This window comes from Chenopodium album, chromosome 17 (assembly GCF_948465745.1).
Source record: "Chenopodium album chromosome 17, dcCheAlbu1.1, whole genome shotgun sequence".
In the NCBI taxonomy this organism is placed as follows: domain Eukaryota; kingdom Viridiplantae; phylum Streptophyta; class Magnoliopsida; order Caryophyllales; family Amaranthaceae; genus Chenopodium; species Chenopodium album.
Window position 1 is genome coordinate 27,223,983 of NC_137850.1, and position 68,084 is coordinate 27,292,066.

At 38.5% G+C, this 68,084-nt stretch overlaps 1 protein-coding gene across 1 annotated transcript; it reads left to right on the forward strand.

Moving 5' to 3' along the window:
• The first annotated feature begins 46,764 nt into the window (after nt 1-46,764).
• LOC145587728 (uncharacterized) lies at nt 46,765-48,212 on the forward strand. Its single transcript, XM_081644419.1, has one exon. It carries the CDS (start codon nt 46,925-46,927, stop codon nt 47,990-47,992), a length of 1,068 nt encoding a protein of 355 aa, XP_081500545.1. The 5' UTR covers nt 46,765-46,924; the 3' UTR covers nt 47,993-48,212.
• Nucleotides 48,213-68,084: the final 19,872 nt, after the last annotated feature.

Consider the following 68,084-nt stretch of genomic DNA (forward strand, 5'->3'; position numbering starts at 1 on the left):
TCTTCTAGTGGGCAAAATACATAATCATATCATTTTCGAAATTGGACCCAACATGGAAGAAAATTCTAGCTCGTAATTGAGTGTGACTTTTTTGTCCATGATTGATGAAGGTAAGTTGGAATTCGCAACTTATTTCAACAAATATATGAAAATGTGAGCAAACTTTTGTATATGTAAACATGTTATCTCTCCCTTTTTTAGTGTTTGTCATCATTATCATACTTTGTTAATTGAAAGTGAAGTTATTCCTATTTAATAAGCACTGTAGTTTGAGAATGAATATTTATCAAACTTAGGTTTGAGGGAGTGTTAGAATAATTTATAAAATCATTCGAATCACTTTCCAAAATATGGTCTCACAATAGTTAAGGTGAAAACTATATTTTTGTAGCCCCCAAGTGTAGACATAGGTGACTTTCGAAATTCATGTATTCATATGCTGGGGATGTTTCTCGTGTTTATTTGTAGCCCTAGGATTTGTATTTTCCATTTGTGGGATTTTGCACGTATTTATCATGAATTGTTTGATCAAGTAGGAAGTAGTGTTCTTCCTTTTGTCATTTGAAGTTATTAAGATGATTCATAATAAGCTTTGCATGACATTGATTTTGTAACATAATTAGCGAGCTCAAATATGTAAATAGAGGGAAGGAGGGATGTCTTGGCTTTTTGAGCCCCCAAAGAGCAAAAATTTGTTACCATTTTTTGAGTTTTAGTTTGCCAATTGGAGGGATCATCCCGACTTACCCACCAAAAAAGTAATGAACAAAAAACACGAATTTTCATAAAAAGGAAGGGAAATCCAACTTTCCCGTAGAAGAATAAAGAAAAGGTTTAGACATGTTTTCGAAAAGCAAGGATTATCGACTTAATAGTTGAATCATCGTGATGACTTGGCAGTGAGGTATACGTGTAATAGCGATAACGATCATTTTTTCATGTAGCGATCATGTTCAATCAACGTTCCTCACTTAGAGAGGATGAAGATATCCCATGCATGCGGACATATTAGTTTCTCATGATCAATGAGAAGACCAATACTCAAGAGTTGTAAAAGACATCTAAAGTTGACGTCGAGGTTGTCGATATATCAAATTAATTTACTGTAATACCTCGTTTTTTTTTCTAGGCAATGTATATAGAACTTGAATCACCTTGGTAATAAATAGCCCTATTATTAAAAGAAAATAAGATTATTATTTTTTAAAGTGATAGTTATCTCATTTTTCCTGGCAAAGGATATAGAAAACATCGAATTTAGTTTGATTCGATTGCTTTACTAACATGATGTAATCAAGCCGGTGGCTGTCAAATCATCAAAATTATTTGATTTTTTTTATATGATTCTGTAATCATTACTCAACACTTTATGCATTTTATGTATGGGTATAACTACTCAATAGTAGGTCCATATGTGCAAAGGCCTAAAGTGGGCTATATTTTCGTAGAATGATGACTTTCATGGTACATGGTTATGGTCTACCTCGGGAGGGCCTTTCCAGGGTTGTAACGTGGCTAGGCTCAAGGTTATGAAAAAATGGACATCCTCAAGTATACTCCCTTAATCCCTTACTTTTGGTGCTTCTCAAATTAAAACCTTTCTACTTTGTGTGACAACTCCTACATTAGGTGCCTTTTCCTTTCTTCTTTCTCCCTTTCTTTTTTATTTCTTCCTCTTTTTTTTTTTTTTTTTTTGACAGGTTTTGTTTTGGGTTTAGAACGATTTTTTCTTTCTTTTGCATTTGATCTTTTTGGGTTTAAACTAACTTTGTGTCCCCCTCTTATATTTCGTTCCCCTAATTTTTTTTTCATTTGTATCTCTTTGCACCATTCCCATCCCAAGGTTTGGAATAATGTAGGTTGAATAAGTAAGGCTCAGTTGACGAAGCTCAAAAGGGCTAACAAAAGGTGGATTATTCTAAGGTTATTAACATGGAATTATCTACGTGGAGTTTCAAGTTGCCTCCTGTGTTCTTGTAATCATCATATCTCTTTTTAGTGAGTCGAAAGATGGGCCTCTTTTCATACAATACATCTTATAAGCCAAAGCTCATCAAGATTTTTAAGTGTTTAATTAGTATGTATGCCTTTTTGATATTGTTTGTTTGTGTGTATATGTTTCATTTAATTTAAGCTAATAACAATAAAAAGAATGAAAAGAGAACAAGATAGACGTACATGAAAATATAATTTTTTTTTATTTATTAATTAATGAGAGTACAAAATAAGTGGATTTGACAGCATGAATCTCATAGTCTATCATAAAACAAAAGAAACAAAACAAGACATAGGGTGCTACATCTTAAATTGTTGACAACTTCTTGAGATTGCGTCTTCAAGCTTTGTCCGTTTCCAACGTAGGTGAAATCCTCTCTAAAAATATAGTCCATCTATATGATTCATGGTTTCATTTATTAAGTCCCTTTCAATTAATGTTCCCGCAGTATAGACCTTTTTGAAATGTGTTTAAACCAAGGTATTGTAAATGGCACTTGTATGGTGGAGACATATTGTCTATGAACTTTAGGACAAGTTCATGATCCGGAGATCTTTGTGAAAGAAGAGCAACCTTTGATCGCCACCTCAAAAAGAAGTCAATAAAGCCTTCTTCTTCCTCTTGCTTAAGCAATTCAAGATCGCGCAAGGTAGTTGTGAGCTCGATGTTGTCTCCGTATTGGGCTAAAAAAGCTTTTACAACGTCACTTCAAGTGGAAGTTTGTTTTGAATCGATATTATAAAACCATGATCTAGTAGTTGGGTCCAATGAAAGAGGAAAAGTACATGCATATAAGCTATGCTCAACCCCTTTCAATGTCATAATTCCAATAAAGCTCATTAAGTGAGTCCTAGGATTGTCTGTAACCTTAAAGGTGGTAAATCCGTAGTCAAGAACTTTTCTAGGAGAGTATTGCCACTAGGTTGTGGTGTAAGCTCATAATTGAAGTACTTATTCCCTGAGCTAGCTTGAAGGACAAGTTTCTCCAAGGCCTTTACTCTTTCGGCTCTTGCTTTTTCTTGCAGAATATTTTCTTTTTCTTTCTCTGCTTTTATTTTACCCTTTTTCTGCTTTTTTATGAGCCTTCATTTGGGCTTCTTCTTCTCATAGGGCCTTAAGGTTTTAGAGTTCCTTTCTAATTTTATCCAATGCTGCTTTGTTACCCATGATTGGACTAGTATGCGAATGTGGAAGATGATCTACTAATGTGTATCACGAGAAATTGAGCGCGTTCACTTAAACCTTTTCTTCCAAGCATTCAAACAACGATCAAAAGTCAAAATAATTGTTTTCTGTTGTTTTTTAATCCCTGTAATACGAATTCACATTAAGCAAGTTTGTTGATGAAAAAAATGTCAAAAAAAAAAAATTCACGAACAATGGAATGTCATGATTTGTGTTGACTTCAACAAGGTAATCATCTAAGGATTTTACTTTCAATGAATTGTTTTCGAAAAAAGGTAGAAAAGAAGAAAGGGAAAGTTGGATTGACATGCTCATCAAATTTTTAGAAATATTAGTCAACCTTAGTACACTCCTTAAAATGATCAATATACTAGAAATATGGTATTTGTTGATCATTTAGATTACAATAGAGATCTTTTGTTTTTTTTTTTTTACTATGATTCTCATATTGCTCTTCTTTAGAGGATAGTATATTACTATTTGCTTAAGAATAATGATGGCCTCTGAATGTAAAATACAAGAAATAATTAAATTATTTTCTCGGTTTTACCATTCATCATTTTCTCTCTCTCTCTCTCTCTCTCTCTCTTTTAGAATAATAATTTTTTGTATCATGCATTTTTTTTTTGTGAGGCAATCATCCCTAGTAAGGTGATCGGGGTTTTCTTTTTAAACCATAGAAGAGCTAAATAAATTATACTCTTAAATCAAGGTTGATCAATTACAACTAAAAGAATGATGAACACGAAAATAGGCACGTTTAAGAATGAGAATATTGATGACGTCCTATTAAGGGTTGCGAACTTCTAATGACGAATATTTTAAGGAGTAATGTCATTAGTTCAATTATAAAGTACGTAAATGAATCATCATAATCGAAAATAGCATCGCGTGCAATTTTCCATCTTGCGCTAAGGTGGAAAATGCAACTACAAGAGTAAGCATCTGCCACATGGGTTTTTTTTTCTTTTTTTTTTTAACAAATACGCAAAAAGAACTATAAAAAAACATGTTTTTGGATTTTTTGAAAAAGGCAATCAAAGTAAAAGTAACTAAGTTAAACAACGTTTTTAGCCAAAGAGATATTTTTAGCACCTACTTAACGATTAACCTCAATGTGGTAATATCGTTTTCTCCGTATAACATTGCTCGTAATGAGTCAAAGTCAACATTGATCAGTGGGCACGCGCAAGTCACAGAGTTGCGCGGAATAGCCGCGCGCAACTTTTGAACTTGCGCTTAGAGGGTGCGCGCAACTTTGATAGTTGCGCGCGCACTTTTTTTTTGTGTCAAACCACAATGTTTTTTTAAATTTTTTTTAATATATCTAGGTAACAAGTTGGAATTAATTAGATTAGACACGAAGCATATAATTAACACATATTCATGTAGTCACATAAGCACATAAAAGGGACCGTCAAAGCATACAATGCTATTCTAAGGTCAAGGCTTGGGTGTCCAATGGTACCATATCTTAAGGGACTATGCACGAATCAATCACTCAACGTGTTGACCCATGACATAGCCCTCCCAACATTTTGTTGGCGATATGGGTGGGATGATTGTTATTGATTTTGGGATAGAAGCCTAGTGTTGGCAACCCCTAGTCAATGAGCCAATCCCCAATGATTAAAGTGTGCTATGATTATGCATCATGTAATGTTGCTTGTTTGGATTTTACTTTTGTGAAAAAGGAAGATATTATGTGTTCAAGTCTCGCTCTCTAACTAGAGATTATCCAAGTTAGTTCTCGTTATAACCCACAGGTAACCTAGTGTTGGAAACCTTGAACCATAACTAAGAACTAATCTTATAACCTCTAAATCCCTAGCAGAGTTGCCACTGTAAGGAGGATGTGCCCATCGTAGGGGATCCTTCTCCTTAAATGCCTATGACCCTTTAAAAGCCTAGGACTTTACACTTGTTAGGGTGTATTAGGAATTGAATTCCTGACTGTTTGGGGGACCTTGAATTAGGTGATCCTATCATTACGCCTTTTTATAATAATAAGTAGGAGTCGCCAATGACTTTTAGGAAAACTCATAAACCTCGTCCATGCCTTTCACCTAAGTAGAGTTCAAGGGATATTTAGCACAAGTAACACTATGTGGAATTAATTGATTAAAAGTTCGTTTAAAGCGATCAAATAACACTAATTGATGAATTAAAAGTTATTTAAACAAGAAAATAAAGGTAATTGATCTAAGTGCTCGGGAATTTACCACTTCTCCTTGCTAGATCTTTGTTTAGAACACTTATTGACCCTTCTTGTTCGGGAACCTCCATCGTATTAACAAATATTGAGGGGGTGAGCATTTAGGACAAGAGGGTTTGATAGTACACAAGTTCACAAAGTTTCTGCCAGAGTTTTAGGTTAATTTTTGTGTGTTTAAGCTGAAAGGAATGGTGTCCTTCGAACAAGTGTATTATTCCGATAGAGGGTTCGGAATTATTAGAAAGCTAATTATTCAGTGAGGTCAAGTGATCGGAATGCTTGGGTGGAGGCTGCTTCCAATCAGTAATATTAATGTATAATTAATATTACAACTTATTCTTGACTGACCCTTCGGGTAACACCCAAGCAACTAACGAACTGATGCGACAAATTAATTAGGAAGGAATTAATAAGTCGCCCAAGTAATTAATATTTAGACGTCGGAAATTCGAGCTTGGAGCGTCGAAAGTCGAGTAGAAAATAATAAAAGACGAGACGGGAAAACTATTAATAAATCTACAAAATTACCAAAATACCCCTAGCATCGGAATCAACCGAGTGCTAGGGGCATATGGCCTAGCAAGGTGGCTAGCAAGCGCACCAAGGCTGGCTGGTGCGTGCTAGCGCACCATTCCTAGCAGCTGGCCAGGATTAGCATCCCGCACCATGTGCGAGGCATGCTAGCAGGCCAAGGCTAGCAGCCCGCACAAATTTGCGAGGCATGCTAGCAGCCCGCACATTGGTGCGTGGCATGCTGGAAGCAAGCCTCGGCTAAGCAACCAACACAATTGGTGCGTGGCATGCTGGGCCGAAGGTAAAATAGCGGCTGGCAGCCCAACTTAGGTGCCTTGGTGCCCAAGTGGTGGGGTGCCACGTGGCGCAAAGTAATTGGCTTGAGGGTGGTGTGTTGGCCGTCTATGAGAGAAGAGTAGGGAGCAAGTTTTGTCCCCTCTTCTCCAAATGGTCCTCACCTAACCTCTCTTGTGAGCATGCCACTTGTTGATTTATTAGTAGTTTGATTATTAATTTTATTTTTTATTTAAAAATAAAATGGAAACTTCAATTCTCCCACATTGATGGAAGAGCAAATCTCACTTTTGTTTTCACTATAAATACCCAAAATGAGGTATTGGGAAAATTGCTTGACTAAGTGTTGAAAAAGGCATCACCCTTGTTAAAACCTTTGAACATAATTAATTACTCGGGTTTTAGGTCGGGCTTAGCTAACTCCTAAGCATTGGACCATTTTTGGTGCTCGGGTTGCAGGTGGACTTCGTTGGAGGTCCTCGTGCAAGCGGGGCTTAGAGCTTTCGAAGTAAGAGCTCTTTTAGTGAGCGAAGCACGCGCCAAAGGTATTAATCTCTTTCTTAATCTTGTTGTTTAAGTTAATTATGCTTTATGGTTATAATTATTGTGAGTGTGGTCTTGGCTCGGGTTTTCTTTCGTGATGAGTCGGACTCATCAAAACCCAACAGCGGTATCGGAGCCTTGCTCATTTATTTTTATAATCTTTATTTTTCAAGGTGTTTTGATGGCTTAATTTTTCTGGTTGCTAATTGGATTAGTAGCTCGGTTTTATTAATTTTAAGCTCGTATTAAAGCTGTCTTCAGCCCAGAACCTAGATTTTTGCCCAAAAATAGTGAATTTTGGGTGGAAAAGGTGTTTTGGAAATGATTTTTCCCATTCAGGCCTGTGATTTTAGCCAAAAGACGACCAGAAATGCCTTTTTTGAGGGATTTTTCGTTTTGATGAAAAATTTAAGTGTTTCCAACCTTGAATTTTAATGGCAAAATTATAATGGTTATGTATTTGGTTCTTTCCTTAATTTATATGCAATTTTAAACCTCTTTAAGCATGGTTACTTGGTAGTAATTGGTGCTTGAAAGATTGGTTTTATTTTCACATAATTGCAAATTCATTGCATTAAGTGTGAAAAATTTGTTCTTTGTTGCTTCTAAATACTAAAGATTCAATCTTTAATTGTTTTAAGTGATTGAAACTTTGAGTTACTAAATTCCATGAATTTTTGGTTGAACTTTTGATTAAATCATGTATTAAGTTGATTGGAATCATAAAGTTTGAATCTTGTGATAGAAATTTCATTTATCTTCATATTGGAAGATATAATTTTTCAAGGATTCACAAGTGTTAAAGTTGGAATCTTTAGATTGAACATTGTGTTCATATTTCCAACTCCCTTTTATCTTGTCAAAATCTCATGGTTAATTTAAATTAATCAAATTAATAGTGAGTGATTGCCCATTATTTATTTTTAATTGCACCAAGTTAAACCAATTTTATTAAAGAATGTTCTTGAAAATAATTTTGGTTATATGCACCTTAATGAATTTTTAATTTAAGTTGGACTTGTTTAATTTTTCATTTTTTTCTCATTAGATTAGTTCTAAAATTAATTTAGAATTAATTATTTAGTCACGCAAAAACTCGGATTTTAAATCCTGAGAGTATGGCACACAAACTAAGGCAACACCCCTTCGGCTAGCCGGGCTGCGGTGCAGCTCGCATGTGGCTGCCAAGGTTGGTGATGCCTGGTGCCGCCATACACTAGCAGCATGGCTAGTGCCCCCAGCCGCAACAGCAACACAGCAGCACCAGGCAGCAGCGCGCTGCGGCTATACTGTGTGCATGGCTGCTGCTCGCTGCCAGCATCATGGTGCGCCAGCTAGCAACGAGCAACAGCATGGTGCGGCAGCAGCATCGTGCTGTGCACGCGCACCATGCGTGCTACGATGTGGCTAGCCATGGCCGGTGCGTGCATTGAGCATGGTGTATGTGTGTTGCTTGGTGCTTGATGCGAAAGGGCAAGCAGCCTTAGTGCGTGTGCCTAGCACCAGGTAACCCGTAGCAAATGCTACGAGGCTCGACCTCGATAGTGCTACGTGGGGTGGAGGAGGCACATGCACCAAGCCGTATAGTCCGGGGTTGCTAGACGACCATGCCTTACATATGGCACGTACTTACTGCGTGAGCCACTTGAATGCAGTTGGCTTCATGTTTGCTTATTTTACCGTTTTAATTATTTTAATTAATTATTTTGGTTTTAATTAATTTTAATTAAATTATGAGGCTAGGCCTCGGTTTTTGAGCGGCATTTGCAAATTTAATTTTGGCTAATATTTAGGTTTACCGGCTTAATTAATTAGATAATTAAGATGGATGCGGAATTTAGTGGGAGCTTCAATTATTAATTACGCTAATTTACATTATCAATTAAACAACTTTGACTAGTTTTAACTAGGTATGTTAATTGGATTAACGACCTAAATTAGTTGCTAGTTTGCACGCGTTTTATGCATTGTTACTTGTTTTATCATTGTAAAATGCATGGGCATTCACAAATAGTGAATGGATGAATGGATATTCTCACACAGGTTTTATAAAATGCAACTAGTGGGGCCCGATTAGGATAGATAATACGAACTGCTATCCGTGATGTATTTTTGTAAATCTAAATACGGTATGCGAACCGTTGAGTATTTTTGTACCTTAATATTAGATCAGTCCTAATCGTAGATACGAGTATTTGCATAATTATGGTCATGTCTTGAAGACGGAGGATCTTGAAAGACGAAGCCATGAAGTTCCAAAAGCCGTCCCTTGAAGACTTGAAGACTCACGGGGTCATGCTAGTTGCCAAATGCATCTTTATCTATGTTTTCGATATATATGAATATTTATATATGAATTATATGTTAGATGCATGTTTAGGATTTCGAATGTTGTGATGATTAATTAAGTTCACTCAAATCAACCAACGGAGAAACCCTAGGTCCCTAAAATATTGAGTGAAATTGTCATTCCAAAACAACACTTACCGACCTATTGAGAGTAATAATGGGCTACGCCAAAGCGAGGCATCACTATTACTCCCTAGGATACGTAAGGCATACCAGGTATGCAAGTTGGTTTTGGTTATACTCAACGATATGAGTGATGGAGTCCTAACATGTCGTGGCAAAGTGGATAAGTTGTTGAGAGAGCATTAGATGCGATGATTTATCCAACCAAGAGTGGCTTGGAGCCATTAGCAAAGCGTTGCTTACCTTAGGAGATTGAGTGTTAAGACAAGCCAAAGCATGCTTAACTACTCTTTGTTTCTTTAGATCTGGGAATCGACTTATTCTCACCAAAATGGGGACAATTTTAATGTGTGAATAAGACGTTTAAATAAGTTTGATTAAAATGCATGATTTCAATCTTATTTAAGCATTATGAATGGTTTTTCATTTCAAATTCTTTCAATTGTAGAATCATCTCTTCAAATAACTCAAACAACCAATTCTCGTTGCGCTCAAATCTCGACAAGGAGAAGTTGAGTGGGCCAAATTTTCTTGATTGGCAAAGGAACTTGCGTAGTTCTCATGCAAGAACAAAAGGAATATGCCCTGGATGAGGAAATGCCCGAGACTCCCAATGAGGAGGTGACTCAGGCTGCCCTAAACCGATGCAAAGTGCTAATAGGAATGTCAAATGCATCATGTTGGCCACAATGTCTCCTGAGCTTCAAAAGACTTTCTTTGAATAGGAGACAGCTTTTGAGATCATTTCTGAGCTGCAGAACATGTTCCAAGAGCAGGCAGATCCTTGAGAGCAACCTCAATAAAGGACAGCCAGTCAGCCCACATGTACTCAAAATGATAGGATTATTTGAGAACATGAAAAGGCTTGATGCGGGGTATTCAACCGAGATGGCAATTGACATTATTCTCCACTCGCTGCACAAAGGTTATGATCAGTTCAAGATGAACTATAACATGCACAACATGGAGAAAACCCTCACCGAGCTTCATGGTATGTTAAAGCAAGCCGAGCAAACGCTCAAGGATGAGGGGAAGCATGACATGCTCGTGATCAAAAAGGGCAAGCCGTTCAAATTCTCAGGCAAGAAGAAGAAAGGCTTTAAGGGGAAAGGTAAGAAGAAGACCTTTTCCGCCTAAGTCTAAAGCTACCAAGGAGAACAAGGAGAAGAAGGTAGCGTCTTCTAAATCTGATTCCGAATGCTTCTATTGTAAGAAGAAGGGACATTGGAAGAGAGATTGCCTCAAGTTCAAGGAAGATAAGAAGAACGAAATTGTTGCATCTGCATTAGGTATATTCGTTATAGACTTAAACTTCACTAGCTCAACATCATGGGTATTAGATACCGGATGTAGCTCACACCTTTGTTCCAATTCTCAGGGACTAAGGAACATTAGGAAGCTAGCAAAGGGAAAGGTTGAACTCCGGGTCGGCAATGGAGCTAGAATTGCAGCCGTATCCATAGAAACTCTTAGTTTGTCTTTGCCCTCTAGGCTAGTTTTAGAACTTAAAAACTATTTTTATGTTCCCAACATTATCGAAAACATTATTTCAATTTCGTCGTTGGACGCCAAGGGTTTTGAATTTCGAGTAGGGACAATGATTGTTCGTTTTATCTAGATAATGTTTTATATGGTATTGCACATTCTGAAAATGGTCTTTTTGTGCTTTCTTTAGACAAACAAGTTTATAATGTGAATAATATCGCCAAAAGGGCTAAGACCATGGAGTCAAATCAAACGTACTTGTGGCATTGTCGTCTTGGCCACATTAACATCAAAAACATCAAGAAACTTCTACAAGAAGGTGTTCTTGACTCTTTCGATTTGCAATCATTTGAGAATTGCGAAGAATGTTTATTAGGCAAGATGATTAAGCAGCCATTCTCCAAGCTAGGAGAAAGGACGGGAGACTTATTGGGTCTAATACACACCGATGTATGTGGACCAATGAGCTCTGCCACAAGGAACGAACATCGATATTTTATCACCTTTACAGACGACTACAGTAGATATGGTTATGTCTACCTCATGTCGTACAAATCTAAATCGTTTGAAAAGTTCAAAGAATTTCAGAGTGAAGATGAAAATCAACTTGGCAAGAAAATCAAAGCCCTTCGATCGGATTGAGGTGGTGAATACTTGAGCCAAGAATTCGATGACCATTTGAAAGAAAAGGGTATACTTTCAGAATTAACACCTCCAGGAACTCCACAATGGAACGGAGTATCCAAAAGGAGAAATCAGACCTTGTTAGACATGGTACGATCTACAATGGGTCATAGTAATATTCCTATCTCTTTCTGAGAACACGCAGTTGTAACTGCGGCACTAACACTGAACCGTGCTCCATCAAAAGCTGTAGAAAAGACTCCATACAAGTTATGGACGAAGAAACCTCCTCGATTATCTTTTCTAAAGATATGGGGATACGAAGCATATGTCAAGAAATTGATTTCTGACAAACTTCATCCCAAATCTAATAAGGTTTACTTTGTGGGTTACCCAAAAGAAACCAGAGGGTATTACTTCTACAATAAATCCGAGATTATATCCAAATGGTTGGTGATGTTGGCCGAATTTGAACTAAAATATATTCTTGAAAAATCAATAAAAGGAAAAGTGACATCCGATTTTCTGGCTCAATATCCTATTCAAACAAGTCATGCAGAAACTACTCATCTTCCGGATGAAGAGATTCTCATGACACAAGTTGATAAATGGGTTGTGGTGTAGGAGTGTTACTCATAAGTCCAGAGGGAGCACATACTCCAATCTATGTCAAACTAGACTTTGAGGCTACTAATAATGCCGCAAAATGTGAAGCGTGCATTATTGGATTAGAAGCAGCAGCTAGCATTGGTGTGCAAAAGATAGAGGTATATGGAGATTCAAGTTTGATGATAAATCACATACTAAAAAAAAGGAAAATTAAAAACTCCACAATGATATTATACCAAGCACACCTAGAGCAACTCATGGAGCATTTTGATTATATTAACTTTAAATATCTCCCAAGGGATGAGAATCAAATTGCTGATGCGCTAGCAAATTAGCCTCAATGATCAACATTCCAGATCACATAAATATGATGCCATTGTGCGTTGATAGAAGAAGTGAACCAGCTTATAGCAACGTCATAGAGGAAATAAATGACATCGAAGGAGAAAATCCTTGGTATGATCATATGCTCCAATACACTACTGATGGCACATATCCTGCAAATACTTCATCAAAAGACCAATGAGCTTTGAGAACACTCGTAGCCTAGTATGGTTTAGTAAATGGTCAATTATGCAAAAAAGGACCAAATGGTCAAAGCTTATTGTGTATAGACCAACCCGAATCCACGCGCCTCATAAAGGATACTCACAAAGGTGTTTGTGGATCTCACATAATGGAAAAATGCCTTCTAAAATAATCTTACGACAAGGGTACTTTTGGTCCACCATGGAACATGATTGCATACAATATGTCAAGAAATGTCTAGAATGCCAAATGTTCGCTAATTTACAACATCTCCCACCATCCGAACTATATAACCCCACTTCCCCTTGGCCCTTTTCGACTTGGGGAATTGACATAATTGCTAAAGTTTCTCCAATAGGAGAAGGAGGACACAAGTACGTACTAGTAGACATTGATTACTTTACTAAGTGGATCGAGGCTGCTTCTTACGTTAACATCACTTCTAAACATGTCGCAAAGTTTCTCAAACGAAACATATTTTGTAGATATGGAGTTCCACATGAACTAATTAGTGACCAGGGATCTCAATTCAAAGCAGAAGTTGAGACCCTCTTAGCTCGTTATAAAGTAAAACATTATCATTCATCTCCATATAGACCCCAAATGAACGGAGCAGTAGAATCGGCGAACAAAAATATAACAGTCATCATTAAGAAAATGGTAGAAAAATATAAAGACTGGCCGAACAAACTACACTTCGCCCTATGGGGTTATAGAACATCCATACGAAATCAATAGGAGTAACTCCATACTCCTTAGTTTCCGGCATGGACGCAGTTCAACTAGTTGAATTAGAAATACCATCCCTATGCATCATACTCGAAAGTAAGCTATAGGAAGCTGAATGGGTATGAGCAAGGTATGAAGAGCTTTTATTCCTTGATGAATGACGATTAAAAGCTTTGTATCATGTACAAGTCTACCAATGACGCAACGCGGGACACTTTAACAAAAGGGTATGACCCCGTAATATTAAAGAAGGTGACTTTGTACTAAAAGAGGTTAAGGGTCCACCAACCGATCCAAGTTGGAAATTCAAACCTAATTAGACAGTACCATATCGCGTAATTGAAATTCTATCAGGAGGAGTCATTCGATTAATGGATATTGGTGGCGATGAAATCTGTCAATTAATAAACATTGATCGACTTAAAAAGTATAACATAAAAAAATTCGGATAAACTCGTTCATTCATAATTAACAATCATGTCTCTTAACATTTAAATAAAGATTCTAAGTGTTATACACTTTACCGAATCACACGGTAAAGCTCATAACACTTGGGGTGTAATCAAAAAACATATACAGTTCAAAGAGTTCAGATTTTTCCGAACATCACGAAAAAGCTCTTCACACTTGGGGGGATAATAATGGTTAAAAAAAATTTTAACGCTCGTAGCACAGGTGTCGCGCGCAACTAAATTAGTTGCGCACGGATGTCACGCGCAACAAAATCAGTTGCGCGCGACAGGCACGTGCAACCTTGGACGTTGCACGCGCCAGCTGATGACGAACAACAAACCCACAATTTTTCGCTTGAAAAAAAATTGATTTTTACTAGTGATAAAATAAGGGAGTTTTCAATCATTATGTATACTTAGAAAACAACAAAATTAAACTTTGATTTAAGTTATTAAACAAAGTTTGATTAATTTTTCATTTAATTTCTCAAGTAGGATTAATGAAAATATATATATATATATAACTCTTTCTATAAAGAACTACACAAAGACCTGATTTCGTAATACGAATACGTAAGAAATCTTTATGATTTGGTCATATAATAAAAAGAGAGCTCATTTTTATTCCAAACAAAATTCAAAAGACATTATAGAACTAGATAATAAGTAATTAAAAAAAAAAACATAGTAGTGATTACACTTTATTCAAAAAGAAAAAAAAATTTATTAAACTATTAATATTGTGTAACACTCTAAGGTTTTACTATATCCTCAATCGTCACAGTTGAATGAGGAGTAGTTTCCATTGCAGTATTCTCAGCAACCTTAGAGCTTTCCCCTTCGCCCTTCTTTTTTACCTAAACGTTTTTCTTCAATTTAGGAATAGGGGCCCTTTCAACTCTTTTTCCTTCTTGCGAGGATTTAATGAAGGTTCCTTAATCTTCACACCTTGTTGCGCGGGTTTAGGAGGAGCCTTCCTTTTAGGTTCCCTTGAACGAGCCTTAGGTGATGAGGAGAAGTCTAACTTTCTTCTCACTCCTTTGTTTTGGCCATTAGGAGGAGTAGTAGTGGTCGAATGCATCGAAGGCTTGGGTGGATTGCGAGCCGAGGCGGCTTGATTTTCTTGACGAGCCTTATTTAACTCTCCCTTGTCCGCCGCATTCATCCAAGCTTTGTAAAAGGAAGATAGTACTATGCTCGTCGTGGTATTTTGCACCACCCACGTAGGAAGACTAAACCAATATTTAATCCAATGAGGAATCCTTTCAGGTTTAAAATTCACATCTTTAGGGGCATCACAATCCTGTGGGGGAATAATTTGTTTCATCCCATACTATCTCTCACCCTGCAAGGAAAGATGTAAGTAGTACTAGAGAGGCCTAAAAGCCTAATTTAGGGACAATTAAAACTATTCCCAATCATACTACTTACGTTCCACCAAGGGATCACAAAGCGTATGTTAAGAACCCCATGACAAAAAAAGGACGTCCATTCTTCCTCATTCTTATGTTTGTAAAGAATACGACGACCAGGGAACGTTCTCACTCTGTTAGCCTCAAGATTTTGTGGCTGATCAACAATTCGCAAGCGCTCCATGAGCCAAATCTAAAGAAAAGAAAAAAAATAATTTGCAACATTACCTTGAAATCAGTCGCATGCGCCACTCGCGCACATCCTGGATGATTGCGCTGGTCTGACCGGCGCAACTTTCAAGGCTGCGCTGAGATACGATGTCTAAAAAAAAAGAAAAAAAAACGTACGTGCAATAGGATTGGAATTCCCATGAAACCATTCTCGTTTGGGTCTCCTCTTAGGCGATTCAAGCAAAATACAGTTTCCACCAGAGCTAAAGGAGCGGGTGAATGACATCCCTCTATTTGCTCCACTATGGACACCATAGATTAATTCCCATATTCTTTACCTATCCTAAGAAAACAATTGACAACAAGAAAAAAACACAAAGCATGAATTTTAGACGTTGTTTAGTCAAGTTGTCACGAGGGGCGACACTATGTTCAATAAATTGAATTAAATTCACGCCTTCCTCTGTCCCAATTTTGGCAATATCATTGTCATTCAAGCCAAAAAATCATTGAAACACAGGCTTGGAATCTGACAAGGTAGGGGCATACATCACGGGGAGAGTATTTGCAGGGAAGCCTAGTAGAGCCTCAAACTCGTCAGGTAATGGGACAATTTCATCCCCTTTAAAGACGAAAATATGGTGGTTTGAGTCCCAATGATTAACTGCGGCATGGAGGAAATCAAAATTTATGTTGAGTAGCATTAGCTTAATAGGAGATCAAGGTGGTATATTTTTAAGGCTAATTTATCCTCAATAGAAAGGAAAGTGACCCATTGTTTCAAACATTGCTCAAATGTCTTTACCATTGTTCAAACCAAAGGAAAAAAAAAAAGAAAAAAGAACAAGTAGAAGGAGAGCAACAATTTTCTTTATAATACTACCAATGAATGAATGTGAGATGACCAAAAGCATATACAACACCATGTTTAGATAGACCCAAACGGGGTAATTTTTCGGAAAGTTTCGCCAAAAGGAAAGTTCACCCGCAGGTGGCGCGCACATCTCATGAGTTGCGCGTGCCTGCCGCGCTCAACTAATTTCCATGCGCGGGACAGCCTCGCTTAACCCATCCAGTTGCGTGTGCCCTATTCTTTCGCGACATGTTGGTTGGTTTATTTTTGTATTTCGGACTATCAAATAATGGAATATCAACGAAATCTTATGACTAATCCATACGCTTGCCTTTGTTAGTTTTGTTTCCTTTCTTTATTCTTTCTTATTTTATTTTATTTTTTCTTTTGTTTTTCTAACTTCCTTTTTATATCTTTTTTATTTTATTTTATCCCTTTTTCTTTCCCCTTTGTTTTCTTTTTGTTTTCTTTCTCTTCTTTTCTTTTGTTTTTTGTTATTTTTTCAAGGAGGGTAAGCCGAAAACCCTTTCCCTCCCTCGGAAAATTTTTCGCTATTAAATACTTATGGAAATAAAATATGATATATACAAAAAAAAATGTGTGTCATATGTACAACGGTAAAAATATAAAACTGTACATTTTCCATAAGCCAAAAAAATATAATAAAAATGGAAGTCAGGATTCTCGACGACTCTCGAAAGGCTGCTGTACATCCTACAAAATCCAAAACAAAGGTTAATACACAAAACGTGTAATAACTTTGATATAAAAAACAGACAAGCAAACAAACTTACCGCGACCATCCGATGATCACGGCATGACAAAGCCACGAGGGCTCTCCGATAAGCAGCTCGGAAAGTGCGCATAGTCCTCACATGCCATTCACGGTTTCTCGCGGAACCTGTTCCAAAAAATAATGATAAAGGATAGTTATAAAACAAATGTATATGATATATGGAAAAGAAAAATATATACATGTACAAAATAAACATACTGACTCAACCGTCTCTGGTACGAACGGTGTGTCCTCATCCTCCGCCACCGGAAGAATCTCACGAATTACCGACCTGAAAGCGTCGGTATACGTAATCTCCGCCGTGGGAGGCATGAAGGAATTATGTCTTTCATAAGTGCAATTGCTAGATATATCAAGGATCACTATTATGAAGATAATTAATTCATTCTATAGGGTCGTCATTGTCTGGTGCTAGATATGAAAAATGATCTTTGGGCTAGTTAAATAGTCCAAAGCCAAATAGAATGGATCCTATAAGGTCACACAACAAAGGTATTGGGTCAAATAAGTAAGAGGCCCATTAATGGGCCTCATGAGATCATGACATACCATATGGAGTGTTGGGCTAGAGTAGTTTGATTAAGACAAGGAGTTTGGGCTTGACATGGACTCTTATTTAGAGATATGATTTATAAATAAGATCCATGATTTAGATTGACAGTAAAATTCACAAGTCAGTTAATTCTAATTCAAGCAACCAAGTCCCAAACCCTAATCCATCTCTCTTTCTCACGGCCCTCCCCTCTCTCTCCCTATCGGTACGATCGGCCACCCCTAAGGTGGTTCGTGGTGTTCGTGGTGGTGGATCGTGGTTAGTTCGTGTCTCTCTTCTTTGTTGAAGGTTGATTAAAGGGTTTAATTACAACTAACTAACATTAGTGGAGGTTTGATCTGTGCCTGTGGACTAAGTAGAGGAATCACACTTGGGGTTCTATATCTTTTGTTGTTCCTGCTCGATTGCACGTGAATTCACGCTTCAAAGGTATTATTATTTGTTCTTTATGTGTTATGCATTGATCTTGGTGTTTAGATGCTTATAAATATGATTCATGCAATTCCGCTTATTAGTATCTAAAGTCCTACACTGGTATCAGTTAGTCTATGCATGTACACATATTAAATTATTAATTCTTTGAATGACCACAATTTTAATTCAATTAGGAGGGAGAATAATTTAATTATGGGTCAATAATTATTTTAAATGTGATTTAACATATGGAATTATTAAAAGTTGTTTAATTTGCTCAAAATTAATCCATGAAAGATCTGAATTTTTGCCCTAGTAATTCAATAAATTCGAACCCCTAAACCCTAATTTTCGAAAAATTTGAAAACATTAACCCTAAATTGTGAATTTTGTGTTTTGGTTTTGATTTAATTCGATTGCTATGTGATTTATGATTTTAATCTATTTGATTTCATGTTAAATTATGAATTTTTCATGATCAAATTATTTGATTTAAGAGTTAAATTGAATTGGGGATTAATTTCATGAAGAACCCTGGAGGTCAAATATATCTAAACAAAATGATGACAAAACAAGTAAATGAAAATATGCACAAGACTATTAGGAGTATTTGGAGCAAAAGCAACAGCACATGTAAAGTAATGCATGATTGACCGTCAATATCTTTAATTATTTACATATATAAGATATAAAAAGTTTATATTAAGAAACTGTAGATTAAAATAGAACCAACAACATCTTACATGATTCATTGGCTTTCATATAATAGCTAAAAAAGATGGTCAAAGTGAGATGTGTGAATAGTGCAAAAAGTCAAAATGTTGCGAGTAATTTAGGGCGCAGGGTGTAATTATTATTATAATAATTCAATATTAAGTATTATTTTTAAGTAGAGCAGGGCAGAGTAGAGCAGATTGAAGTAGAGTAGAGCAGAGTAGAGTAGATTTCAGCAGAGCGGAGTAGGACTCAGTAGAGCAGAGCAGCTCTAAAGAACGGGGCCGTAGTCGTTGTCGGTATTAGTTGAAGACATGGCTCTACAATTGAAATAATTGGAAATGAAAAACCATTCAAGAAACAATAAGTTTTAATTTTAAAGCATTCATGCATTAATTCAAGCTTATTAAGCGTTTTATCCACACATTAAATTTGTCCCTATTTGGGAAGAATAGAACGATTTCAAGATCCAAAGAATAAATGAGTGATTAAGCATGCTTTGGCTTGTCTTAACACTTATTATTCTAAGGTAAGCATTTCTTTGCTAATAGCTCTAAGCTATTCTTGCTTCGATAATACGTCGCATCTAATGCTTTATGACGTTTATCTCCATTGCCACGACATCTAACGACTCCTTACTGATATCGTTAAGTTTAATAAAAAAATCAACATGAGTACCCGGTATACCTTACGTTCCTAGGAAAGTAGTGATGCCTCGCTTTGGCGTAGCCCATCACTATTCTCATTAGTTTGGTAAGTGTCATTTTTGGAATGCCTTGCTTTGACTCAATGTTGCTTGATTTAAGTGAACTTAATTAATCATTGCAACATTAGAAATCCTAAACATGCATCTAACATATCATTCATTTATATATGCCTCGCGCGCAAATCCATGGCCTGCACCAAGCATCACCCCATATCCTACAGCATTGCAGAAGACGTTATGCTGCTTACGAGGCGTGCTTGCGATGCCATGGCCATAAAGGCCACTCGGGCTTGCTGCTGTGCGCGCCTTTGCTGCCTCGTAGTAGCATGCCGTACACACAAGCGCCCCCTTTTGCCGCAGCAAGCTGCTGCCCCACACGCACCGAGCTCAAGCATCGCCTAGCCGAGGAACCAACCCATCTCTCGGCAGCCACATGCGGGCTGCGCAAGCCGCCCAGCTGGCCGAGAGGTTTGCGTGGGTGTGTGCTTCGGGTTGCGTGCTCTTGCCTCGCGATTTTTATCCCAATTTTATGTATCGTTTAGGTCTTGACTGATACTTGACATCTCATGAACTTCAAAAGCAAACACATATCTGAATTCTTTCAGCAAATTTACAAATTCATCTCCAAGAAAACCCATAGCCATAGTTCCTTATTTGACCGTCCGATCAGGCTGGTCTGGGTCAAGCATTATGTCCTTATAGTCGCCGGCCGGCTGCGGCCTCAACTTTTCTGGTCGGCCGACGGTCATTAGCTGCTATGCTTGCTCTTTTTAGATCGACTTACGCTTATGCCCGACCTAGTATGCGTAGAGAGACCCTTCTATAGAATTTTGCTCAAAAGTTTGACCATGTTCGCATGTTGTTGGCTTTACGACCAACTGATTACATTCCTTTGCCATTTTTTTATTTCCTTGAATGGAACCTATCTTCCTATCCACCTGCTTAAACTTCATCAGCATTAAATGAGTCACGATTGCTGCCCTAGCTGCCATTAAAGTTGAGTGGCCGAGGATGAAATTTTAGCCAGTTACCTCATTTACAACTTGGAAGCGAACGACCTGTCCCTTCCTTCTCCCGTATGCCCAAACTGGACAAGAAAATTAATCTGTCTGACCGGGTTGATAATACTCCCTCCAAATCCAACAAACAGATGGGAGATATCCTTGACGACGTCTTCTAGAAACTTCAAATTCTTCAAACATCCTAAACTGAATATGTCGAACGAGCTGCCAGTGTTTGTCAGCACTCGGCCAACCATCAAGACAAGCAACATGGGATCGTTGTGAGGGGCTATGATCTCACCTCGGTCTGCTTCGCAAACCGTTTTTAAGAAATGTCTTTCTTCACCCCTTCGGTGTTCATCACATACTCAAATTTCCAAGCGTCTTGATTGATTCCTTTCATGGTCGGGCCGCCTGCAGCAAAGTCGCATTATATAATGGCCACGAACCTTGAGTCAGTACTATTTCCATCATCATCTTTTTCTTGGGTTTTTTTCTTCTCAGGTTTGTTGTCTATCTAAAAGTATGTGAACGTGGACTTCAGAACGTACTAGTTGAGCATGCCCTTCTTGGCCAGCTTATCAAGCAATCTCTTTAAATTGTTGCAATCGTTCATGTCATGCTCCACATCTTTGTGGTAATGACAGTACTAGTTCTTGTTTATGTACTAGACCGGCCCTCTCAAAGGCTGAGGCTTCTTTAACTCAAATTTATCTTCGACCTCCATCAAAATTGAATAACAATCATTGTTGTAATCGAACTGAGGCTCGTACGTCTTGGCTTTCTTTGATTTGGTATGTTAGCAGTCGGCCACCCAGACTTCTTTTATTTTGTTGCTTCCTTTTTTTTTTTTTGCCGGCCGAGTCCTGCTGAGAAGGTTGCTTCTTCTCAGCCCCCTTAGCCGGTTCCTCTAATTTTGTAAGCAAACAAAAATCAGCTGCCACAATATAGGATTTGGCCTCCCGTAGAACACCTGCGTATGTCCAAATCTTTTTTCTGACCAAGTTAAACTTAAACCCAGAGTAGGCCATTTCATCCGGCTGATTCTGAATTTAAGATTTCTCCTTATTGAACCTCTGGATGTACGAGCGAAACCTCTCTTTCTTTCCTTGGACAATGGTTTCCAATTTAAGGCTAGTCTTCCGGGGTGGAATTTTGTAAGAAAAGTTTCCAACAAATAGCAAACTGAGAGTAGTAAAACAATTGATCCATCCCTTCGGCAGATTGTTGAACTAGTCTTGTGCCATGCCCTTGAGGGTGGTCGGGAAGCATTTCCACTAGGTGACATCATCCACACTTTTCAGGTACATCAAATTTCTATACAAGGTGACGTGCTCTTCTGGGTTTCCCGTACCATCATAGGCACCCATAAATACACTCTTCACCTTCGTTGGTTAAGGAGAGTTGAGAATTTCTTGAGGAAATGGAGGCGGCTTGTCACCAAGATTCAACAAGCCATTTGCCAATCAATAGGATGAGGTTATGCGGCCGGTCTGACCAGGTGTGCTGCTTGGTCGTACGGTGGGCCATATTGCTCGTACTGTTCGTAGATAGGAGGATTAAGCGGCAAAATTGCATTAAAATTATAGGGCATTTGGTATTGAAGGGGTTGAGTCAAAGGAACTGGAGTTGGTGTACGGTGAGCTTAACTTCTGATGGTCTGGCCCAACGTGTATGCTTGGAGAGGGTGTGGTTTGAGAAATCATCAGGCATATTGGGAGTGGAAGCTGTGTTCGAGTAGGCTTCCTACTTACACTACTGGTGCCGGATGTAATCTCTTACATCCTATTAACGCCAAGACGGCTCAGTTGTTTCTTTTGGAGGCTGTCTGGTCTTCTCCACATCCGACTGTGTTTTTTCAAGGAGCCTAGACACATCCGTGCGTGGCACCCTCGGTAACCTTCCAAGTCGGTGAAATGGGGTATTCCCAACATCTTCGGCATTGGCCGCCCTTCTCTAAGTTTTCTTTTGATCACCTTCTCCTTCTCTCCTGGACGACTGTCTAAAAGTGGAAGGTATCTTACTCTCAAGGTCCCTTCGAAGCTTGCTCAAGGCGGCCTGTAGAGAACCGGCAGTTTCCGGTGGATCCTTGGCCTCATGGAATGAAGTAGTCAAAAGTTTACCGGTGGATCCTTGGCCTCATGGAATGAAGTAGTCAAAAGTTTACTAATGTTGATGGTTGCAATTAGATTTTCTAAGTGTCCGTCCTGACCAGGACTAGTATTGGGTTTTTGACCATCTTTTGCCATTATAGACGAAAATCTCCAAAAACAGCGCCAAATATTTCGGGGGTTTTTTTTTTATTCCCTCGAGATACTGGTCACGTACTCATCCATAAGGCTGTTCACATTAGGTTAACTGTACCGTTAAGCCTTAACGGTACGGTTAACCGTTAGAGCGGTTACTTAAAAACACGAACCATAACCGTACCGTTAAGGAACAGTTAACCGCAACGGTTAACCATTTCTTAACGGTACGGTTACCGGATAATCGCTAATCAATAAATAAATTATAAATCAATACTTTTTGTCCTTCCAAGAGTTTCAACTCTAATACAATAAACAAGAATAAACTCAAATTAGTTGATTACAAATCAATAAATATTATTTTAGAGTTAACTTAATTAATTATACTTCTCTTTTACCCAAAAAAAAATATATAAAAAAGTATACTTTTATTTTAATGGTTCACCGTTTACTCAAAAGTACTGTAACCGTTTATTTTTAGCGGTACGGTTTATTAACCTATAAAATGAGTCGGTTATACTGGTTAACGGTTACGATAACGGTTACGATTTTTTTTGCACACCCCTACTCATCCGGACAGTCTTAAAACTTGCAAAACAACCAAGTATTTCTTTTCAAAAAAAAAAATTTAAGTATTACAATAAAATTAAGTGTTATTATTATGTTCAGTATATATTAGAAATTGTTATTATTTTTCTTTCAAAAAAAAAAGAATTTTTTTATTAATTGTTATTATCTTTAATTTTTTTTTTGGAAGAATTGTTACTATTATTAGAAAGTATTAATTAATATTATTATTAAATTTTAATTCTTAATATTTTGAATTGTTAATAATATAAATAATTATTAATTATTATAATTATTTTTTTAAACAAATAAATTATTATCATCAATACAATATTAATTTTTATTATTGAATATTAATTATTATTGTTGATGTTGTTATTAATTATTATTTAAAAACATAACATAGTAGAGCAGCTTTAAAGAACGAGGCCTAAGCATAGTGATTGTGTGAGTATCAGATCTACTTACAAATCATCCATAATAAATTGCTTTTAGTACAAGCAATTAATTAACCGCTTATTGCATGTAGCAATTGATAAAACTACTTAGTAATATAAGATCATAAATGCACAATAAATGATTTACAATAAAAAAAAAATAAAACAAAAATTTAAAAAAGCCATTATGAAAGTCAACATATAAGTACACGATAAAGTGATTGATAAATGAATTATGTAATCAAAACACACACAAAAAAAATAAAAAATAAAAATAAAAATTATGATAACAGTAGAAAATTCTCATTAATATTACTGAAATTCTTTAAATTATCAAATTTCCTGTATTGGAGTAGGTTCTCCGCACACACACACAAAAAAAGATAAATTTAAATAAAATTAAATAAATAAAAACAGTGTTAAGTAGGAAGACTGAGAACTACAACAAAAGTGGTGCCTTTTTGCTTTAAAATTTAACATTTTACTAAAGTATTAGTTTTAACTTTGAAAAATTATTTATAAGAATTTTAAAATTGCAACTAATACTTCCCAAACGTAGTACAAATACAATTATTTCGTCACTGCTGAACCTAAAAATGCGTATGGCTAGTCGCAATAAAGTGCTCAAGATAAACATTGATTTCTAGTTCAAATCACATACAAATATACGTACATAGAATATTTGGGCAAATAAATTGAAGTTGACCATAATTTGCAAAAGCCAAACAACATAAAAAAACCCCCTAACCGTCTTCTCTCTATTTTTTCTCTCTAGGGTTCTTCAAAAAATAATATTACATAGGTCGGAAATAGGCAAATTTCTCCAAAAATTTGGCTTTTTTTTACCCTCCCGTAAATTTCTTTACGTTTTTATTATTTTAATTTTTTTTAAAGATAAGTTAAGAGCCATTTCGTTATTCAACGGACAATTTGTCCATTAGAACATAAGGAGCAACAACAGGAGGACAATGATTTTCGCAAACCTGTTCAAAACCAAAAGGCACTAAACTAGCTAAGTGATGGGCAACAGAATTCCCATCCCTTCTAACGTGAGACCACGATAAAAAATTAAAAGCTTTGCTACTAAATAAAACATCATCAAGGATATTATCTAAATCAGAAAAATAAGTGGCCACATTAGTCGGCCGAGATATGATGATCTGACTATCCGATTCAATCACCACCTTCTTGTAACCATATCTGAGAGCCAACTTGATCCCAAAGGAAACCGCCTTGCACTCAACCACTTCAGGAGGTCAGTTGCCTTTGCTTCTACGCGTGCCAGTAGCTAAAACCTCACCGTTGTTGTCCCTAATCACTGCTCCAAGACAAACCCAACCCCTATCTTTAAGGCTAGCATCGCAATTAACCTTGACAAAACCCATAGGAGGAGGCTGCCAATAGTTTGGGCTTCGGGGCTTTTTCTTGCTAGGAAAACTATAAATCCGCTTTGCATACTTGTCACAGTCCTCAACTAATCTTGCAACTCTGTCACACACTACGACACATCTTTATTTTTGAAGATTTTATCGTTGCGTCTACTCCAAATGTACCAAAGTACCTGGTGCAGCCCCTTTCAGCCTTTTTTGCGGTCTTTTTCATCCAATTTGCTAGGACCTCCTTCATGTTAGCAATATCATCATTGCAAACAAAGTCCTCAACACCAAATGCTCTACACAGATCAATGACAATCGGGCAGTTGAATAGCGCATGAGCAGCAGTTTCCCTCTCCACATCGCACCAGGGAATAAGCTTTGTGTCAAGCATATGGCGCCTCTGCAGCAAGACCCGAGTAAGGAGGGAACTTGTACAGACCCTCCACAAGAAATGCTTGATCTTGGGCGTAGTATTTAGGTTCTAGATATCAACCCAGACTTTATGAAACGACTCAAAGTTGGAAGATTTTCCTAGCATGTAAGTACTTTTGACCGAATAAATACCATCCTTTGTGAATGCCCAGGTTAAGCAATCTTTTAGGGCTCGGTCACTAAGGGGGATAGCCATAATACATTTTGCCTCTCGAGCATTCAGCTTTGAGGTGATCAACTCATAATTCCACTCTTTGCTCTCGTCATCAATCAAGTCCCGAACCATGGAAATGTAATCTGCACCCGAAGATTGCAAAAAGCGCCCATTCTCATCAGCCACCCAAGGATCCGAGAAAGATTTTATCTTAGAGCCATCTCCAACACGCCAAATCAAGCCCTCCTTCACTAACCCCTTCGCACTCCAAATACTTCGCCAAGAGAAGCTCCTATTTAAGCCCAAAGAAGCCCCAAGAAAATCACCATTAGGATAATACTTACCTTGAAACACACGGCCTAGTAGAGAATTAGGAGAAGTGATAAGTCTCCAAGCTTGCTTTCCGAGGAGAGCGTCATTAAATAGCGCCATATCGCAGAAGCCCAGCCCTCCCAAGCACTTTGGTTGGCACATGGACTCCCAACTTCACCAATGAACTTTTCGAGTCGAACCCGAATGTCCCCACTAGAATTTGGCTGTCATTGATTTAATTTCATCAATTACGCTACAAGGAAACTTGTACACTCCCATGAGATAAGTAGGGATGGCCTGTACTACAGATTTTCCAAGAATTTCCTTTCCGGCTCGAGACAAGAGTTTCTCCTTCCAACCCTGATGTTTCTTCAAAATTCTATCCTTGAGAGCAGCAAAGACCATACGCTTGTGCCTACCAATGATCGTAGGGATACCAAGGTATTTTTCATGAGCATCAACCAACCTCATATTCATAATCTGCAATAATTCTTCCTGTTTCGATGAACAAACACCTTTGCTAAAAGAGACCTCTGATTTTTCATAGTTAATTTTCTGTCCGGAAGCTGCTTCGTATATGTTGAGTATATCAACTATCTTTGAGCATTCCTCTCGGTTGGCTCTCGCAAAAAGAAAACTGTCATCTGCAAAAAAGAGGTGGGTGATTTTTGGCCCTTTCCGACTAGCACCCGCACCATGAATAAGTTTGTGATCCGAAGCCTTCTTTATAAGAGCAGAGAAAGCATCTGCAATGATGATGAAAAGATACGGAGACAACGGATCACCTTGTCTCAACCCCCTGCTAGGGGTCACTAAACCACACACATTGCGGTTAATAATAAAAGAGTACGACACCGTGGAAACATACTCCATCACTATTCTAACCCACTACTCAGCAAACCCCATTTTCAGTAAGAGTTTCTCCAGAAAATTCTACTCTATCCTATCATAGGCTTTTCTCATATCAAGTTTCATGGCAATTGTGTCTTTCCGGCTAGTACTCCTCTTCTTCATGGTGTGGAACTACTCTAGAACAATTAGAGCACTATCAGTAATCAATCGACCCGAAACAAAAGCACGCACTCTGATTTTCAGAAATCACAGCGGGGAGAATGTACTTTAGTCGCATAACAATTGCCATGGAAATTATTTTATAAAATACATTGAAGAGAGCAATAGGGCGAAATTTAGACATAGTGGTCGGAGAATTGACCTTGGGGATCAAAACAATATTCGTGTTATTCACCGCCTTCGGAGACTGGGAGCCATTGAGAATACTATTCACCTGTGCAAAAACCTCATCTCCCACAATATGCCAAAATTTTTGATAAAAAATGGCATGTAAACCATCCGACCCTGAGGCCTTACAAGGATGCATTTCACAAAAAGCCGCATATATCTCATTTTTATCAAAAGGCCTCAATAGAAAATCATTATCACAAGGGGAAATAGAAGGTGTGATAGCGTCAAGTACCTTTTCACAATCCTCCGTAGGGGGTCCTGCCGAGGTGAATAAATTTGCGTAGAACTCTTGCACTATTCCTTCGAAATCATCCTCCTCCACACGTCATTTACCTTTACTGTCAAAGAGCCCTTTTATCTCATTACGTTGCCTACGTTGTGAAGCTTTTTGGTCGAAGTATTTTGTGTTACGATCCCCATCCTTTATTTCTGAGGCTCTTGAATGGAGGTACCAATAAGCTTCGTGCTTCTCGTTTAGCTTATCTAGTTATTTCTCCAAAGCACTACACACACTCACATTCTCCTTTGAAACCTCCAAAGCACTACACACACTCACATTCTCCTTCGAAACCCCACGCCCCTGAGCTTCCTTTAGCAAACTTTCAGCCTTTTCAATTTGTTTTCCAAGGTCTTTGAATTTTTTCCCACTCCAGCGCAAAAGAGCATTTAGAGTGGTCTCAAGCCTGAGTGGAACCGAACACGCCTCTGAACCTGACCAGGCCTCCTTAACTGCCTCTGCACACGACAGGTCTAACAACCAGGCCGTTTTAAATTTCAAGGTACGTTTTCTTTCCTTGCTCTTCTTTTTTAGACGCTCCAACCTTGCTAAAATAGGAGTATGGTAAGATTTGTAGCGCACCAGATTTTCAACTGTCACTTTTGAAGATAAATTCAACCAAGCTTCGTTCCCATAATATCTGTCCAGCCGTTCCCTGATAATAGTCTCAGCAGTCAAGCCTTTTTCCCAAGTATACCACTGCCCTTCATAGCCAAGGTCACGAAGATTACAATCCACCAAAGTCTCACGAAACTCCGGCATTATATTGCCCTTCTCTCATTGTCCACCCCTCCCTCCTTCTCATCATATACAAAATTTCATTATAGTTACCTCCAATAAGAATCAGACCATCATAAGAGTCACAAAGGCTCCTAATAAGTCTCCACGTTTTGCATTTATTACCCGTTTCCTGCCAACCTCCAGTTACCTCCAGGAAGTGTTATCATTCGTAGTAATGTCTCCACAAATATGATTTTGGGATAAAGAAACAAGAGAGAAAGTAAGATTATTACTCTTCCAAAAAATACATAAGCCCCCAGACAAACTAACACTACTAACACCAATAGCACAATCAAAGCCTAAATTATTTTTTAAATTTTCAGAATCACAATTTTTTATTTTGTTTCAGAAAGAAAAAGAACATCAGGAACAAAAGTCGAGCACCACCTCCATAGTGCTTTTACTGCCGAGGGATTGCCCACACCTCGACAGTTCCAGCACAAGAGATTCATTGGTCTTCGCAGGTTTGGCTTTGACCAAGACCCGCTACTTGACGTTCAGAGCACTCTACACTCGGTTTTTGGCACTTCATCGTCGCACCTAGAAACAACTCACTCCCCAGCCCCGCAACTGCAGAACCTCTCTTCAGCTCGCCAGCAACTGGATGAGGCCTAGAACTTACAGTACCAATGCGGGCTACACACTTCCATTTCTTCCCCCCAAGTCCCTGCTTACTCACACCATCTACCTCCACCTCGTTGTCAGGATTTACTAGGGCCTCTGCTTCAAAAATCCCATCATCGACGATCATATTGTTAGAGTCCCGCATCAAACACGAGTCTCCCAGGTTGCTTCTATCCCTTTCTTTCTCCACACCCACCTGCAGATTAAGGTTTTGGTCAGACTTAGAACCCCCCTTCAACTAATTTCTCCTTTTCAGTAGTGGCAAGGCTAAGAGTTTTGAGGTGTCTGATTCTTTTGTAACAAAAAGTTCTTCTTTGCAGCTAGTTGGGTTGCCTCTTTAAAAACTTAAAGAGATTAATAAAAACGTAAGGAGATTAATCATTTGATTAAAATCAGATGAATCAGACGGAAATTTTCTTCACGACTACAACAGATCGATAGACTCCCTCGTCGAAGAAGGTTGTAAATCATAGAAATATGAAAGAGGGTATGAAGAACGTATCATTTCGCAACAACGATCGTAGCTCTGCTGAAATAAATGTTTTTATTTGATTCAATTATCATGTATTTATTAGATTTTAATATCTTTGTAGATGTCATATGACTTTTATTTATGAATCAATCTTTTTTAAAATTAAAAAATAAAATAAAATTTCAAAAGCCATTCATTCATTTGTTTTTTTTTTTAAAAAAAAACGGTCTTGTTTTGCTCCAAATACTCCTAATAGTCTTGTGCATGCTTTGAATGTAGGATGATGACCTCCAGGGTCAAACTAATAGTTAATACATATCATCATACACAAATATGGAGTACAAAATCTTATAAGGCTAACAAAAATTCATATATCTATAACTATTGCACTAAACGAAAAATTGTCAACAATAAAACAAACTTTAGCCAGTCTTTTAAAAATAAAACGATCTTTTGATTATCCCAAAGTAATACTACCTCTAGTTCGTATTCTATGCAACTTTGGTTTATTATTTTGCGCGCATTATGTGAAGGCCTATGTTGCATCCACATTTTAACCCCTAAAACTTCTCATATGACTGATATGAGGGGGCGTAATAGAGTATATAAAGCGATCATGGCCTATAACTAGACTTGGCAATCCTGACCCGACCCGATTGACCCGACCCGAATAACCCGATCTGTAACCCGAAACCATTTACCCGAAAATGACCCGAACCCGACTCGAAATGGAGTTGACCCGAAGTGACCCGACCCAATTTTAACTCGAATTAATTGACCCGAATCGACCCGACCCGAATTGACCCGAATCCTAAAGTGAATAGGGTGAAATGGTGAACTACTTAGTTTAGGGCTTATTTCTTTCCTAAGTAATAGGTACTCATGATTTTTCTAAATTTTTTACTTTACTTTATTTTACCAACTATTGTTTTAAGGGTGAATTTATTTTAGTGATCCGACACAAACTTGACCCGAATAGACCCGACCCGAATTGACTCGACCCGAAATTGACCCGACCCGAAATTGACCCGAAAGTTAATCCTAAAAATTGACCCGACTCGAACTTGACCCGACCCGAACTTAACCCGAAGTGCTGACCGGAATTTGACTCGAAACCCGACTCGACCCTACTCGAACCCGACCCGAACATTTGTTGACCCAGCGTTATTTTTGGTTGATGAGTTGGTCCTTTAACACATTATAATTATAATAAACTACATGCACACAAATTTTTTTGCAGATCCAATAGATCCAATGCATACATCTTTTAATGTAATAAATTACAATATATAGTCATATATATCTCACATATTCTTCCAAACTTAAGAGCTTAGAAATCTGATCTAGAGAATTTAAATCCATGCATGAAATATTTGGTTTGAGGAGGGGAAATCTTTTATCTTATCAGTGTGTGCCAAATTTAGAAGAAAACAAACTCAAATATGTGTTAAATGTTATGGGCAAAAAATTGGTACAAGGTGGTCCAAGAAACAAAGCTTATTGGATAGTGCTTGGCATTAAAAGCGACATGCACCCTAGTGTCATGAATGACACATTTATTGTCGATGACGATTATGCTATGAGTGCTGTCCTATAACCAATTGCCCTCTTTCGTATGGTATCGATTATTTCTTTATATTGGATGGTTATTTCATTAATATGATTTGTGATGTGCAACAACTAATTCGAGTTAGGGTACTTGTAATTATGACTGCTACATGATGAATGGTCTAATGTGGGGCACAAAAGTTAACTGCGTTTAATCAGGTTATTATAGTGTACTAGATGGTTTCTAAATCCTAATCTTGGTCTTACTCACACACCTTTTCCGCCAATTATGCATTTGTAACGATGTGACCTTACTTAAACCCAAATCAAACATCTTGAAGTAATTTTGTATTCATTTTTATACGTTTATATTTGTTCTTATAGAGAAATCAACTATTTATACGGTTTTAACCATTAAAGTGTTAATTCACTTGATAAGAAACTTACATTGAATAACCGTGAGGGTTGAAGCCTAGTGTGGGTCTTCCTAATTCCAAAAAAAAGTCAAATGGTTCTTTAAAGTAATAGTATAGTAGAGGTAATTTTTGTTTTCATTCTTGGTTATAAAGGGAATTCAACGTCAATATATCATTAAGTATTATTTTGGATAAATATGAAAAAGGTGCTCTAAACTTCTAACAAATCATCATAATTTTGCATTGGTTAACCCGACCCGAGTTAGTGGACAACATCTCTGAGAGTGGAGAGCGAAAAGTAAAACTCTACCCCTAAAGTATCCCCATAGAAAATTGATCCCATAGCCTTAATAGCTAAACCAAATTCTAGTTGGTAGTAAGTACATGAGTATATCATCATAAGTGGTTGTTGACTTATTACCTACACGACGAGGGACATACAAGACATCCTTGACTATGGTCGTAATACACTAATACAATACACAACCTATTTATTGACATTACTTCATTGTATGTAGGTGAAAGGACCCCCTTAAAATTGACTATGCAGAAAGCCAATTACAAAGTGAACTTAAGGAATGGAAGAGAGGACAATACATAATTCAGAAAAATGACAACAATTTAATTGGACGCCAAAGAAACTACTTCGTATTACACCTACACGGCTACACATACAAAAGTCATATTAAAGCTTATGTTCCATGAAAAATTGAACGTATAGCACTAACCTCCCTCCAAGAAGAATAAATAACAGTCAAAGAGTAACTTTTGATTATCAAAAAGTAAAAATAAATAAAAAACGCAACTACTCTCAACTGCAACTCTGAATATTTGGCCACCATCTATTGATATAGCTTCTTGACCATTCCCTTTAATTACTCAATCCTCTTGTGCCTACAAATTTGGCCTTGGTTGGCGATTGAGATGTGTTCATTCTTTCAACTATGAACAAAATACCACTTTTGTATTTTCGTTTGAATTAATATTATCCCCACAATATAGGATTTATATTGTAATATGCTACTCGTACTCTAACTATCCAATACCCATGTCTGATACAGGTACGTGTTTAAGTGTCCGACGTGACTATTATGCTAAAATCTTGCAGGATTTTGATCTAAAATGAAATGTCAATATATCTTATCCATGATTGAGTGTCGAAGGTCTAATACAAGAACTTGATGTGATTAAAAGGTTCGAGTAACATAGATAGTGTTACGCCAACCCTTCTAAATTCCTACACAAAATTTTGATAAAGAGAGGAACACAACCACGCCTGAATATCTGTTTTTTTTTTTTTCTAATACATACTGACAAAGATTAAGGATGTTACATATCGGGATCATAATTGAGGACTGCATGTGCCTAGTATTAACACTGATAGTGAGACACACGTTTGAACTTGTTGAAAATGTAGTGAGATTTTGTTATATGTACACTAGTTAATGTGATTATGCACCTTGTTTTTCTTTCCTTATTATTAATGTTGAATACCACTTTGCATCACTTTGTTATACACATATTTATTGGGTTGTGAAATTAAAGCATAAACTTCGTTATCGCCCATTAAAAAATTGAACTTATGGGATGAAAAAGCTTATGCAAGGAAACAAGTATGGAAAAGCAGAAATTAACCGCTCATTTAATAAGTGGTAATAAATTGTATGTATAATAATGAATTTATAAATAAATTTGTGTTTCTGTCTGATCCCAACTCTTCCAGGAACTCGGACCTGAGATTCTGATACCCCTATCGGCAAGCTGAGAACCTACACAATGAGAAGAAGTTAGCTAACCCCGGGGTGATCCGGGGATAACCACTCCGATGATAAAGTCAGAAAGTGTTTGAGAAGAGAAGATAAGTAAGAGAGATAAAGTAGAGAGAGATTAGAGAGCGAGTGAAATTAATGTTCTCATTAATGAGGTCTTACCTACTTATTTATAGTAATCTACCTTGACAGGTGGCTTTCACCCATGCACAACCTTTTGTGCCAAGTGTCGAGTTTCTGTTGCCACGTGTTAAATTGCGGCAGGCCGACATGTCCTCTTTCTGCAACATATCAGCATCTCCTTGCGATCTGGTCATGCCCAGATATCATCCCATACAATTAGCCCCCCAAGTGAGGACGTATGATCATCCATCATCGTGCTCAGTTAATCATGGGAGACAAGCTGATCCTAACAAAACAAACTTTGGGTTCCACATCTCATTCTTCCGACTCTTCCCTAAATTGGAAATTTTATTGTAACAACGTTTCTTGTACGTTGTCAAGTACTGCTTACTAACAAAGTGTCATTACCAATGTTGTCGTTTTCATAATCCATCTTAATCGCTTGGCCTGTATCCAGGCAAATTAACTTCTACATATTCATATATTTTTAAGCTCTATGTCCTTTTGCTGAGAAGTGTTATGCTAATTTGCTACTTGTAGTACTTTTATTATTACTATTTGCTGAGAAGTTATGTTTTCCTCCCCAAGTGACCTTGTATGCCGATAGCTTACAAGGTCAATTCATTACAAAAAACCTGGGAGCGAAAAACTCCGTTTTCCTCCCCAAGTGACCTTGTATGCCGATAGCTTACAAGGTCACTTCATTACAAAAAACCTGGGAGCGAAAAACTCCGTTTTCCTCCCCAAGTGACCTTGTATGCCGATAGCTTACAAGGTCAATTCATTACAAAAAACCTGGGAGCGAAAAACTCCGTTTTCCTCCCCAAGTGACCTTGTATGCCGATAGCTTACAAGGTCAATTCATTACAAAAAAACCTGGGAGCGAAAAACTCCGTTTTCCTCCCCGAGTGACCTTGTGTGTCGATAGGTTACAAGGTCAATTCATTACAAAGGGTACGTTATGGTAGTGTAACCGTTTTTCTTCTTTTCCCCTTTTTTTTTTTTTTTTTTTTTTTTGCTTGGGCGGGAAAATTTTTACACGTGTCACAAATCCTGCCGCTGCTTTTTGAAAAAGTTTGCCAATTAACAGCCGTCGGATCTCTGAACCGCCTTTCACTTCAATTGGCCATTCAGCTTCCCCTTTTTTAGATCAAAATTCCGCCATTTTCTTACTACTTTGCATTCCCTCCCAGTTTTCTCTCGAAAAAGTTTAAGTGGCTGACCACAGTTCTGTCCTTTCTTATCTTCCTCTCGTTCGGTTTGTGTATTCCGTCTCCTCGGGCGTACCTTCTCTTTCTTCGTCGTTTCTTTATCAGTTAGAGGTGTTAAATCCGCGATTTTCATTGAAGGTATTTTCGTACCCTAACCCCTGATTTTTCATGCTGTTTTTATTTCCTTATATTCAATTAAATGTTTGAAGATAGTGTCGAAGAGAATTTTCCTAACCTTAGTACTGCTAGGCGCCGTTTAATTAGACAATCTTTAGGCAAAGAAATCGGTAGTAATCAAGGTAATTCGTCTTCCCTTTCTGATAACATTGACTACCCTTTTGAGACGTTAACTTCTGAAGAAGAAAAACGTGCTTTTATGATACATAGGACCATTGCCCACCGTGAAAGCGCCCTTCACCCTACTAACCCTGATATCCCTGCTGATACTGAAATTCTTGACGTTGAACCTGTTAATGTCCGTTATCACTTACGCAGCTTTACTGGGAGACGATATTTTAATCAATACGGCACTAACGTTGGCAATATAGGTATAAACACTATGCCAAGGGTAAAGAGTACAAGTTATCAACCCCGAGCTGCCGCCCGTGAAGCCGCTGAGGCCGCCAAGGCAGCGGAATCTAGTAAAAGACCTGGACAAGGTCAGGTTGTAAGTTCTTCTGAAGAAGAACTTGAGGATGACATCCCTTTGACCCCTAAAGAAGGTCCGTCATCTCCTGTTCATGATTCTGCCGTCAACTCAGTTTTAAGAGATGACGACGCTCAGGAAGACAGTGTAAATAATGAGAGTAGGGATGACATTGTTGACTTAACGGCCGAGGTTATCCAGGAAGAGAATTTGGACGAGGGGTATAATTCTGAAACTGATAGGGCTGAGTTCCGACAACCTATAGTTCTTGCCGACGACGGAAAAGTTACAAAGGAAAAGATAAGTGAAGCTTTTAGGAAAACGGCAATTACAAAGGACTATTGTCGTCGTGCGAAAAAGTTCTTTAACTTACCTGATGGGTACGAGTTGTCTCTCCCTCCATCTGGAGCTTCAGTGTTAGATTGTCCAGCTGGTTCCGTGGCTGTTTACATGAAGCACTTAGATTTTGGCCTCCGTTTTCCTCTGCATCCCTTTGTTGCTAAAATCTTGAAGGCCTGGAACGTTTGCCTGGTTCAGTTAACCCCTCAAACTATTCGTGCCGTTATTGCTACAGTTTGGGTTATGCTATATCGGAACTTCCCTCTAACCCTTAATGTATTCAGACGGCTTATTACCCTAAAGAGAGATGGTCAATCAGATGGGTGGTGGTCTTTATATACCCAACCCCACAAATATACCGTCCATCCTAAACTATCTAGCTGCAAAGGTTGGAAGGATAAGTTTTTCTTTATTTCAGTCCCAGAGGATTTTCCTTTGAGGAGAACTTTTTTCAAGCCTCATCCCCATTTTGATTCAATCCCCGAGAGAGATCTCGGGAAGCATGAAGAAAGGGATGTCAATCACTTTGACATCTCTGAACATGATGAAGGCGACGGCAAGGTCCGTCTAATTCCTGCGGTGTGGGTGCCGAATGTGAGTTACATTCTGGGCAACGCGCCGCTATCTCGTGTCGGTCTTTGTTGGACTGACCAGCATGGTATAGCTTATCCTTCTTGGTTTTATTACTCTTATTCGCCTATTATTCATGTTCTTATTTTCATAATGAAAACGGCGTAGTTTACTTGTTTAGTGTTACCTTCCTTACCCTTTTATTATTATTATTTTTTTTTTAACTTATTGAATTTACATTCCTTTTTACCAGGTATTGATAAGTTGGATAACAGACAACTCGGCCTATCTTCTGACGGGACAAGGGTTATCAGGCGCTGCCCCAAAGCTTCCGACCCCTACGATACTCTTGCTTCCGTCTGTGGGCGTGCTCCAGCCATTAGTGCCAAGAGAAGAGCTGAGATCATGGCCGATGATAATGCAAAGAAAAGAAAGCTAACACCTCTAGCCAATCGCCGAAGTGGCATTGTGATCTCCAGCCCCAGGCAACCTGAAGGGCGTGCCGAAAAGAAAAAAGATCAATCGGCGCCCGAGAAGAAGAAGGACCAGTCGGTGCCTGAAAAGACCCCGACTGTCAACAAAGCTAAAAGCCCTGAGGCCGTTGTGAAGAAGGTTATTCAGGGTATTGAGATCGAAGATCTCACTTCTGCTGAATCTCCCCGTCAACCTCAGGCAACCACCGCAATTGCTCCTACAACGGCTGGGTCGGATTCCAGCATCCCAGCCTTGACTTATCGGTCCAATCAATGGATTGAGCGTGTTTCTGGAAGGTTTCCAGATGAGGTTCTGAAGGGGTTTGCTGTCCCTCCCGGCCATTCTGGCGACCGTTGGCAGCCTGCTATGGATGTCGGCCGGAACGAATCTATGATAACCGATGACCCAATGCAAGGTGGAAATCTCGGTTACCGGCTGTTGAGCAATTTGACACTGCCAATGGACAGACCTGCTGGTCCAATCGGCCCCCTTGCTGCTACCCACATGCACAACATGATGAAGGTACGTATACATATTATTATTTCATATCTTTATATATATATTTTTATGTAGCATTCTCGGCTTCCCTACTTCTACTTAAATACACATTTCTGTAGGCCGTCATGTCTGGCACAGAGCTGGTTGAGATGTATCGTTACTACCAGGAGAAACATCATCAAGCGTCTGCCAGCGAAAGTGCCATGCAGGAGGTCATCAAATATGCTGAAAAGGCCCTCGATGATTTGAGGAAAATAAAAGAAAGAGATGACAGGGAGATGTCGGAGCTGAAGGTCAAGGCTGAGAGGGTTGCCAACCTTGAGCTAGAGGTGCAAAGTTTGAAGACTCAGATCACTGAGAAAAACAAGGTCGTTGAGCGGCTTCCCTCAGTTGAAAAAGATCTCCGGGATGCCAGGATTAAAATTAAGAGCCTTGAAGAAAAGGTTCAAAAAATGGAAGCCGACAAACCTGGTATCCGTCGGAGAGCGGTCGGCCGTTATCTAGCCTCTGATGAGTTCTGCTCCAAACTCCAAGATCGTTTTGATGGAGGTTGGACCGCTGCTCAGAGATGTATTGCTCACGCCGCCGGTTGGAAGAAGGATGATTGGGCAAAAATTGAAAAGGCTTTCGGCGAGGAAGCCTACAAGATCCCTTCTGGCTTTGAGGCGCAGCAATTTTCTGATGAGGACTTGTATAACCTGGCGCCAACTGTTGATGACGGCCCCAGCAATCCCAGCATTTTGGATTCCCCAGTGCATGAGAATGCTCAATCTTGAAGGGGCGGGCAGTCATCACCGGCATCCTCTTGTGGGTCTTGTATCATTGGGCCTTACTAGCCGTAACTCTTTTATTGTTTTTGTATGTATGAACATGTTTTGGCAGTGCTGTTTTATCGGCATACCCCTCTTTTGTGGTGATGCCTGTCGGCTGTTAATTTTATCTGTTGTGTAAACTTATTTTTATTTTTACCGGCTGCCGTTTGCCTTCAAAATTCTATACTTTTATCATAACCGTGTTGTTCTTTACTTATCATTTTCTAGTTTGCCTGTTTTTAAACAAGGTTATGATAATCATGTTGCCTCGCCTTGCTAGTTTTCAACGCATAAAAAATTGCAAAAAATAGTTACTTACCTAATGCTTTGTCTAAAATCCGAAAACTTCCAGTTAGAAACCTTTTTAAAGACGCCAGCTTCCGAAGATACCAGATCTAAAACCTGGCTCGAGAAATTGCATATAAAAATTACCAGCATACTTTAAAAACTTATCAGCATACTATGGATATCACAACGCATATGAACTTATCAGCATACTATGGATATCACAACGTATATGAACGCCATATCATTTCTTGTCCCCCCCAGTGTACATAGTTCACGCTAGAGCTATGCACACTGAGCTGCGAACATAAAAGCGAACGGTTGTTGCTGGTTCAGATTATAACACTGGTCACCTACTGCTGTGTTGTTTTAGCCAGTTAGGTACCCTCTCGGCGATCATTTTCTGAGCTACGCCTCATGTCGGCGTATACTCGAATTGATTTGGCCGGTATTTATATTTTGAACCAGCAACCTCATGAGTTAACATATACAACTGATCAGGTTGTATAACTGTTATCTTCATGGAAGCGGTTTTTAGCTGTCCATCCCACTTAACGATGTTCTGTTAAATGGAGGATGCCTATTTCAATGCGTATTGTCTGAATACTTCTTCATTCATTACCGATATCTTTTTTGATATCAGTTTCAAAAAATAAGGATTTGTTCATTACACATAGTATTTTTTCAATACAGCGGAGTTCCATACATTTTTTAGAGGTGTCCCATCCGGGGTTTCTAGATAAAATGACCCTTGGATGACGACATCTCTTATTCGATAAGGCCCTTCCCAGTTTGCAGTCAGCTTCCCGTCTTCATTTCCCTTACCGGTTGCTGCGGTTCTTCGTAAGACTAGATCTCCTTTACTTAACGGCCTATATGATACTTTTCTATTGTAGGCCCGTGACATTCTTTCTTTAAAGACAGCTGACTTAACTGCTGCTTTTTCTCTTAGCTCTGGCAAGAAATCTAACTGTTGCCGTAGGAATAAATCATTTTGATCTGTACAGTAATGCTGAATCCGGAATGTCGGCAAACCGACTTCTTCTGGCATGACTGCCTCTGTTCCAAAAACCAGAGTATAAGGGGATTCACCTGTGGCTTCTCTCATCGTTGTCCTGTTGGCCCATAATATTTCTGGTATCAAATCTGCCCATAAACCTTTTGCGTGTTCGATCTTTTTCTTAATTGCCGTTATTATCTGCTTATTTGCTGCTTCTGCCTGGCCGTTAGACTGTGGGTGGCATACTGCTGCATAAGCAAATTTTACTTTATACATCATTAAGAGATCTTTGACTGGTTTACAGTCAAATTGAGTTCCATGATCAAAAACCATCGCCATTGGCAACCCGAATCTCGTGAAGATGTTTTTCCATACAAACTTTTTCACCTCCGATGCCGTTATCTTCGTTACTGGTTCTGCCTCTATCCACTTGGTGAAGTAATCAATTCCCACTATTAGATATTTTCTTCCACCTGTGGCTGATGGGAATGGGCCTGCTATATCCATTCCCCACTGGGCAAAAGGGATTGGGTTCAGCATCGGAGTTAGATCGTTCGGGGGCAAGTTGATAATTGGGGCAAACCTTTGGCACTTTTCACATTTTTTAACATAAGCCTTTGCATCTGCGTTCATTGTCGGCCAGTAATATCCCCTTCTCATTGCCTCTCTGGACAAAGCTCTTGCTCCAAGGTGATTACCACAACTTCCCTCATGCAATTCTTCTATTAATCTTGCGGATTCAAGATCCGTTATGCACCTTTGCAACGGCAGTGAGAACCCCCTTTTGTATAACTGGCCTTGGTACATAACGAACCACACACTGTCCTTCTGTAACCTTCTCAGCTCCCCTTTATCTGTTGGCCCTACACCATGAACGATGTATGCCAGTATTTTATCGTACCACTGATCCTCCACTTCAACACAATTGACATCCGCCGGTACCTCATCTATGCTTCTCTGCTTTAAAATCTCAACCATAACTTGAAGCTTGAACTTGCCAATCTTGCCAATGCATCTGCTTGAGCATTTTTCAATCTCAGAACCAGTTTAATCTCAAAGTATTGCAACTGAGCTGCTAACTGTTTCATTTTCTCCAAATACTTCACCATTGCTGGCTCTCGAGTTTCGTATTCCCCACTAAACTGGCTTGACACCAGTTGAGAGTCAGTTGTCAAAACTAGCCGTTTTGCGTCTGCCGCTATTGACAGCTGCATTCCGGCTACTGCAGCTTCATACTCGGCCTCATTATTTGTTGCCTTGAACTTAAATTTCATGGCGTATTCAAATATTTTTCCATCTGGAGCCGTTATCACAACTCCGGCCCCTGCCCCCGTTGCTGTGGCTGATCCATCAACTGATACCTGCCATGTTCCCAACTCCTCTTCTTCATCTGTGTATGTGGTTTCAACAATAAAATCTGATAACGCTTGAGCCTTAATTGACGTCCTAGGCTTGTAACTTATTTCATACTCCGATAACTCTACTGCCCATGTCAGTAGTCTACCAGACGTATCCATTTTTCGCAGTGACTTCTCTAGGGGATGATTGGTGAGTACTTCTATCGGATGTGCATCAAAGTAAGGTCTTAACTTCCTGGCTGCTACCAGTACAGCTAAAGCCATCTTCTCTATAACTGGGTATCTGCGTTCTGCCGCATTCAGGACATGGCTGACAAAGTAAATCGGCTGTTGTTGTCTCTTCCTTTCTACCAACAAAACGGCCGCTATTGTTTTTGGTGATGCTGAGATGTATAATTGTAACACTTCTCCCTTCTCAGGCCTGGCAATTGTGGGAAGAGATTTAAGATGATTCCTCACTACTTCTAAGGCATCACTTTGTTCTTTTCCCCACTCAAATGCCTTATTATTTCTCAGTACCATAAAAAACGGGAGTGCTTTATCAGCTGATTTGCTGATAAATCTTGTTAGCCTTGCCATCCTGCCCGTTAACCTCTGTATATCACGGATGGTTTTTGGTTGTTTCATTTGAAGCACCGCATTTACCTTATCAGGATTTGCATCTATCCCCCGTTCACTAACCATAAAACCTAAAAACTTCCCTGATCTCACCCCAAAAACACACTTCTCTGGATTCAACTTCATTTGATATTTTCTCAAGGTTTCGAATGTCTCCCTCAGATCGGTTATATGGTCTTCTTTGTTCTTACTCTTTACTATCGTATCATCCACATACACCTCAACATTCCGCCCTTTCTGTTTCTCAAAAATCTTATCCACCAACTTCTGATAGGTTGCCCCTGCATTTTTCAACCCAAATGGCATTGCCTTATAACAATACACACCTACATCTGTTATAAAGGCCGTTTTATTTCTGTCGGCCTTATGCATGCTGACCTGGTGATATCCTGAGAATGCATCCAGAAAACTAAGCATGGCATGACCAGAGGTCGAATCTACCAGCCTATCTATCCGAGGTAATGGGTAGCAATCCTTAGGGCAAGCTTTATTCAAATCTGTAAAATCCACACACATTCGCCATTTCCCTGTCGGCTTCCTCACCATTACTACATTTGCCAACCATTCGGGATATGTACAAGGTTCTATAAACCCTGCTGCCAAGAGCTTGTTCACCTCGGCCTGGATCGCTTCTATCTTCTCAGTCGAGAAATTACGCTTCTTCTGCCTTATCGGTCTAAACTTTCTATCAACATTCAGCTTATGTTCCATTACCTCAGGATGTATGCCTGGCATCTCGCTGGCCGAGAACGCAAAGACGTCGGCGTTCTCGCGCAATAAACTTATCAGGTTACACCTGGTCTCCACATCCATGTCTGCCCCAACTTTCACTGTTCTACTGGGGTCGCCTGGCTGCAATTCAATTTGGACGGTTTCTCCGCCCGGCAACGGCCTTGGTGTTTCTTCAGGTCTTGCATCAAAGTTTTTCATTGTCAAATCTTGCACTGTCGGTTCACCTTCCCTTGTTGGGTTGCATGGAACTGCGGCATCACCAACTGGGTTCTTCAAAGCTGTTACATAACAGGCTTTCGACATAACCTGACCTCCATACACCTTTTCCACAGCTCCCAAGTTCGGTACATAGGCTATTACCAAATGGTATGTTGATACAACAGCCTGCATGTCATGAATTATCGGTCTGCCGATAATTGCGTTATAAGCCGACTTGACACCTACCACCAAAAACTCTGCCATCACATCCCTCGCTTGTGGTCCATCACCAACCCTTACAGGCAACACAATGCTCCCCTCTGGCCTCACGGTCGACCCATTAAAACCGATCACAGGGTATGATACCGGCTTCAAATATTGCCTTCCTATATTCATTTCGGTAAAAGCTTGCATAAACAACACGTTCGCTGAACTACCTCCATCCACCAGCACCCTTTTGATGTCAGCTCCATTGATCTTAGTTATCAGGACTAACGGATCATCATGTGGGAACACTACACCTCGTGCATCTTCTTCCGTAAATACAACTTGTGGCATTGATGCTGGCCGAGGACGATTATCTACATCTAAAGCACAAACTAGATGACGGTGCTTCGCTAAATGCTTTTTCGCTCCACTAATCGTCCCTCCGTGAATCGGCCCCCCCGTTATCACATCCACTCTCCCTGTAGATAAAGGCGGTATTCCTGCATCCCCTTGTCGGACTATCCTCCCCTGTGTCCTTTCGGGCCTCGCTTCTATCTGCTGCCTCTCAACTATTTGTGTTGGCTGTAGACTCCTGCCGGTATTCAACCGGTATTGTGTTAGGTGCCCTTTCCTGATCAACTCCTCAATGTTGTCCTTCAATTGGGTACATTCTTCTGTATAATGCCCCACATCCCTATGGAACATACAGTACTTCTTCACGTCCCTCGACCTTGCTTTCATGGGAATCGGCCTTGACCAATCTTCTCTGTTCTGATTCACTGAGAAGATTGCAGCCCTTGGCGTATTCAGGGGGGTGTAAGTGCTGTATCTCATTGGCAGTCTTGTCGGTCTGGTATCTTGCCGACTTCCTCCTCCCCTTCCTGGGGCAGGAGCTCTCGGCCTGCTCCCTCCAGACAAGGTCCCCTCATTTTGACTTTGCCCCTTTCCATCCACCATATGCCTACTACTCGTCTTCAACAGCTCCTCGCTCTTTATGTAATCGTGAGCTTTGCTGAACGCTGCCGCCAATGTCGGCAGACTCTTCCTTGTAAGATACCTTTTGAAATCCGAATCAACTAACCCATTCATCAAAGCCATCACGGCTATCTCCTGTTGTAACTTCGGAATAGTGTTTGCTTCATTATTGAATCTCCTAATGTAATCCCTCAAAGATTCATCTGGTTTCTGCTCCACGGCCATCAATTCTCCAGAAGTTCTCTGCCTCACGCTATTACTGACATATTGCCCTACAAACATCTCAGTCAGTCTTTCAAAGCTATCTACTGACCCAACTTCAAGGTTGTTAAACCAATCGGCTGCAGCCCCAATCAAAGTTGTCGGAAAGACCTTACACCAAACTGCATCTGAGTTTGTGTACAGCATCATGTGTCCCTCATAAGACGTTATGAATCTTGTCGGATCCCCTCTTCCATCATATCTACAAGTCGGCATTTTCACCTTCTCCATTGGTTGATCTAAGATGTGTTGGGCAAATGGGGATGCCCTTAACTGCACTACCGTGCGTACTGCTTGACCTACTACTTGCGAGCTTCTTTGCTGCTGAGTTCTGGTACTCACAACACGACTCGAGGATTGCTCATCCTGCCGTGATGTTGTATGCGTCCTTACTGACGACTCATATCGGGGTCTCCTTGACGAGTTCTCCAGCTGATTGTGTTGTTCCTCCTGGTGACGGTGCGATGTTCCTCTATCGGCCTGGGCAGCTTCTCATTCAGCCCGTGCCGCCTCAGCCTTCTTTCTCTTCTTACTCATTGCACTCATCACCCTTGCGGCTGTTTCCAATTCATCTGGAGTAAATGCCGCCATAGGATCCTCTGCCTCCCCTCCTCCTGCAGGGGGGGGTTATCGGCATATGAAACTGATTACCCTCTAGGGTATGGGTTTCGTCTACTATCTCCACCTGGGGTTGTCCTACTGGTATTCCATTGTTAAAATTGTTTCCGGCCATGATTATTGTTGTTGTATATATATATTTTGTGTGAGGTTCTTAGGCGATAGAAGTGATCAATTGCCCCCTCCTTCTAGCGCCAAATTGTTTCTGTCTGATCCCAACTCTTCCAGGAACTCGGACCTGAGATTCTGATACCCCTATCGGCAAGCTGAGAACCTACACAATGAGAAGAAGTTAGCTAACCCCGGGGTGATCCGGGGATAACCACTCCGATGATAAAGTCAGAAAGTGTTTGAGAAGAGAAGATAAGTAAGAGAGATAAAGTAGAGAGAGATTAGAGAGCGAGTGAAATTAATGTTCTCATTAATGAGGTCTTACCTACTTATTTATAGTAATCTACCTTGACAGGTGGCTTTCACCCATGCACAACCTTTTGTGCCAAGTGTCGAGTTTCTGTTGCCACGTGTTAAATTGCGGCAGGCCGACATGTCCTCTTTCTGCAACATATCAGCATCTCCTTGCGATCTGGTCATGCCCAGATATCATCCCATACAATTTGTAAGAACGGTTGATGTTTAGTAATGCTAATTCATCCCAAATTGTATTTTTTTTCTTCACATAATTCATTCATCTATTACCATTGAAGGTAATATTGGGTGTTAATGGAGGTCTATATAATATTACTATATTAGCACAAGCTAATGTATAAAATTGCACTACTAAGAATATTAGGATGTAAATAACCAAACTTTGATCTCCATAAGGATATTTATTTTATATATTATATTTACATTATTATAAGATAGGTTAATTTAAATTATGTTGAGTAAACAACAAACTTTGCATTGTGGACTAATTAAGGACTTTTCACTTTAGAATTTCTTGCTTATATTACGGAAAGATTTTATCAATCAAGGGCCTGTTCATATTTACTGAATTGAGCTGAACTGAACTAAACTGAACTGATTGGAGCTGAACTGAACTGAACTGAACTGATTGGAACTGAACTGAACTGAACTGAACTGAATTGAGCTGAAATGAATATTTTATGTGAGAGGGAAATTAAGAGCTGAACTGAACTGAACTGAACTGAACTGATTGGAACTGAACTGAACTGAACTGAACTGATTGGAGCTGAACTGAACTGAACTGAACTGAAATTAAGTAAATATGAACAGGCCCCAAGTGTATACAGTATACCAAAATGATGTGATGATGTAAATGAGTTACTCTCTCTATCCCATAATACTTGACACAGTTCCTATTTAACTCCATCCCAAATACTTAACACGTTATTAAATATGAAATAAGACCACTAATAAAAAATATATATATATTTTCTCGTATTTTCTCTCTCCTCACCTTTTTTTTTTTTTTTTTGAACTTTGTAAGCCATATAAAAAACATAAAGGAGAATCTTTTATATAATAAACAAATATTTTAAACAGACTCATTTGTAACTTTCTTAAACTACGTGTCCACCACAACATCTCAAATATTACCGGACGGAGCGAGTATTATATATTTTAGAGGGAGAATTCGATTTCCCCTGGTTGATTTAATTACTCAAGGTCTCATCTCTCATGGACAACACACAACATCAACAACATTTTGAAGTCATATATTATCCGCCTACAATTTCCGTATACGAAGAAGCCAATAGGACAACAAATTAGGAATTTTTTATTTTTACCACCTCCAAAAAATAATTTAATTGCTTTTACTACCTTCATAAAAAAAAAATTTATTTTACCACCACATAAAAAAATGAAAATTGGCTTTTACCACCAATGACCGCCAATTAACGGATTCCGTCCATAAATCTGTTAGTAGGGCCTACCATGTCCACATGTCACCATACTATTGAGTAAAAAAATAAATAAATAAACAAATAAAAAATAAAACCTAATAGTATGGTGACACGTGGACATGGTAGGCCCCACTAACGAATTTATGGACGAAATCCGTTAGTTGGAGATGATTGGTGGTAAAAGCCAAATTTTATTTTTTTATGTGGTGGTAAAAATAAGACTTGTTTTTTTATGGAGGTGGCAGAAGCAAATTTTTCGTTTTTTTTAGGTGGTAAAAGTCAAAATAACCAGCAAATTATATTGCTTTTTTAGCTTACACACATAGTATTTAGTTTTATTTTTTCTTTCTACAAGACATATTAGATTATTAGGTGATGATATTGTGAGAAAACATGTTTGATTCTACTAGACATACTTCGCTTGTATAGACATACTGTCAAAGTTAATACTTCTGTTTCAAATTAGATGTCACATTTTTTTTTATTTTTTTTTATAATTACATTTGTCAATGTAAAAATTCAATCTATAATATTTTTAATTATATTATTGTAACATATATATATATAAAATGAATTTTAATTAAAAATAAATTAAAATCAATCTAACAAGATCTCATATGACTATGATTTTTATAATATCATAAATGTTAGTTGAAAAAAAGTTATAAATAATGTCAAAAGTCAAAATATATCATCCAATTTAAAACAGATAAAATACAAAGAAAATAATTAATTTAAAAACTCATGCTATATCAGTTATTCAAAAAACAAAGGTGAAATTATATCAATAATTCAAACAAAAAAAAATCTACCTAGGTGAGACTATTAAAATTAAAAATAAAAAATAATGTAGCATGCACTTCTTATATTCATATTGGTACCGAAATTTAAAATTAGGCAACCCTACGTCCCTACACTTTGAGCACATTGTGAAGGGCACATGGAGCATGCACTAAATGACATAATTTCTCAAACCCCACCATTTTACAAATTGCCTTAGACCTCAATTCATTCTTCCCTCAATCCCCGCATCATTACCCGCCTCTTTTCCCTCTTTTTCTTTTTTCTTTTTTCTTCTTTTTACCCTTTTAATATTTGACTTAAAAAGAGAGGGAACCACTCATACCAAACAATCTAGGTGTATAAATACACTATAACCAACATTCAATAAAACAACTCCCTAAATTTCCTCTGTTTTTTTTTTCTTCTTAGCAATGGCATCCAATGTAAGATGCTTTTTCTTGCTCTTAGCCTTAGCCTTAGCCTTTTGTCTCCAAACTCATGCTAGAGATAGCAAGTTCTTTAGCAAAGTAAGCAAAGAAAACAAAGAATCAATTAGTATTGCTCCTATACAATCACCAACACTAGCTCCTTCTCCATCGCCCGAACCCGATGTTGTCGAACATGGGTACGGGCTTTACGGTCAGGAGACGACTTATCAATACCCTCCTACCACCACAAACCCCACAAAAAGTGAAAATTTTGGTCAAGAGAAGTTTGTTTCTAGTGAAGAGTTGAGCAAGAACAACTTCAAGGAATTTGGAATGGGTTATTCCAATGACAACTTTAATGAGAATGGGAATGAGAAGAAAGGAATGAGTGATACTAGATTTTTGGAAAATGGGAAGTATTATTATGATGTTAATCACGATGTTAAGGATGAAAGTAGCTTATTCAATGGGAATAAGAATGAGTATGTGACTGAAAGGCAAGGAATGAGGGATACTAGATTTTTGGAGAACGGGAAGTATTTTCATGATATTAATCAAGAGGGTAGAAATGCTCATTTCATCACTAACAACTATGAGAATGAGAATGAGAATGAGAATGAGAACGAGAACGAGAACGAAAACGAAGAGTTTGAGGAAAAATATGGCCATTTCAACACTAACAACTTCGAGAATGAAAATCACAATGAAAACGAAAAATTTAATGAGCAGAAGCAAGGGATGAGCGACACAAGGTTTTTGGGGAATGGGAAGTACTTCTATGATGCCAAGAATAATCATGGAGTTGGAGATGATGCAGGTTTCCACAACAACAATAATGTTGAGTTTGCCAATACTTTCTCTAGGAATGGGAATGAGTATGAGAATGGTAACTATGAGTATGAAACACAAGGAAGAGAGGGTAATAATTATTATCATGGTAATGAGTATAATGTGAAAGAAGGAAGACAGGGTTATAAACCCAAGAAGTTTCCTAATGAGTATGATACTATGGAAGAATATGATAGGGAACAAGGGTACATTAATGGTCATGAAGGTGAATATGTACCATAATTAAAATTTAGTAGAGTTATGTCTAAGAAAAAATGATTTAAGATCAAAAGGGTTTATAGTTTTTTGTTATACTTTCGTTTGTTAAGTTATCAAGATGTATGAGTCTTGTTTGGCAATTTTAGCTTTTAGTTATTTGTGTAAGCTAAAATTAGCCACAATAATGTACTGCGTATTTTTCTTATGTTGGAAATGCAACTTTGAAATTTAACATCAAAAACGATTCTCACTAATTATAAAAGCAACAATAATACTTTTTCATTTGATTAGTTACTAACGTAATAGCATGATTAAACTCACTCGGTCACTCCCACATAATGATTTATGAGTGACCCTTCCTAATCTCCTAAATATTTGTTTTTTACTTTTAACAATTTTGTGTACAAAAAAAGGAAGGGAAATGTTAACTTGACTTCTAAAAGAAAATTTAAAAGAGAAATTTTACACAGACATCCCTTAGGTGTTTTTCCAATATGTGGCCCTTCCTTTTAAAAATTTTATGCTATAACCTCAAGTAGGGGTGTGCAAAAAAAGACCGAGACCGGAAATCGGACTGGTGTGAGGAGGGTGTGCCCATCGTAGGGGATCTTTCTCCTCTATGCTCATAACACTTTAAAAGCGTAGGTGTAGACACCCATTTGTGTCTCCCCCAAACCAAACCCAGTGATGAATGCCTTTCACGTTGTGTTATTATCGAATTAGGTGAAAGTGGTTTGAAAGTCGAGTGTTGCAGTTTAGTTTTAATTAAATTCTTCTCTCTCTGTTTTTGAAAATGACCTTATTTATTTGAAAATATCCATTTCAGTTTATTTTGGTCCATGGTAAGAGTCCAATAATAGTGTAGATGGATGGGGTTCGAAGAGACCTTTCCAACGATATATTATAAGCCCGATTCCGATGAATATTGAGGAAGTTATGGCCAAAATACTAAACTGGGCCCAGTTATTTATTTTAATACGACCCAATGATCTAGAGGAGGGCCCAATATTAATTATTATTCCTAAAATTATTAGGATTAATTATAGTTTTCTAGAAGTTTCTAGAAAGTTCCTTTTAATTCTAATATTGTTAGATTTAATAATTAATTATCTTTAAAAGATTTTTATTTGGAATAAAATATTGTTTTGTTATCCTAAAAATACGTATTTTATCTTCTGTACGGATTCCGTAGATCAAGTTGATTAAAGATCGGATTCCGCGTGAAGAAAACGCGCTAATACAGGCTGTCGCCAAACGACAAGTCTGTCGCCGCACGACAGACCCTGTCGCCGCGCGACAGACATTGTCGCGTCGCGACAGACATTGTCGCGTCGCGACAGAGTTAGTTCCTGGCGATAGTGTGTAGTTTTATTCCTTATCAAATTCTATGTTTTTCCGGATTATTTTCATTATAAATAGCGTCCGAATCCCTGTTTTCAAAAATCATTCACAATCATCAATTCTTATCAATTATCAATTTTCACAATCATCAACTCTTTCTCAATTCTCTCTATTCCCTCTCAAGAATTACTTAATTCTTTTCTTTCTAAACTACCTTTTTACAAAACACAATATTCCGCATTCATTAGACTTAGAGTCTCTTAGCCAAGTTCGAAGTTGCCTTCGCCCTAGACGTGCAAGATTGATATTTTCTGAGGGTTTGGTCCAAAACTAGTCTAAACTTTATTTAACTTTAATTTAATTCTTTGATTCTTTAATTCTTTAATAATTCTTTATTATTTTCATTGAAGTTACTAACTTGTGTATTTTGTTATTAGAAAGAGGTACGTGGCTTCAAAGTATGTAATCTTATTACTCTCTTTCAATGTAGAAAGCATGCTTGTTATTGTTATATTCCTAGTATCATGCTAGGATGTATTTAATTCCTAGTATCATGTTAGGATGTTATTATTGCTTTCTAGTATCATGTTTAGGGTGCTTTTACTTTTTTTTAATATCATGTTATCATGTTAGTACCATGTTAGGTTTGAAGCTTTGATCTTTATCATTTAGTGACATGTTAGGATTCGTTATTAATCTTGTTAGTATCATGCCTAGGATCTTGCTATTATATTTAAGCTTTATTATATCATGTTATTATCATCGTTGTTATTGTTTATTGGTTATTATGCTTATGTTGCTTGATATATTTTTTATTGTTATTGCTTGGTCACACCTTTTATGCAGGTTTAAAGGGAATTTGTACTTGGAATCACGCTTAATAAGATAATTAATAATTTGGTTTAGGCTAATGTGATTTTAACTCAAGTGATCGCCAATAATAGTTTTGTTTGTGCATTAATATTCAACCAACATAGATAAACAGGTTAGGTTTAATATAATGTTTGTATGTTATTCGAAAAGCGCACATGAATACGAGCAGAACAAAGTAGAGGCCTATTTTATAGGGCGGGTCCTTTCTTTTGTAGATTGGATTCGTACCCTCATCCCTGGACCCTGTTTGGTTCAAGACCTTATGGAGTAGTTGATGGTCCTTTGGATTGTCTTTTGGGTTTACAAGTTCCTAAAACTTGTTGGCGACTCTTTTTGCTCTTTGTCTTTCCCTTTGGAACGCCACCATACTTAGTGTATGATCACAGTGGGGTTCAAGTTTGGGGTTATCGTAATGCTTGAAATATTCCCTATAGTTTTTGGCGACTCCACTGGGGAGGATTTCTATTTATATTCCTGAAATTTATTTAATTTTGGCAATTATTTAGAATGAGCGGATGAGACTCGAAAAATTCTAAGTATTTCATGTGCGTGATTTGATTAACATTATTGTCATATGCATTAAAAGGTCCTCATGGGAGTACCCCATGAGTCAATCCATAGGAATTTTACACGTAGGAAATTTGGGAAATATCTTTCATGACTAGAATCGAAAAGATAATACGAAATCTGGAAAATTCGAAGAACACAGAAACTTGCCAAGGCATGTAGGAACTAGCGTCTAGAAAACAGGGCTTGTCGCCCGTAAAAAGTTTCTGTCGCCTGGCGACAGAAGCTTTTTTGCGGCGACAGTCCCTGTAGTCTGGCGCCAAGTTCTTCCAATACCGAGCCAGGGGTCTGCCTTCTTGTTTTGACCATTTCTAGTGTTGTTGGCTCGATTTTGCTTATTGATTGAGTCATTTTCTCACTTTTCTGAACCCATATGTGTTCTACATATGGATATAACCCTCTGGGGGTTCCTGCTTCACCTGCCCAATGGAATATCCCACTATCATGTGCAAAGTTCAGATTTGGGTACGTGTAATGTTTGTGAATCCACCAAACCAAGGAGTCGAGTCCGATTTCATCTCGCACTCGCGGAATCCTGTCCATTCGCTCCAACCCTCCCGGTAGGTTTGTGTGCAATGCATATGGATTCTTAACCATGGACCCTTTTGACTTAACCCATATCCTCGAATTTTAGAGAACTAGAGCCATGGTTAGGTTGCAAACTCATCTTGTGACTATGTGAACTACTTGTGCACCCTTGCTTGTATTTATTATATATGTGCTAACCGTTTGTTTGACCTGTGATTAAGACTAAATAAATTGACTAATGACTAAAAGGACTTTGCCTAATTAATTAATTAATTTTGAATTAATTAAAGGCTAATAATTTAATCAATTCGACTTAGTACGACTTTAGGCATGTCCATTTAGAGTAAAATTACTGGAAACAGTCCAGATTAATGTTCCAGCAATGGCGCAGGAATTTGGACTGTGGCGCTGCAGTTTAGCGTCTGTCGCCTGGCGACAATTTTGTCGTCTGGCGACAGACTCTAAACTGTAGCGACAGTCCTGTTTTTTTAGCGACAGTCCAGTTCTTTTGCTCGATTCATCACGACGAGTCTAATTAACAGTCTACTAATCGGATTAATCAGTTTGTTAATGGTTCAAACCATGTTTAAGTCTTTAATTAAGTTTAGGCACTTAAAGTCCCATGGTCATACACTAGTAGTCAAAGCATGTCACTCACATACACATAAAGCACACACATAACATGTTTGTTACATTATGACCATGTCTAGAGAGTCTTGAATGCGTGTTTTCCGTCATTTTTTTTAGGGGGGTAAGTCGGATATTAATCCTCCAATTTTTAAATTCCCTTAAAATATATACCCCATTTTTTCACTTTTTCTTTTAAGTCTTTTAAACATAAAAGTCAAGTCAATTAGAGTCAAATATTAAAACAAATATGGTTTAAATTACAGCGCGTGGTCAAGAAAGGAAGGGCGTTTAATCAAAGACAACACTTTTGTTCAAGTTTTACTTTTCGACAAACCAATCGGTAGGAAAAGGAAAGCTAAGAAGGCAATGGCTAGTCAAGAAGAACTTAATGAAGTCAAGGGACAGGTAGCCAACTTGGCTGAGATGTTGCAAAACTTATCGCTGCAAATAAGTAATCCTGAAAAACAAAAACAAATGAACCTAATCCAGGAAAGCTTGGGCAAACTGTCCAACGATTTTAGATTTCAAGAGATTAGCTCCCAAGGGGTCTCGGTGGATAAGGACCTTCTTCCACAAATGTTCAATCCCAATGACATCCCTAAGTTCAAGGCTATGGATAATCCCTATTTTCATTTAAGAGCTTTTGAAACTGTAATGAGTATTAAGGGGATAGATAGAAAGGCATTTCATTCTGTATTTTCATTATCCTTAGAAGCTGTATGTCAACAGTGGTACTTTTCACTTGATAAAGAAAAGACCTCTAGTTGGGAATCTATTGTGAGCGCTTTCATTGAAAGATATAAATGCAATATACAAGTTGAAACCGATCATAGAGAATTAGAAATGCTGAAACAAAAAGAAAATGAAGGTTTCACCTCCTTCTTCAATAAATGGAGGGAAACCATTGCAAAAATGGTTGAAGTGCCTAGTGAAAAGGAATCCGTCAGGATGTTCATTAAAAACCTCCAAGAAAAATATTCTAAGCATCTCAAATATCAAAGCAGCTTAAATACTTTCAAAGCGGTATATGACATTGGAATTAACATTGAAGATGACCTTGCTAAACAGAAAATTGCTAATAACAACTCAAGTAGTGGCTGGAAAAATAAGAAGAACGACAATCCTTCTTCATCCAAATCTACCCATTCAAATAATGTTAGCACTTTTCCTCTTAATGAAGTATTGGCAATGAATAATAATCAAGGACAAAAGAAACCATTTAGGAAGAATTATACTCCTATTGGTATGAGTTATGACACCGCATTTGATCGCTTACATGCAAAAGGCCTTATAACTCCTATTGGACCATTTGGGGACCCACCTGTCGAAAGGAGAACGGCTAGCTGGAACCCAAATGCACATTGCAAATATCACCAAGGTAGGGGTCATCCTACAGAGAATTGTTGGAGATTAAAGGAAGTCATTCAAGATTTGATTGATAGTAACAAGCTCCCATTATCTCCTGCAAGTAAGAAGCCAAGTATCAATACTGCACCGCTATCGGATTCTTTGGCTATTTCCGACGAAGAAAACCAAGAGGATCCATCTAGTCTCATAGAACCTATCGAGACCATCGAAGAAGAAATCTTCGAAGATGCTCTCGAATTCTCCGGTCAGGAACCCGCAACTAAGCAAGAAGTATTGGCATTGACATTAATACTTTCGGAATTGAAAGAATTAATCTCACAAACCTTCGAGGCCATAAAAGAGAAAAATGAGTTGCTTAAAAATAAACCTCCACTTAAGCAAAAGAAACCATTTTATCTCCAAGTAATTGACACTCCCAAAAAGAACAATAGGAAATATACTCCAATTGGGACATCATACACAAATATATTCAAGATGCTCTTCGAGAATGGAAAAATCCAACCTCTCGAGCCAAGACCATTTGAATCGCTGAAAAGGACAGACAAATATTATTGTGCATATCATCAATCAGGAGGACATACAATAGAGCAATGCTTCAAGTTTAAGGACTTGGTTCAACGTTTGATTGATGAGAAAAAGTTAGTTCAACTTCCACAAGATGCCGTGATTAATGGAGTATGGGACAGTGACGATGAGGATGTTTACCTTAAAGACATTGAAGAAACTCCTCTATCAACAATATACCCAGTAAGTGACATTTGGGACGAAGAGGACTCACCTATAGATGTCCTCACTAGGTCCGGGAGAATACAACCTCCCATTTCAACACAACCCATACCTTCTATTCAGCAAATTCCCGTGCCTATTATAGAAGACAACGATGTTGTCAAACAGCTAAAAAAGACTAAAGTAGAAATGAATGTATGGAAACTTTTAGCCACATCTCGAGAACATAGAGTCGCAGTCATGGATGCACTGGCTAAGGTAGGCATAGATTCGGACACCACTCCTGAGGGACTTGCAAACTTCCTCACGAGCGATCTCCCAAGTCCAACTAATTTGGTCACTTTTTCGGATAAAGATCTACCACCGGAAGGTGACAAACACAATAAAGCTCTAAACCTCACGGTCATATGCAAAAGAATGAATGTCCCTATGACTCTTGTGGATAACGGTTCAGCAATTAATGCGTGCCCACTTAGAACCGCAAGAATGTTAGGAATAAGAGATGAGGATTTATCCCCGTCAACCCAAGGAATAAGAGCCTATGATAATTCACGTCGTCAAGCATTAGGGACGATCACTATGAATGTAACGGCAGGCGCAATTGAACATGCTACTGCATTTCAAGAAGTAGATATCAAAGCATCTTTTAACTTGCTATTAGGACGCCCTTGGCTTCATGATTTAAAGGCCGTCCCTTCGTTTCTCCATCAACAAGTAAAGGCTATAGTTGGAGGCATTCCAATAACCATTGATGCTTCATCTATGAGGATTAAAACAGTAGAAAATCCACTAATTAACGTGGAACACGACGAAAACGATGAAGATTTGTGGGGCTTTAGCGAAGAGGTCTCCTTAATAGAGGAAGATGAAAGGACCCCTCTTCATTATGACCTCCACTCAAACATGATAACAAATGCTATCCTAAGAAAACAAGGACACTTTCCTGGAATGACTCTAGGAAAGAAGAAAGGAGTAGCTAAACACATGGGCTTACCTGGCCTCCCTAAATTGGATACTTTCGGACTTGGTTTTGAACCAACCCACGAAGACCTTAAACGAGCCCAGGAAAAATCAAAAGCACGAAGAAATGCCCGCATACAAAAAAAGGAAATACCCATGGATCAATATCCTCTCACTTTAAACGGGCAATTTATAAGAGAAGGAGAGGATTACCCTTGTCATGAATTTCTTGAACCTTTTGTTGTGAATGGTATAAGACAGCCTGGATTCGAAATCTTTTTGGATTGTTGTTTCCTAGACGAGATCCCAGCTCCAACATATAAGGAAAAGGCACCCCCTTGTTTCGACTTTAATGTTATGGGACTCCTCTTTGGAAGGGAAAAGAACGAATCAAGATATGCGGAAGATGATTCTTCACTTATCCAAGCAGTTCTCCAAAGCGAAAATTTCGATCCCTCCGAACTTATCACTCCAATAGAAGATCAAGAGCGTGGATGGCGCAAGACAGTGAAGATAGTTACTATAAATGGAAAGAAGATTTCAATAACTACAGGGCAAGGACCAATATTCGAAGAGTCGTCTGAGTCAGAGTCTGAGTTAGAGTCTTCCCTCATCGAGTCTTCTAAGTCCTTAGTTGTAGCACCCTCACCTTCTTTTTCTACTCCTAGGATAGTTAGCAATCAAGTCCCAACGGACATCTCTTTATTTGATGTAATGATTTCTGAGTTTAATAATATGTCTTCTTCCCCTTATTCCTCTTGTTTTTCTTTATCTAAAGATGACGAGCATTGCTTAACTAATGATGAAAATGACAAAGAAATAATTAAAGCAATGGAAACACTTGAAAATAAGACACCAATAATTGAGGATACAGAAACGGTTGATATCTCAAAAGATTCAACCATTAAAAGAGAAGTTAAAATCGGACTGACGCTAAACAAAGAAGAAAGAACCGATTTAATTAATCTACTTAAAGAATTTATCGATGTATTTGCTTGGTCATACGAAGATATGCCAGGCATTAATAGAGAAATAGCTCAACACACTATACCATTAATTCCAGGAATGAAACCTGTAAAACAAAAGTTACGTCGAATGAAACCCGACGTGGCCCTTAAAATAAAAGAAGAAGTACAAAAACAAATAACTGCAGGTTTTATCCGGGTATCCAAATACCCCGAATGGGTCGCCAATGTTGTCCCGGTTCCGAAAAAAGATGGTAGAGTTCGAATGTGTGTCGACTATCGAGATTTAAATAAGGCAAGTCCAAAGGACGACTTCCCTTTGCCACACATCGATATTTTGGTAGATAACACAGCAAACCATGCACTTCTCTCATTTATGGATGGATACGCAGGATACAATCAAATCCTCATGGCCGAAGAAGATATGGAGAAAACAACATTCATAACGCCTTGGGGTACTTATTGCTATACGGTAATGCCATTCGGGTTAAAAAACGCGGGTGCTACTTACCAACGAGCAGCAACTGCCCTACTCCATGATATGATGCATAAAGAAGTGGAGGTCTATGTGGATGACATGATTGTAAAATCAAAAGACCGCCAAGGACACCCAATAGCCTTAAAGAAATTCTTTGAAAGATTAAGAAAATACAACATGAGGTTAAACCCCTCTAAATGTGCTTTTGGAGTTACCTCAGGGAAACTCTTGGGTTATGTCATAAGCTCTAGAGGAATAGAGATAGATCCCACCAAAATTAAAGCAATCATGTCCATGCCACCGCCCAAAACCGAAAAGCAAATTCGAGGATTTATTGGCCGGTTGCAATACATAAGTAGGTTCATATCCAAGTTAACCACGATATGCGAACCAATATTCAAAAAGCTTAAGAAAAATGTACCAATCATATGGGACGATGAGTGTCAAAAAGCCTTTGAGAAGATCAAAGCCTATCTTTCGAATCCTCCCGTATTAGCCCCAGCACTCCCCGGAATACCCTTAAGACTATACTTAACCGTCACAAAGGAAACAATGGGAGCTATGCTCGCACAAGAGGTAGAAAGCAAAGAAAATGCTATTTACTACTTAAGTAAAAAAATGCTCGAGTATGCAACACGTTACACACCATTGGAAAAGCTGTGCCTCGCGTTGGTGTGGGCCACAACTAAATTGAGACATTACATGCTCGTGCATACCGTTTACGTAGTCTCGCGAATGGATCCCCTAAAATACCTATTCGAAAGATCTACACTTAATGGACGAATCTCAAGATGGATAGTAAATTTGGCCCAATTCGACATAAGGTTTATGCCTCAAAAAGCAATTAAAGGATCAGTGGTCTCGGATTTTCTAGCAGATTTCCCAATAGAAGATTCAACACCCTTAGACGAGAATGAATTCCCGGACGAAAATTTAATGATGACAGAGGATGATACATGGACTCTATATTTTGATGGAGCCTCAAACCAAAAGGGGTGCGGCGTAGGAGTCTTATTAGTATCACCTAAGGAAGAACATGTCCCTATATCCATCAAATTAGATTTCGACGTCACCAACAACGCAGCTGAATATGAAGCATGCGTGGTAGGCCTCGAAACCGCTTTAGCCCTAGGCGTAAAGAAACTCCGGATATTCGGAGATTCATCCCTAATTATTAATCAAATCTCCAAAAGATGGAAGGTTAGGAGTGAAAGTTTAGCTCCTTACCAAACATATTTGGAAACTCTCACCGATCAATTGGAAAAAGTGGAATACACTTACCTACCTAGAGAGGAAAACCAATTCGCCGACGCCTTGGCAAGGCTAGCCTCAATGGTTAGAATACCTAAGGAAATTGAGCAAATGCCTTTAACCATAGAAAAAAGGCATAAACCAGTATACATTCAGGCCATAGAAGACGACGAAGTAATTCAAGAAGAAGAATCAGAGAAGGAACCATGGTTCGTAGATATATTGAATTATGTCACCAAAGGAGAATATCCTCTTCATGCTGAGAAAAGAGCAAAAAGAGCATTAAGACTCTTAGCTTCCCAGTTTGTACTCATAGGAAATGAACTACACAAAAGGGTACCTAAGGGACGAGCTCTATTATGTGTAGGCAAAAAAGATGCTCAAAGGGCTATGAGAGTAATCCATGAGGGTATATGCGGAACACATGTTAACGGCAAAATGCTAGTCCAAAAGATAATGCGAGAAGGATATTACTGGACTACCATGAATAAAGATTGTCATCAATATGTAAAAAGATGCCCAAAATGTCAAATTTACGCAAATTTGCAACATATCCCACCATCTCTTCTCTACACTTACACTTCACCATGGCCTTTCTCTACATGGGGAATAGACATAATTGGAAAGATTACACCTCCCGGAACAGGAGGCCATGAATACATCTTGGTTGCAATAGATTACTTCACAAAGTAGGTGGAAGCACAATCATATGCTAAACTCACCGCCACGCATGTAGCACTCTTTATCGAAAGAAACATAATTTGTCGATACGGAGTCCCACATGAAATGATAAGTGACAATGGAACTCACTTTCAAGCAGAATGTGAAGAATTGCTACAAAAGTATGGTATTCAACATCACCATTCTTCCCCGTATAGACCTCAAGCAAATGGAGCAGTTGAGGCCGCTAATAAGAATTTGAAAACGATCATTGAGAAAATGACTGAAAATTATAAAGATTGGCCTGACAAACTTCACTTCGCACTGTGGGGTTATCGCACGTCAATCCGAACATCAACAGGAAATACGCCATTTAATTTAGTATATGGAATGGATGCCGTACAACCTGTAGAGTTAGAAATACCTTCTTTACGCATTACGTTAGAAAGTAAACTCGATGAAGTTGAGTGGACTAGAGCACGATATGAAGAGCTAATCCTACTCGATGAAAAACGACTAGAAGCTCTACATCATACCCAATGTTATCTAACCCGCATGGCTAGACATTTCAACAAAAAGGTCAAGACTAGAAATATCAAGGTTGGGGACTTGGTATTAAAAGCACTAAGGAAAAATGTTTTAGATCCAAGAGGCAAATTCCGGCCTAATTGGTCTGGACCATATATTGTCAAAACAATCCTGTCAGGAGGCGCGGCTAAATTAACTGATATGGATGGCAATGAATTTCCAAACATGACAAACCTTGACCAACTTAAGAAATACTACCCATAAGTACTTGAGTGAAACACTCAAGAGAGCTACGTTCGGCCTGATTCCTTAAATAAAGGATACGTAGGCAACCCGTACAGGGTACGGCCACTTTAATTCCTTCAAATTCTGTATCCCCGAAGTAAAAAATGCACGTCCGCAAAATTTCAAGACTGGCGCCAGAAAATAGATTCTGTCGCCAGACGACAATTTTGTCGCCAGGCGACAGAGCTAAATCGTCAACGACAGTGCATCAGATAGCAGCGCCAGTCTTCTGCAAGTGTCTAGACAAGTTTCACGTATTCTGAAATTTATTCGATTCTCGTACTCGAATTAATTCTCCAAAAAATAAATGTTGTAATTGTTTTCATTGCTCTAATTGAAAGTTAATTAAAATAAAAGCTGAAATTTTATTGATTAATAAAGAAAGTACATTATTGATAAAATAAAAGCTGAAAAATTAACTAAAACAAATTAACTTTGTCTAATAAATCAAAAGAAAAGCAATGTTCTAATCTTTTTTCTCCTTCTTCATTCTTTTCCAATTTGTGTCTTCATTCTCTTCCTCTTGATCCATAACCTTCGCTAGGAGACAACCGTTAGAAGATCTACACTCTATTTTAGTATAGATAGTTTCTCCTTCCGCTAGGACTCCATGTTTCTTCTCCACCCAAGCTTCCTTCTTAGTAGAGTCGACTTTTCTTTTTCCTTATTCTTCTTGGCACTCTTCTTTCTAGGCATAATAGGAGTCTTGAATTCAATTCTTTCCCCTAGGCGTTCTTTAGCAGGGATCTTCTTGTAACCTAGACGATCCTTCACATTGGTCTTTTCAATTGTAACTTAAGGTTTTTGGAATCTTCCATCAAGCCATTGCTTCACTTTATTTGACAAGCAAGGTGGTTCCTTATGGGTAATCACCTCCCATAAGGGCCTACCACTCCAGTATCCATCAAAGCGCTCAATCTCTTGTGACACAGGAAATTCATAAGGACGGCGAAGATCTCCTGTAGGGATGGTTTGTGCGAGACCATATTGTCTCATGACTCTACAAGGAAAGTAAAAGGTTAGTCTCGACAAGCTCGGGAGACGACAATATGCTTGGTTACTACAACCAATCATCGCCTCAATCCTCCACCAAGGAACAATCCAGTTTATGGTAAAGTCACCGGCAGCGAACACCTTGCTCCACTCACGGCGACCGATTTTCAAAAATCGTTTCTTTCGGCGGACTATGCAATTTGGAATATATGTGTGAATATCATCAGGAGGATTAATAAGCTTCAGCCTCTCCATAAGCCATATCTGCAAATATGTATTTAAATTAACATTACAGTGTAAAAATAATATTCTTTAGTTCTTGATAAATTAATAATAATATTATTTTATACCTGTAATAAAATTGGAGAACCTCTTAAAGGTGCTCTTGAATTCTTTCTTAGTGCATCTAACCACAGCATAGTCTCTCCAACAATTAATGGCATTGGATTTCTCCCAGATTCAACTTGTTCTATAACAGATATAATTATCGATTTCCCCTCATTATCTTTACCACTCACTAAGAGCAATTGGTTAAATAAACAATAAAGGAAAGCCCTTCTTTTATAGACACGGAAATCGGGATTGGGATTATCATAAAAATAATGTGCAAATTCTGTCAAATTAACTATGTTACCATGCACTATGTGTTTCAAAGCCGTCCCCCTCAAATCAAAAAAGTGTTCGAAATCTTTATAGTAATATTCATTGATTCTAGGCATTACCGCAAGGTCTGTGGAATAATAACCTATGATGGCCCCAAATTCTTCCGGTAAAGGACATATTTCATCATGAAAAAATCTAAAACAATGAGTATCAATATTCCAATAGCCTATGGCAGAATAAATAAAGTCAATATCAAGACTCATCCCCTTGACTCCAAACATACCCCCCATATGAGAAAGATCTAATGCTTTTTTATCTTTAGCAGTTAAGTGACGAAACCATTCATCCATGTACCCACAAAAGGTTCTTTTAGCTAAAGGCATGATTACTAGTTAATTAACTATTTAATAAGCTGGTTAAATTATGCAGTAAACGGATGATTCGGGGGCTATTTATAACTTTTTTGCACGACAGACTTCAATTCCTGTAGGAAACAGGAAAGCGCGTCTGTCGCCAGGCGACAAAATTGTCGCGTGGCGACAGGATGGTTTACGCGGCGCCAGTTTATTCCTTAGCAGCGTCACCTATTGCGCGTAGGAAACCGTGTTTTTACGTATTTGATTTCGACTTTGACTTGACTTACTGTTCTATTCCTCTTCTCATACCCTCAATATTTGGATTTTTATTATTTTATTATTATTATTATTATTATTATTATTATTATTATTACTCCTATTATTATTATTATTATCATTATTATTATTATTATTATTATTATTATTATTATTATTATTATATTAACGCTTAATCAATTTTAAGCTTGCCTTCATTTTCTTTTTTCTTTTTCTTTTTTTTTTTGGGGAGAGAGTCGGTACCCTCCATTAATATTAAAAATGACGGAAAAATTTTGCGCAAAAATTACACTTTCTCACACACTTACATACACAATGCATTCATTATAAAGTAACAAACTGAGTAAATAAAATGTTCAATAAATAATAAAATGCATATATATATACAAGTGTCTGGTACATGAGTCATATAAATACAATAGGCAAAGTCCTACAAAAGTCAAACATAAAACAAACACAGGTACAACTATGGCGCTGGAGGTCGCAAGCCGCGAGGAATGCCAAATGTATCGAAAAATGCCCTACTCCGCGGAGTATGTCCATCATCGTCCCCTAGACCACCAGACGGCGCAAACTGCAGCTCAGGACCAGGCCATCTAACCTCACCCTGAAACCCGACGGAAAGAGGCTGGGGCTGCAAAGGCTGCTGCGACGACGAGCCAAACTCGTATGTCCCACCACCCATCCCACCTCGAACGGTCGGCCCGGTCGGAATGTCCTCAGGTGATGACGCCGAATCCTCTACAGCGACGGCCTCAGAACGACCACCTCGACCACCAGAAGTAGTCCGGCGACGCCTCGAGTCGGACCTAGTAGTCTCCCTCCTAGGCTCGGGCCTCGATCGAGTGCGTGGAGAAGGAATAGGCTGCCCCTGCAAAAGTAAATCAAAGTTAGCAAATGCAACGAAAATAAAGCCAATAGCAGTAAAAGTAAAAGTAATACCTCCTCAGCGTCGTTGCTACGACAGGTAGCACGGTTCCGCAACCTCACAAGCTGGCTGCGAAAGGCGTCAATGCACCTGGCCATAGCCGTCACCACCTCACGAGAGAACTGCCAAAATAGCCAAAGTCAATAACAATTATAAAGCCAACATAAGGATGGTATATATATATAAAAAAAAAAATAAAAAAAAAATAAAAAAAAAAAACTACTTACTCGAGTCTGGTGACGAGGAATAGACCGCTCCACAAACTGCTCTCCCTCTGGAGCTGGCGGAATAAGCTCCTCAATCGGTCCATACGTACCCTGGTAGCGTATAGACATCCTCGGAGGGATGAACTCCCTAGGACCAGCCTGCTAAAAGTAAAAGTTAGAAAGATACTTGGGGGCTACCTAAGAAAGATAAACTAAACGAATAAAAGCATACCGCTGCCTCCTCTGAAGGGACAGGAGCCGGCGCTAGCAACGGTAGCAAGTCCTCCTCATAGCTCTGCTCGAGGAGAACGTATGACCTCCAGGGAGTACCTCGCGAAGGCCCACCAGCACGATCCCGCTGCAAGGCATCGTGGAACATATGCCGAGGTGGAGGAGCGGGAACAACGAAAGTATCCGAGGAGTGCTGGATGGCCACCCTCTCCCCTAGGTAAACCACCGCGCCATATGTCCCCAGAAAGTAACGACGCTCAGCTGTATACTGCGCCGCCAGCGCAGAGATAGGAAAAGCAGCCCAAGGTCGATATACCGGGCTAGGCTCCTGAAACATCACTAAGTAAGATACTAAGGCTAAAAGGTGATAAAAGAGAAAGAAAATTAAAGAAAAACCCACCGTGAGGATCATCTCTCGAAGGCGTAGCACCTCCGGCGGACCTCTGCGGCCTCCCCAACTAGCAGCAATAGGGAGCACGCGAAGAGAAGGCCTCGCAGGCGCAAGAGAAGGGAAGTACTTGTAGAACCAAATCTATACAAAAAATGAAAATCTAGAGGAGTAGACTGGAACTCTAGCCCCGTAATGAGACTAAAATCAGCTGGAGTGACTGTCATCTCACCCCAGGGAAAGTGAAAAGTGTTAGTGGTGTCCCAAAAGAACTCCACCAAAGCCTGAACGACGAGGTTACCCCCGTCGTATGAAAACATGGCCCGAGTGGCCTGCAGCAGAGGAGTCAACCCACATGACTCCCAAAAGACGACGAAGCCCCTCATCGCGGCAGATGAAGTTGTCGTACAGGGAGATGATGGTGGAATTACCTGAGCCATGGCTACGGGTCCTCCCACTCGCTAGACCTCGTCGAATTCTCTCCGACAGATGATGAACCGGCGCGTGAAATAGAGTGCGCTCGTCCCAATCGGGCATGACACCCATCCCGGAAGTAGAAGGCACGTCCTCGCCCTCACTGGTGGGCTCGTCCTCTCGACGTGTGTCCCTCGACCGAGAACCGGAACCACGTCGTCTAGCCATGCTAAAGTATGTAAAAGTAATTAAACGTAAATTTCTACAGTATCTAAAGTTCGCCTAAGCCGCATGATACTATGTTCAAAAAAAAAAAACAGAGTACGTAGTACTAAAACATAGCAAAATCTCAAACAAGCATGGAAGTGTTCTTTGAGCAAATAAATAATTTCTTGCAAACATATGATGAATATTGTGACAAAATTGTACAAGTAAAAGCAGTCAAAATACAAAGAACGACCCACATTGTTCTTCACGACCTTAAGAGGTCCTACAATGGTGAATTGTTTATTTCTTCACCAAATTGAGTCAAACAAGTCTCAAAATACTCCCAAAGTAATATACAAGCATAATTAAACAAATTCAAGGCATAAAATTCAACGAGCAAAGCAAATTAAGCAGAATGAGTTTCGAATTTTCGGAAAAAACGCAAACAAGAACGCGTAATTCATCAAAAACCTAGTAGAGTTTGAGCAAAACTTACATAGATCGGGAAAATAGATAAGAAAAGCTTCAATTTGCAACAAGTTTGAGCGAATTTGGTTGAGAAATGAGCAAGAACGAGTAGATTGAAGTTTTTCGCGAAATTTGTGAAGCAGAGCAGCAAAATGAGAAAGAAGAAGAAGACGGGTTTAAAACCCCGATTCTGTCGCCAAACGACAGAATTGTCGCGAGGCGACAGACTCTGTCGCGCGGCGACAGATGCACAAGCTCGCGACAGGCACTTCTGGTCAGCACTGGAACGGCGACAGAGTGCTGGGCTCTTCCTTATGGTTTTGTGGGTCCATTTTAGTAATTTGGGTTCCTTGGTACGCCAGTTAGCCCCTTTGAGCAATTGACATGATTTAGTCAGCTTAATAAAAATGCACCGAGTGATCGACTTGATGAAAGATCGTCTCACTTTAGCTTAAAGCGCCTACGTATTGGCTCGTAGTAAGGCACCGAAATAATGGTTCAAGGCACCGAAATATTGGTTCAGTAAACGCGCCAAAGTAATGGTTTAAAAAGGCAAAAGCACCAAAGTACTGGCACAAATATAAAAAACAATGATAAATAATGATATTAAGGGTCAATAGGTAAAGTGATTCTTTGGCAATGTCTCAACATAAAGGGAAATTGTTTAGCGGCAAAGTACGGTCGTGACGAGGTAGTGTCACAAATGGTGGGGATGGCGAAGCAAGGCCACCTTCGGCGGTCCCTCAAGGTAAAGAAGAGATTGTCTATAGCGGTGACATACTGTTGTGGCGACGTACAGTTATTTTCGACGATGTTCCCGAAATACTGTGGAGGATTGTCACCAAGAATATTGACGACGACGACATATGGTTATCTTCAACGATGGCGTTCACGAGGCACTGTGGAGGTTGTCACAAACAACAAATACAGCAAAATGGTTACGCTCAGAGACGTGTGCTCGACGGTGCAAGATACGCGTTTCTTAACTCTTTTATCTGTTTTAACTAAAGGTTAGTTTTGCAGGTATCGGCGTTATAAGAATGATTTGGAATTGCAGAACATTTTGAATCATTCTCCGTCCCTATCGATACTTTGACTCTAGTTTTTCGAAACATAAGTTTCTTCAAACTCAGTCAAAGTGGGGGCTTCTGTAGACACCCATTTGTGTCTCCCCCAAACCAAACCCAGTGATGAATGCCTTTCACGTTGTGTTATTATCGAATTAGGTGAAAGTGGTTTGAAAGTCGAGTGTTGCGGTTTAGTTTTAATTAAATTCTTCTCTCTCTGTTTTTGAAAATGACCTTATTTATTTGAAAATGTCCATTTCAGTTTATTTTATTCCATGGTAAGGGTCCAATAATAGTGTAGATGGATGGGGTTCGAAGAGACCTTTCCAACGATATATTATAAGCCCGATTCCGATGAATATTGAGGAAGTTATGGCCAAAATACTAAACTGGGCCCAGTTATTTATTTTAATACGGCCCAATGATCTAGAGGAGGGCCCAATATTAATTATTATTCCTAAAATTATTAGGATTAATTATAGTTTTCTAGAAGTTTCTAGAAAGTTCCTTTTAATTCTAATATTGTTAGATTTAATAATTAATTATCTTTAAAAGATTTTTATTTGGAATAAAATATTGTTTTGTTATCCTAAAAATACGTATTTTATCTTCTGTACGGATTCCGTAGATCAAGTTGATTAAAGATCGGATTCCGCGTGAAGAAAACGCGCTAATACAGGCTGTCGCCAAACGACAAGTCTGTCGCCGCGCGACAGACATTGTCGCGTCGCGACAGAGTTAGTTCCTGGCGATAGTGTGTAGTTTTATTCCTTATCAAATTCTATGTTTTTCCGGATTATTTTCATTATAAATAGCGTCCGAATCCCTGTTTTCAAAAATCATTCACAATCATCAATTCTTATCAATTATCAATTTTCACAATCATCAACTCTTTCTCAATTCTCTCTATTCCCTCTCAAGAATTACTTAATTCTTTTCTTTCTAAACTACCTTTTTACAAAACACAATATTCCGCATTCATTAGACTTAGAGTCTCTTAGCCAAGTTCGAAGTTGCCTTCGCCCTAGACGTGCAAGATTGATATTTTCTGAGGGTTTGGTCCAAAACTAGTCTAAACTTTATTTAACTTTAATTTAATTCTTTGATTCTTTAATTCTTTAATAATTCTTTATTATTTTCATTGAAGTTACTAACTTGTGTATTTTGTTATTAGAAAGAGGTACGAGGCTTCAAAGTATGTAATCTTATTACTCTCTTTCAATGTAGAAAGCATGCTTGTTATTGTTATATTCCTAGTATCATGCTAGGATGTATTTAATTCCTAGTATCATGTTAGGATGTTATTATTGCTTTCTAGTATCATGTTTAGGGTGCTTTTACTTTTTTTTAATATCATGTTATCATGTTAGTACCATGTTAGGTTTGAAGCTTTGATCTTTATCATTTAGTGACATGTTAGGATTCGTTATTAATCTTGTTAGTATCATGCCTAGGATCTTGCTATTATATTTAAGCTTTATTATATCATGTTATTATCATCGTTGTTATTGTTTATTGATTATTATTCTTATGTTGCTTGATATATTTTTTATTGTTATTGCTTGGTCACACCTTTTATGCAGGTTTAAAGGGAATTTGTACTTGGAATCACGCTTAATAAGATAATTAATAATTTGGTTTAGGCTAATGTGATTTTAACTCAAGTGATCGCCAATAATAGTTTTGTTTGTGCATTAATATTCAACCAACATAGATAAACAGGTTAGGTTTAATATAATGTTTGTATGTTATTCGAAAAGCGCACATGAATACGAGCAGAACAAAGTAGAGGCCTATTTTATAGGGCGGGTCCTTTCTTTTGTAGATTGGATTCGTACCCTCATCCCCGGACCCTGTTTGGTTCAAGACCTTATGGAGTAGTTGATGGTCCTTTGGATTGTCTTTTGGGTTTACAAGTTCCTAAAACTTGTTGGCGACTCTTTTTGCTCTTTGTCTTTCCCTTTGGAACGCCACCATACTTAGTGTATGATCACAGTGGGGTTCAAGTTTGGGGTTATTGTAATGCTTGAAATATTCCCTACAGTAGGACTTTACACTTTTTTAGGGTGTGTTAGGATTTGAATTCTTAACTGTTTGGGAAACCCTTGAATTAGAGTTGATCCTATCGTTATGCTTTTTTGTAAGAAACTAGTAAGGAGTCGTCAATGAATTTTAGGAAAACTCATAAACCTCGTTCATGCCTTTCTTCCAAGTAGGGTTCAAGGGGTATTTAGCATGAATCATACATTACCCAATGCTCAAATTGGTCTACTTATACAAGAAATGAGTTCAGGAGAGACGATACTAAAATAACGTTCCCTTTAGAGGGAAATCAGTGACCTCTACTAGCTCTTCCTTTTTTACAATTTCATCACCAAACAATATATGCAATGTGGTTCCTAAAAACTAAGTTAGTTGATTTTTATTTACCCACGTTAATCACTTAAAAATTACATTGCAACGAATATTGTTATTCTTAGTTAATCAAATTCGTGAAAAAAACAAAAATAAACAAGATTCGCCAAGACTTAGGTGATAAAACAATCAATTAATTATTCAAATTCTAATCTTGATTAACGCAAGAATGCTATGTGTATTAAATTAATTAAATGTTTGTTTAAATTGGTCAAACAACACTAATTAATCAATTAAAGTTATTTAAACAATAAAATAAAAGTGATTTATCTAAGTGCTCAGTGTTTCGGGGTATTTTTTGGAATCCCTTGGGATACTTGTCACGCTCTACCGGCAAGTAGACTCGGACATCTACAAAACAACGGAACTCCGGTTTATCGGAGATCCGCCTCCGACGATCAAGT

What these genes read in the sequence shown, in the direction of transcription:
- LOC145587728 (XM_081644419.1), top strand. Translation starts at nt 46,925, where the DNA reads ATGGCATCCAATGTAAGATGCTTTTTCTTGCTCTTAGCCTTAGCCTTA.